Genomic DNA, 72,089 nt, shown 5'->3' on the forward strand with positions numbered 1-72,089 from the left:
CAAAACCAAATGATAAATATTAAACTCGATTTAAAACGGTGATAATGTCCACTTAATACAAGCAACGAGAGGTTGGCTGAAACCAGCTGTTAATAACAATGAAATTCCAAATTTCAGTTGGAATGCATATTACAAAGATAAGTTAAATGTCGCTGGTGAAGTGTGTTTATACTCGTCAATTATTCGATAATATCTAGTGATGTTAGTACAGACACCGAATGCGAAATAATGTGCGTGAATATAAGTGGTAAAGGCACATAAAATATGGTAATCTCGTGCTTTTATAGATCCCTTGCCTCAGTAGCAGTAGTGGGGAAATATTTTAGTGAAAACTTGGAGAAGATTTGGCAAAAATTTCCTAGCAATGTTATAGTACTAGGAGGAGTTTTAAGCTTGCTAACTATAGATAGGGAGTATAAAATGTTTAGGTCGGGTAATAGGGACAGGGAATCGCGTGAAATTGTTTTAAATATCTTGCCAGAAAGTACCTTGAGCAGCTTATCAGAGAACCGACTCATTAAGGTAATATCTTAGATCTGGTTACCAACAGGCCCGATCATTTCAGCTCAGTTAACGTAAAACAGGGAATCAGCGATGATATATCGGTTACAATAGCACTGAATACTGCAGTAAGCAGAAATGTAAAAAAGAAGTAGGAAGATATTTCTGCGTAGCAAGTTCGACAAGAAACAGAATCAGATTACCTGAATGGTCAATATGAAATATTCATCTTCAGCAATCAAAATGTTCAGAATAAATTCACAAGTATTGTATAATACGCCCCCAGGCAGATATACACGAAGCAAAGTAAGTTGTGATGGATGAGAAGCCATCTTAGGAAGTTGCTCTAAAACAAAAAATTGGTAATGCTGATTTATACGCAACGAAAGTCTCATAGACAAACAAAAACTGAACGAAGCCAGAATTAGCGTTACGGGAGCCATGCCTGAAACGTTCAACGAACTCGAAAGTGAAGTGCTGTATACCGATCTGACAGAAAACTCCCTAAGAAGTTTTGGTTTTATATTAAATCAGTAAACGGTTCAAATCTACGTTTCCAGACACCATAATGGCACCGAAATGGAAGATAACAGAGCGAAGGCTGAAATACTAAGCTCTTTTTTCCAAAACTGTTTTACGGAGGACGATTATACTACGCTTCGTCCTTTAAACAGTCGCATGAACATCAAAATGATACATATCGAAATATGTGAACAAAGGATAGAAATTTAACCAGAATCGCTCAACAGAGGAAATGCTGCTGGACATGACGAAATTACAAACAGAAATTGGTGTATAATACTTCAGAGGATGGAACAAAAGCCATGTAAAAGGAAACAAAAGGGGATACAATTTTCATGAAAATTAGTTGTCTGCCTCTTTTCTGGAGGGGTTTAAGATTTCACCGTTAGGAACTCAAATAACTGTATCCTACTTCGCACATTTAAATTTTTGTTACCGTTTTATTCACTGGTTCCTTCCAAGTTCAAAGTGAATGAAGCATTTCAGAATGATTATGACTATCTCACCCTTGTTAGGTATTATAAGGGCGTGCTGAAAAGTAATGCCTCTGAATTTTTTGTTTGAAAACTCTTTAAGTGCTTTAAATACAAGAAACGCTATCAAGATTCGACATCTTTCATCTTTGTGTACACATATTTGTTTCTTTTTGCCACTAGAGGGCTCCAAATTATAGTGTGTAACGTGGCGGTGTGTAATGTTACTATATGGATATGTGAGAAACAGCGCGCTATAATCGAGTTTCGAAATCGAAGAGTTCTTCCGTACATAGAGCACACTCTCCTTTTGCATGACAATGCAGACCACACACGAGCGCTGTGATATCTTCTACGATCCAACGCATTAGGATTACTGTACTCGACAGTCACGACTTGGCTCCATCCGATTTTCGTCTGTTTTCAAAACATGAAGAACACTTCATCACTTTGATAGTGATGAAGCGGTGCAAGCCAAGATGCGGCGTTGCTCCTCCAACAAAGTCACATATTCTACACCGACGGTATCAACAAACTGGTATCTCGTTGTGAGAATTGCGTTGGTCGCCGGGGTGACTCAGTTGAGAAAAAAATATGTAGATATGAAGAATAAAGATGTAGAATGTTAATAAAGTTTGTTTTATTCAAAATCATGTAAGAGTTTTCATTTAAAACATTCGGAGGTATTATCTTTCAGCAAGCCCTCGTATTTGTGACCAGTATACGTCTACATCTCTTGAGACTCTTTGATCTTCTCCATTCGTACTTTTGTAGCTCATTTGAGTGATGGTAATATTTTATAGCACCACAGTTTAGATACTTTGACCTGTCTTTTCTACATTTTGAAGTATAAGTTGTCTTTATGTTACTGGGTTGTAAATCCTGTACAGTTTTAAAAAATCTTACTTCTTCTTAGAAAAATGTTTTCCACCTATACTTTACATCCATCTTTATAAGTTCCAATTTTACATTCTTCTATCCTAATAACAAAAGTTATGCTCATTACTGTTTTAGTCAGAATGGGAATATTACCTGTGAGCCGTAGTATTGCTCGTTTCTCCTAGTAAGTTATTATTCAGACTCTGCAATCAGCCTTTACTTCCTGTTGACGCTTCAATATATCCATAGCATTTCGGAGGGAAGCATTTTACGTTAAGACGTGGGTATATGGATCATTTTGAAAGAAAATTTTCATGTTAATATATGCTTGATGCTCAATAGTTTAACGACTACAATTTTATGGAACTCAAAGAGTTCGTGAAGCTGTTTACTCGAATGAGCATAGTGTCCAAGCTCTCTACAGCGGAATCTTTAGCATTATACGATGAAACATGAAGTCCAGCGTCATAAATCAGGAACTAGCATGGAATTCGATTCTCAAGCTTTAAATTCTTGTGTACGCGTTAAAGAAGAATGTGAACACCAGCCCCGATTAGAAACACAGCATCTATCTACATCAGCTGTAAGAAAACGTTGAATTTGGAGGTGACTTATTTTAGTCTAATTTTTAACGTGAAAGTGACAATGTAACACAGCAAGTAATATATATTATTTTAACATAGTCAGTGTGGTTCGCATTGCTAGTAGTTTCATATGCCCAATTGAAAAGGAAACCTTCACTGCAGTGGCGTTGTATGTAATCCCAGTGGGTGGCTGTGCTTACCAAGGGGTGACGTAGTGTTATTCACAATTGCATAAGCAGAGTTAACAACATCACAGCAAATTCATCATGTCTGGAGAGTTGTTTCGCAGTTCATTGCGTGATGGATTCCTTTCGATCAGCAGAAGTAGTTGTTATCCAATTTTGTCGAGCAGAAGGGGAGCATGCTTCACAAATTTATCGCAGGACGAAAGAGGTGTACGGAGAGCAGTGTCCGGCACGGAGCACAATATTCCGGTGATGTTAATGGTATGAAGCGGGTCGTGTAAACATCAGTAACATTCCGCGCCCTGGGTAGGCGCACTTTGTCACCACCACTTCGACGATTACGACAGTGCGGGAGCTCTTACAGACAAATCGTAGGATTGCCACACGTTACATTGCTGTTGAATACTTGATTAGTAAAGGAACTGTGCATCACGTAATCCACGTGAAGTTTCTTTATAGAAAAGTGCGTGCAGAGTGCGTGCCGAAGCACCTTTCAGAGAATAAACAGACGGCGTGAACAGATTGTTGTCTGACTGTCTGTTTAAATATGTGGAGCAAGGAAAAGATTTCATTGCTCAGTTTGTAGCATATGATGAAAGGTGGTGTCACCGCTTCGAATCTTCCTCCAAACGGATGAACACGGAGTGGTGGCATCCCGGCTCCTCTAACCCAAAAACGCCCACTCTGCGCCGAAGGCCGTAAAAATGTTACTCATTTCTTTTTCGACGCTGAAGAACTTCTACTAATCGAATAGCTTCCATGAGGTGCAACAGCTAACGATGAGCAGTACTGCAACACGTTGCTTAGCCCCAAACAGGCCATCAAGAAAAAACTGTGGAGCAAGCTCTCGAATGGGATAGTGCTCTTCCAGAAGAACGCTAGGCCACATGTGGCGAAGAGGAACCTCGTGCACCTTCAAAAATTTCTATAGGAAGTCCTAAAATATCCTTCTTACAGCTACGATATGTCCCAGTGCGACTGGCATATCTCGGGCCCCTTAAAACAATCACTGAAATGTCAGAAGTTCACCTGTGACACGGAAGTGCAAGACACTGTGGAAATCTGGATCTGCCAGGAACCCAAGATTTGCTACACTTGACCCAGCCCCTCCATTCCTACGCACTGGGATTGGTGCATCAATGTCAATGGCAGTTATGTATGGTTGTACTGCTCCACATGAAAAGTAATTGTAATAAAGCTATTAAAATTTCTTTACGTGTAACTGTGATCTCCTCTTCGTCTGAGCACACATTATAACTGCGTACCTGGAAATCGATAGGACAGAATTGATGTTCTTACAATGTATATCTTCAACGTTTAGAATGACACTTACTTGTCCTAAAGTATGGTCACTTCCTCTAATATATGTTTAGAAGTCTGCACCCGTTTCTTACCTGACTTTTATTTTGTGCTTTTTATTTTTATTTGTGTATTTTGCGGATATAGATTACTATTTTCCTGTCTCTGTAAATGACTATAACTTTCTTCAGATTTTCTCATAGGTTACGTCTTATTATATTCCGAAACTTAAACAGACATCACGAATCTTTGCTGTCATTTCTTAATATATGTACCCAATGTAAAACACCCATTCTAAAAATTGCTAGATAAGCGCCGTTAAGTTTTCAGGGAACCGAGTAGTGAGTGATAGCTGTTTACACATTATCATAATTATTGCAAAAACCAACGCGAAAAGTGCTGCGTGTTCGTGCTGTTTATTGTTTTGTAGCTGCTTCCAATACTGATACACACCGCAGACATTAAATTGACTGATCCCCAACAAAGAGTGTCCTACTGAACTCCTTCTTGATTTCCTTAAAATAAAGCAGAACAAAATATGCTTTCAAGGCCGTGGAATCATGTCGGATGAAAAGCAAAGATTTTTATTCCAATTTATTCATTCCACTAGATCTACATTTCCAGACGGGAATTTGTTTGTGGACGACTGAGCCGCTGCACTGCTCGATCACTGATGTGAAAGTTTCTCATTTCCATCTACCGTAAACGTGACTATCACAAAAACGCAACGCGGGTTCATGGTGAAAAGGAAGTAGCCTACATTTACATGATGAAATACTCTCAGTATCCACAGAATATAAAACCTACACACAATAAGGAAACTTAATTTAAAATTCTTTACTTTTTCAGATAAGAGCCACCGTTATCCTGGCAGACAAAGGAATTGTGAAATGTTCGTTGATATTACAGAAATTATATTTTATTATAGTGTTACATGTTGTGCAATAACACAACATTATATAAGTAATGGGATAAGACCGGCGTCGCCCCACCCTCCACTGTTGCCCAATTTATTCAAGATGGCGGATCGAAGATAGCGGCGATAGATATGGCAATGTCGCAATGGTGTCATGGTGGAAACTTCGAATTTTGGTGGGAAGATAAATCAGTTGGGCTACCTGTACTCACCTAAAACGCTCCCCTCCACCCTCCCCTCCTCACCCAGAAGATTGCGGGAAGTTCAAATTCCAGCAGGACAATGCAACACAGCATAGCTACCTCCACTAACCTAAGAAAATGGCGGGAAAATAGATCACTTAGGCTACCTCCATTAACCTAAGTCATCCGACGGCTGCCTCATCTTACCAATTGGCTGGAAAAGGACTCAGCCTGTTCTGGGCTGCTGGATAGGATGGACGTAAGCCTTTATTTTGCGTGCAGTGTTCATTTAAACAATTTGAGGCAGTAGCTCCCTCCAGTGTGTCCACCATGTGGCCTGGAGTCCAACTGACCTAGTACACAGTACAGCCACCAGAGGGCACTGTTGTCCATTCCATGATATAATCCAAGTGGGCGGTTCGGGGGGGGGGGGGGGGGGGAGGGGGGAATGGCAGGAAAAGGACTCAGCCTATTCTCGATTGCTGTAGAGAGGAAGTAGTGTACTTTATTTATTTTGGAACAATTTATTTAGGGGTGGATTTCACATACTTTATTTATTACACTGATACAAAACATCGCTCTGACATGCTTGGGGCCACAATACACAGCATACAGACCTGCAAACTACTCGTAAATTATTGAAATAATGCAGTACACTCATGTACAGACACGCAGACAACTTGTAAATTACCGAAATAATGCAGTACACATCATACGGACCTGCAAACTACTCGTAAAAACCCTTTCAAACTATCGTCAAACGCAACATATCACAGGCTCCAACGCCGAAATGAGCCACCACTGGACACCAGCCATTGCTCTCATGCAGCTGCTGCCTACAGGAAGCACTGACAGTTGCATCTATTTTGAGGTCTACAGTTAGAATTCTCCGAGTGTTATACTGACGTCACATGTCTATATAAATAAGAGCCAAGTCACCCTCTGGATGCACATGTGTTTACTGTTGCAGGTGTGATGCCTCTCTACTTGTGGTCCAGTGAAGACCTAATTGCCAAGAGACTTACCCTCGTAGATGCTGCTAGGTCCTCAATGCTATACTGACATCACAGGTCGCACTATAGAAATCTGTTCGAATGCTTCCCAGAATAGCACAGAGTGCATTGATCCTAGCAGTCCTAACAGGACATGTGAGACAGCTCCTGCCACACACGTTTACTGTGACTGACATCTACTTGCAAGTCCAGTGTCAAGCGAGAGATATCTGCATAGTGGCTCACCCGTGCAGAAACATCTAAAAGGTTCTCAATGTTATACTGATGTCACATGGCTATGTAAATATGAGCCAATTCGACCTCTCGGAAATTGTAAAGTGTGGTGTCACCGCCAGACACCACACTTGCTAGGTGGTAGCTTTTAAATCGGCCGCGGTCCATTAGTATACGTCGGACCCGCGTGTCGCCACTATCAGTGATTGCAGACCGAGCGCCGCCACACGGCAGGTCTAGAGAGACTTACTAGCACTCGCCCCAGTTGTACAGCCGACGTTGCTAGCTATGGTTCACTGAGAATTACGCTCTCAATTGCCGAGACGATAGTTAGCATAGCCTTCAGCTAAGTCAATTGCTACGACCTAGTAAGGCGCCATTTATCCTTTGCTATGTGTCCAATGAAGCATGTACAGTAACAAGAACAACGTTCAGCAATTGTGGATTAAAGTTAAGTATTCCAGCAGCTACGTACTTTTCTTTATAGCATTCATTACGTATCCTGCTTCAGACTTCACGCCAGCCTGCGTGAGTTTAAGCGCGTGCCTTTCGGTTACCCGTCACTGTGGACTGGCTGTCTTGTCAGTCCACAACATTTTTGGCGACGAGTCTCAAAAGAGAATTTAGCGTTCGTATCGCCCTAATTTAATTGTGTCATGACTTCGCCACAATCTCCAGATGTACTGTCCGAATTTTATCGCTTGGAGAATCAGCAGACGCAGGCGTTATTGGATGCCCTTGGACAGCTCGTCCAGGGTCAACGTGCAATGCAAAACGATGCGGCAGCCGCCGCTCCACCGCTACTGCAGCCAACACACGCAGTTGCACCACCTTTTCGACCGTATGATGCGGCAATAGAAAGCTGGACGGAGTGGTCACGCCAATTTGGATTTCATCTCGCCGCCTACAGAATTCAAGGTAACGAGCGGCAGCCTCATTTATTGGCGTGTGTAGGGGTGCAAACGTACCGTGTGATGGTGAAATTATTTCCCCGACGCGACGTAGCAACTCTGTCCAACGACGAAATTTTGTCTGCTTTAGATGCCTATTTCAAGGAATCAGTTAATGTAGTTGCAAAAAGGTATACGTTCTTTCGTACAAAACGTACGGCCGGTCAAACTAATCGGGAGTGGGTTGCAACTTTGCAAGGCCTTACACGGGATTGTGCTTTTGAGTGTGAATGTGGACTCCCTCATTCAGATACTATGGTACGTAATGCAATTGCACAGAACGTTTCTGATGTTCGTATACGGGAGCAAATTTTGAAACTAGTCAATCCCTCCCTTCAACAAGTGATAGACATATTGGATAGGCAAGACACACTTGACTTTGCTCAGGAATCATTTGAAACTTCGCCAGCTGTGTGTCACATTAACCGGCCCGCCGGGCGACCTGCACGGAACTGTAAACAGCCCTCGCGCACGTCCGCGCAGCCACGTGTCCCGCGCCAGCATGCAACTGCAGTACTAAAGTCATGCCCACGGTGTGCTACTAGACATTCGCGTAAGAATTGCCCGTCACGCCAGGCTATTTGCTTTTTCTGTAATAAAAAAGGACATGTTCAGAGTGTTTGCCAGAAAAAGCTCCGATCGGACATTCACAACCATTCCAGGCCCTTTGCTTCGCGCCGGAATCGAACCAAGAATACTCAGGCTCGTGAACCTTCACCCATGGACATTCATGTAGTTAATTCCACTCCGCCCAGTGCCGCTCCTTCTAACAGTGACTTTGTTCGTCCCACAAAAAGTGTGCGTCGACATCGACGGAAATCACGTCAAGTCGCAAGTGATTCTGTACCACTGTCTGTTCACGTTGCACAAAACAGTCGCTCTTGTCGTCAGCAGGACAATAAACTTTTTGTAGACTTGGACATTAATGGCAACGTGATCCCATTCCAGCTCGATACCGGAGCTGCAGTTTCATTGATCAATAAAGACACGTACAAACAACTGGGCAACCCTCCGTTGCGTGCCCCAAATGTTAAGTTACATAGTTATTCCGGACAGCATATTCCTGTGTTAGGACAGTGCAGCCTTCTTGCAACATACAAGGGACAAACAAAACTTATGTCATTTTACGTCCTTCGTTCTTCTTCTGCAGTGAACTTGTTTGGTTTAGATTTATTTCAATTGTTTAACTTGTCTATAGTCAATCAGGTCCTAACAGTGAACCAGACTGTGCCTTCAGCCAGTGTTTCTCGTCTATGTGAAGAATTTGCAGACATTTTTGCACCGGGCCTTGGTTGCGCTAAGAACTATGAAGTACATTTGGAACTGAAAGTAAACGTGCACCCGAAATTTTTCAGAGCGCGCAATGTTCCCCACGCATTGCGTGATGAGGTTGTCAGAACGTTAAACAATTTAGAATCACAAGGTGTAATTGAACGTGTGCAGGCTTCTCTCTGGGCCTCACCCTTAGTAATTTTGCCAAAACCTTCCGGAAAATTGAGACTTTGCGTGGACTTCAAGGCAACAGTGAATCCACAACTTGTGATTGCCACTTTTCCTTTACCCCGCCGGGAAGTTCTTTTTGACAAACTGTGCCCGGGTCAATATTTTTCTAAGTTGGACCTAGCAGATACGTACTTGAAAATACCGGTGGACGAAGAACCTCAGTGCGTATTGGTGGTTAACACGCATCTTGGTTTGTATCGATTCAAAAGACTGCCATTCGGGTGTGCATCCGCCCCTGCATTGTTTCAGCAATATCTGCAAACTGTTTGTGCGTCGGTCCCTACTGCAGCAAACTATCTGGACGATATTGTGATCTCCGGGAAGACTGGAGAAGAACATTCAGCCAACCTCCGAACATTATTTCAGGTCTTGCGACAAAATGGTCTTCGTTTGCAGAAGGACAAATGTGTGTTTTTTGCTCGTGACTTACCATATTTGGGACATGTAATCAATGCCCAAGACATACATCCGAGTCCAGAGCACCTCCGTGCCATACAAGACTTGCCTACGCCGCAGAATATGAAGCAGCTGCAGAGTGTGCTGGGTAAGATAAATTACTATCATCGCTTTCTGCGCAATGCCTCTTCCATTTCAGCTCCGCTTCATCGCTTACGCCGTAAAGGTGTTCCGTTCGTCTGGTCGACGGAATGCGAACGCGCCTTTCGCCAGTTGAAGTCGGCGTTGCTTTCAAATACTTGCCTTACGCCATTCGATCCCCAGAAACCCCTTTTGTTGATGGTAGATGCATCGGATTTCGGGATCGGTGCTGTGCTTGCGCACAAAGATGGATCGCATGATCGCCCTATTGCCTTTGCGTCCAAATTGCTCTCGTCAGCGTAAAGAAATTATTCACAGATCTAGAAAGAAGCTTTGGCTCTCGTCTTTGGTGTTACAAAGTTTCACGATTTCTTGTATGGTCGTCACTCTACCATCATCACAGACCACAAACCTTTGACGTCGCTTTTTCATCCGAACAAGCCTGTACCTCCACGTACAGCGCAGAAACTCATTCGCTGGTCTATTTTCCTCTCGCAGTACCGTTACGATATCTTGTATCGGTCCACTGCTAAGCACGGAAACGCCGATGCGTTGTCCCGTTTGCCTGTTGCTGAGGATAGAGCATTCGATTCTTCCGAACTTGCTTGCATGTTCATTGATTCGGAAACCGATTACGTGGTCGAATCGTTTCCGATTGATTTTCGTCGTGTGGCTACAGCCACAGCTGCTGACCCTGTCCTTGCTCCAGTTTTGCGTTTTGTTGCTACGCAATGGCCCTTGTCAAAGTCTCGGATCGAGGATCCGTTGGTTCGCCGATTTTTTGCTCACAAGGAGAGACTTTTTGTTCGACGTGGTGTTTTGTTGTTGCGTTCTGATAATCATCAGTCCAGGGTCGTGGTCCCACGTTCGTTACAGTCCTCTGTCTTACGGCTTCTCCACTAAGGACATTGGGGTATAGTGAGAACGAAACAACTTGCTCGTCAGCACTGTACTTGGTTCGGAATCGATGCTGCGATTACGAATATGTGCTCTTCTTGCATGGCGTGTGCCGAACAACAATCCGCACCGCCGCGGAAATTCTTTGCATGGCCGAAAGCAACTTCCCCTTGGCAACGCTTGCACATCGATTTTGCTGGTCCATTCTGGAATGCTCGATGGTTGGTTGTGGTGGATTCCTTCAGTAATTTTCCTTTTGTTGTCCGGATGTCTTCCACGACGTCATCTGCCACCATCCAAGCGTTGTCCGCTATCTTTTGCATTGAAGGTCTTCCACAGACTATAGTTTCCGACAATGGCCCACAATTCATGTCCGCAGAATTTCAGTCATTCTGCAAGGCCAATGGTATTCAACATCTGACATCCGCGCCGTTTTCGCCTCAGTCAAACGGTGCCGCTGAACGATTGGTCCGGACTTTCAAGTCACAGATGTTGAAGTTAAAAGACTCGCGTTCTTGGGAGGACGCGTTATTGCTCTTGTTGTCCTCGTATCGCTCTCAGCCCCGCGATGGTCGCTCGCCGGCTGAGTTGCTCCATGGTCGTCCTCATCGAACCTTGATGTCTTTGCTGCATCCGCCGCATCAGGTTCCTGTGCAGCGGCAGCCACCTCCTTTTGCCCCTGGCGACGTTGTATACTATCGCAACTATCGAGGTTCACGGCGTTGGCTCGCAGGGCGCATTCTTCGCTGCCTCGGCCGCGCTATGTATCTGGGTTTGGGGGCCTCTGGTGAGGCGCGTCGGCATCTCAATCAGCTGCGCCTCTGTCGTCGCCTGGGTTCTGCCGCTCCCCGTCTGCTTTCAGCGACGGTGCCGTTCGGTCAGCGCCCTGGGGACCCATCTACTGGCTCGCCTCAGCCCCAGGTGTTACCGACGCTGCCTTCCATTTTGCCCCATGGCGACGCGCCGCCGCTGCCGCCGCCGTCGCCTGTTCTCCCGCCGGCGCCGCCCGCAGTGGACGCTTCGCTGCAGCCGCCAAGCGCCTCCCTGGGTCACGCGCCGCCGATCGCTTCCCGTGACCAGCTGTCCTCCGACATGGAACTGTTGCCCGCTCCGGACCAGTTGTCGTCTTCGCCAGTCGGGTGCTCCGGCTCGATGGAGGTCGACCCTTCGGCCCCTCCTGACTATCTTAGGGCGCATAACCCGCATGTTGGCGTGCACCCTGGACTAGGTTTTCAGGCGCTTCCTAGCTCCCCTCGGACCGAATGGCCGGGTGCGGGTGGCACAGCCTCGCCTGTTGTTAGGCTCCCCACGTCGTCGCATACGCCTACATGGGGTTCTCTCCACGGCGGGCGGAAGCCTTATACCACAACCGTCCACCGATTTGCGGGGGAGGAATGTGGTGTCACCGCCAGACACCCCACTTGCTAGGTAGTAGCTTTTAAATCGGCCGTGGTCCATTAGTATACGTCGGACCCGCGTGTCGCCACTATCAGTGATTGCAGACCGAGCGCCGCCACACGGCAGGTCTAGAGAGACTTACTAGCACTCGCCCCAGTTATACAGCCGACGTTGCTAGCCATGGTTCACTGAGAATTACGCTCTCAATTGCCGAGACGATAGTTAGCATAGTCTTCAGCTAAGTCAATTGCTACGACCTAGCAAGGCGCCATTTATCCTTTGCTATGTATCTAATGAAGCATGTACAGTAACAAGAACAATGTTCAGCAATTGTGGATTAAAGTTAAGTATTCCAGCAGCTACGTACTTTTCTTTATAGCATTCATTACGTATCCTGTTTCAGACCTCACGCCAGCCTGCGTGAGTTTAAGCGCGTGCCTTTCGGTTACCCGTCACTGTGGACTGGCTGTCTTGTCAGCCCACAACATAAAGTGTCACAGAAATAGTTAATGGTTGGTTCTGTAGGAGCTTTCGTGATGCCTCAGCTTGTCTGCATGGAAATTTTCGTCCTAACAGGAGCTGTTTACGAAAATAGCCCAGAATAACGCCAAATGCATTCCTCCTGATGGTCCTAACTTGGGATCCCCTCCATCACATGTTATCCATCTAGAAAATCATTAAGTCCTGCTTTCAACAAACCTCTCTGAAACGCAAACGTTCTCACCACTATATAGAGGCTCGTATGTCCTGGCACAAAGGATGTCTTGTGAATGAATGGAGCATTCTGACTAGATCTTACCCACCAAATTACTGATGCTGCCAGTGTGGAAGCACCGTCCACCTTTTACTTTCCTTCTGCAGGCGAGACTTTCAGCGGCAAAAAACTATTTTGTACAGATCACCATATTGCACTTGCAGTTAAACCCTGCAAATATGGAAAGATACTTGCTCAGTTACGCTTCTCTGCCACTGAGAATGGAAGCTTGAATAGTATAGCATGAAACCGATTTCCAACTCAACAATATATCACTGCATACCATGTGGATGTAGTAAACAAACAATTCGTATCCTGCGCCATACAAAATCGCCCCTTCTGCATAATTCATACAGCTATCGACCGCCAGACGCTTGTACATATACTGCAAAGACAGACAGCACCGTATATACTCCTTGCAGCACTGGATATTTTCGTACAGCCGACGGTCACAAGTCATCCGCTTCTGACACGTGACCAGAGCGCCCTCGGCAGACCAAAGTCACTCTCTGAACTGATATTCAAAGACGGGATCGTTTCCTCTTGGCAAAAAGGCGTCACCGTTTCTGGTCCCGACCTGCTTGATTGCTTGCTTGCTTTCTACACCAATCTCCAGACTCTGGGATTACAAGAACATATGTAATTGCACATGTTTTGCCAGAATATCATGCCATTGTTGCTAGACACTCGTGTATATACCATGAAGGCTATTGTACAAAGCCACAAAGGCGTCACCGTTTCTGGTCCTGACCTGCTTGCTTGCTTTCTACACCAATCTCCAAACTCGGGGATTACAAGAACACATGTATTTTCACATGGTTTGCCAGAATATTATACAATTTATGCGATGCTTCTCCATATCAAGCACATAGCAATACTGCTCGCACAATATAATTCCGAAGATATAGAATGGAAATTATTTCTCTAGAAACCTGAAACTTTAGAGAGGTGGAGCGTGCTGTAAACCACTGAGCAACTAGAAACATATCCTGTCTGTAAAAACCTTTATGTGAAAACTCGAAAAATTGGTGGAAAGTGATATTTCCACTCACCGATGTTGGTGATGTAACAGTTTCCAAATCATCCCTATAATTAACAAAGTCAGCTAAGGTGTTTAAGGTGTTTCTCTTGTATAGAGAACCAGCAAATGTGTCTGTCTCCTGCTAGGTGCCCAAACCACACTCAATGTTCTCTCAACGAAATAAAGATGGGAAATGTGAAGAAGCAGTCAATTAGACAATTGACATGGGAGGGGTTAATGGTCCAGCCCAAACACATGTGCATATTGAATCTTCTCAAATTTCCCCGTGGTCACGAAAGCTGTCCAACACATACTAAGTATTAGTTATCTATTCGGCCGTCTAGAGGATGAAACGGATAAGTCAGCTACATTGCTGCATCCCAACAGGCCTGTCCATTTGGACTGTTCCTACCGTTAGCTGGAAACATGAATCATTGCCGCCACAGGTCACCAGTCCTGCACGCCAAGCACACATAGACAGAATCATCCTAGGAAACTGGCCACATATATATTTTATTACTGTACATACAATTAAATATTATGATCGCAGTCTCAACTGGACGACATTCGACAATGAGCGAAGTATCGGAAATACACCCTGCTGACGGTTGTGGCCCTGGAAATAGAAATATCTGTAGCATTCTTATGATTTGACATGCTCTTCCCTTTGCTGTCACTGTAATTCACGTCAAATCCATACCTTCTTTACGACTGGATATAGTCATTTCCTTTGCATGTGTTGGAACACGCACACATTCTTTATAAGCCTGATGCTCATTGCAAACCTATCATACACCCCCTACTACTAAGTATAATACTTGGCTAAAAACTGATTGCTGGAGATTCGAAATAATACTGACCGAAAATCAGCGATAGGTGGACTTGTATCATAAGTTTTTTTCTGGCGAGTGGTACCACTGTGTCTTAGAGAGGCGTAATCGTCTTACTAACCGCCATATGTGAAAATAAAGCGATCGCAACGACCACATTACTATCACAAGCGGTCTTGGTTCTACAGGTACACACAAGTATCCATGTTAAAGGCATTACCGGGTTTATAAATCGAGGCATGGCATTACCTCCGAATTAAGTAGTTTTTCCAGACAAATACCACGACACTGAATATAGACGGTGATCACTGGAGTGTATATCATCAGACCATCAGTGCGGTTATACGTAGCCAACGATGCAACCTCGTGATAAAATCACTGAATTTAGAATGTGATTCGGGTACGGAACGTGTTATGAAACCGGTATTTGCAACTCCCTGATGCCGCCGCTAGATATTTCTCCAGTATTTGTAATGCATTCTGTCTCAATGCCATGTCAGAGGTTCTGCGACATATCCACTAGATTATAGGCGAAGGTTGATTGAGAAGGATCACAAACAGTAGATGGTGTGCTGATTGAGGTCATAAGAAATGTACACTAGCTTTTCAGATATCTAGTGTTACGTTCTCTGGTAGAAATGCTGTCTGGGATTTGGAATCAAGTGTTTCCATTCAACCACATACCTGCGTTGGATCCTATAGAGAAGTCCTTTAACAATTACAGCCACTAGTGAATCATATTTCTGGCTCTCTCATACCCTGAAACGAGTCACCTTTTTCAAACCTATCAACTACAGTAAAATTTTAGATAGTCCCTATGCCTCTTGAAAATGCTACCATTTATGCAGCTTTGCAAATGTGATTGTTCCAATTTGAGTAGGAACTGAGCAGAAGTCGAAGAGAACTGTATCTACTATCTTCTGCAACCCGTGTAGAAACAGAGTGACCTGAGGCAGTGCGACAGGACCGTGTTTTGACCATTCTGTGGAAATGGGAACATGTTGTCGAAGCTCCGCCAACAGTGTATGATGTGTAAGGTCAGCGCCAAATGAAGTCTCCTCCTAGAACATAAGGTAGTATAAAAGACAGCATGGGAACGGGGAGAAGGACGAGGGTTTTGCTATGCATTGTGGTGCATCCCCAAACTACGTACAAGTACTGCTGTCCAAAGCAGATCCACATCCCTCAGGGCCCCCACGTCTATCGCCACAACATGCTATCTTCGTTATTCTGTACCATCCAACAGAGAAAAATTACGAACTATAAAGGCTCCACTAACTTCATCCAATAAAGAACTCGATAAGATTTTTACCGCGTATCTCTCTCTCTCTCTTTTCCGATATATCGTGGACAAATATCGTCTGCATGCCAGCATTGCGCACATGCGGCGCTCCTATTAAATATATGGGTTTTGATCCATCGGAGCAGGCGGCCAGTGATCGAAGTCGCTAGCACAGACCAGTGTGAAGTGCCAACGTCCATACTGTCGGAGGAGGATGACCGTATCCCACAGACTATACTGTCAGTCGCAAGAGAGGCAAGCACCCTGTGTCGTTGTTTGAAACATTGTTTTTTTCTGCTGTAACACGCTTTATACACTGCCATACATTGTTTTTTTCTGCCACGACTTCGAGGTCTGTCTGTGTCAGGTTCTAAACTGACATTAACACGTTCTGATCCAATGCTTCTCACAGAAAACTAGACGTTGCACGGTATAAGTCATGTTGTTACTGCTGCTACCATAACATACCACAAACACTGAATGATTTTAAATAAAAGATGATTAAGACACAAGGAAGCTGGAAGAGTTTAGCTGCGATTTGGAGAGTTTTCAAACTGATATCCAAAAGTGATTGATGACCTCTACATTTAAACTCATCTGTCACAGTGACGGAATAGCTGATGGCTCTGCGTTCCGTTTCGACGGTTTCCTCATATTGAGGTCATGTACACGATCACTGTTTTGGTGCTAGCCATCCCCAGAAGGTGTTGCCCCTCCACCAAAACTCGTTCTCCAACTCAAACAAGCAATGTCAGTCAATCATTATGTGGTAACCAACAGTGCACCAGTGGACAGATGGAATGGAAAACAAACAGTTGATGTATTGTAATAATAAGCATCACAGTTGATAGTACGAACAGTTTTAGCAATTTTATAGTAATTTCAACACTGACCAGTGATGCGACGCCATGTTTCCCAATTTCAGTATTATAGCTAAACCACCTCTTTGCGAGTATCATTGCGAATGTAGATAGATGATTGTGCAGTACGTTCATTCATTGTTAATTCTCGAACATATAATCATCAAAGTATACCAGACAGCGCTCTACATACTTCTAGCACCTCAAGCATAGTGCATAATTGACGATCTATCTCTATACAGATGTGAGTCACAGAGCATTCTCGCAGTCTTAGGATAAAATTAGAGACTCAAAGACCCCCTCGCACTGTCTTTGACCAGCCGCCCTGCAACACCATTACGGATTTAATCTGCAGCTGACCACAAGTTGACTGCTACATTCCGCGTCTCGTGAATGAATGGAGCTAACTGAGTCCTCGTCCATCCAAGTACACAAGATTTCTGCAGATGCGGTTATACGTAGCCAACTCGAGGAAGTTAGCACCCCTTATCGGTGTATAGTAACATATTTTGAAGTGTTGTGATGTAATAGCAGACAGTTAAGAAGAACAAGAAACGGCTGGTTTTTGTGCTTGTTGGATCTCCAGAGGGATGAAGTTTGAAGGATTTTTACGTAAATCAACCACGCTATCAACACTAAAGTTATGTTCTAGAGTCTGGGATCAGTACCTCAAAGGTATTGGTAAGAGAGAACATAAACACACACACTCCTAAGGCTACAAGGTTCCGCACTTAAAACAGGCTATAATGTTAGATCGCTCCAGTTTCCGACCTATTACTCGTATGGAATGTAACGGTGTTAATATTTCAATGTAAGAAATATATTTACAGCCCATGACATACAACCTTCTTGCCGGTTTCTCTACGATATACTATGTTATCGACCGGTGAAATGAAAAAACTATTCCTTAAAATATCGATTCTATGTGATATGTGCACAATATAGCTTTCCAGAAATGTACAGCGTCCACTGTTTACATCCGATCACGGTTCGGAAACTGTGCTATGCCCGCATTAGTCCAGTATAAAATGATCGTTAGTAACAGAGAATACCTCTTAGAAGGAAACAGATAAACGCATAGCAGCGGCGTCTGAAATGTGAAATTACACTAACTCTGTAAACAGGACATCTGTCATGCAAATGTATACACGGGGAATGCAGCGCCTCACAAGCACCTATCACTAACTTAGAATGATCTTAGTTATGAAACTGAATTCTTGATTTTATACCTAAGTTGCGACAGGGGAATGGGGTACATTGCATAAATCTTCGTTCGTTTAGAAGAATGTGTCACGTTTCACCACACATGGAACGTAAGTTCTCGAATGACCGAGAGGTTTATTGTTAAAGACCGCACGTGGACACTGCTCTAAGGCCCAAACAGAACACACGGATGTATACATGTCGAACGCAGAAGAGATAGAGAAGATCCAACGAAGAGCAGCGCGCTTCGTTACAGGATCATTTAGTAATCGCGAAAGCGTTACGGAGATGATAGATAAACTCCAATGGAAGACTCTGCAAGAGAGACGCTCAGTAGCTCGGTACGGGCTTTTGTTGAAGTTTCGAGAACATACCTTCACCGAAGAGTCAAGCAGTATATTGCTACCTCCTACGAATATCTCGCGAAGAGACCATGAGGATAAAATCACAGAGATTAGAGCCCACACAGGGGCATACCGACAATCTTTCTTTCCACGAACAATACGAGACTGGAATAGAAGGGAGAACCGATAGAGGTACTCAAGGTACCCTCCGCCACACACCGTCAGGTGGCTTGCGGAGTATGGATGCAGATGTAGATGAACGCAGGCTATGTCACACAACTGATGCATCCTGACAGAACATCGGGAAAAAATGGTCAAATGACCTGCAGCAACTTCTCCCTCTCTCTCTGTAGAAGGCATCATCAGTCTACCTTTAAATTGTACCTCATTATAACTCCATCTCAACCAGTCACTGCATCCATTCTCTGTCATCCTTCAACGCAGGTGCAGGTAAGTTTAGTTGCAGATGGTTCTCTGTTTTTCCAGAAAAGCTTCAAAGACAGCAGTCAACTCACGTGTATCACTATTACCTCAACAGACATATAGCAGAATGCCGCCTCAACGAAAGATATGACGATTTCCCTGGCTCCTGATGCTTCCATGTCAACGATTTCTCGTATTCCTCTTGCTGTCGCGTACTCGTTCCCAAGCCACACGGCTCAGTGTCAGCGATTTGATGCCATTTATAGTCTACATCATGTTGGTTGTTGATGGTTGCCACAGGTTTTGGAACTGATGGAACTAAGCTAAGCCTTATAAGTAAATTGAAGGTGGAGAGGGGAAGAAAGGAAAGGAAAGGGGAGGGATCAATGCTGTCAGATGCATTGGGACGTTACGCAGACTCGACAGCGACGAATGAGAATTTGTACCGGATCGGAATTCGAACCCAGGATCTCCCGCTTACTAGGCAGGTGCGATAACCTCTGCGCCATCCGTGGCACAACGTTATCGCAACTGCAGGGACTACCTAGGCTCGCCTCACGGCCGATCCACAGTCCCATCGAGCGCTACCTATCCGCATCCCCTGTCCATTCCCTCCATATTCGCTTTTCCGAGATTCCCACATGACATCTGACGTATTTGTGCATCCGCGCTGAAGAATGTGGATTCATTGCCCAGCTAGGCATATCAAATTATATGAATGTGTGATATCTGTTCTTTCGGACATGTCCGAAAGAACGGACACCACACATTCAAATAAGCTAACCTGTTGGAAAAGTCATTCGGCGGCTCACTCATAAAGGTGAGCATCGCATGTGTTCGATGCATCGGCTTGTTAATAGCATAACTATAGGTCATTGCTATAGCCGATTCAGATTCCACTAGATACAACTGTTTTAAGTTTCTTGATAACGGTTACTTCTTTATTTCATCATCCATATTATCATGATTCCTCTTGAGAGTGTTATAAGACATTACCATTTAATGAAAACAGCGTATTACACGATCACTAGCTGTTACGCAATATAATGCGCTTCCTGTTATGCTAATAAGGAAAAGGAAAGCTTTATAAAATAGTTTGGTACGCTGAGCTATCAGTTAGTTTCTGCTTTAAATCGTCGCACGAACAACAAAATGACCGATGCTGAAACAGGTGACCACGGGATAGAAAAGTAACTCAGATCACTCAACGGAGGGACGGCCGCTTTACTTTTATTATAAATGCTTTTAACATTTCCACTACAGAACTAGAATGGTTTTGCAGAGGTTGAAAATACGGCTTCAGTTTTAAATTACTTTATTTTCACACGACCGGTTTCTGACTGTTATAAGCCCATCCTCAGGTGTCGTAGCAGTGCTTTGGTCCCAAAGCGCTGCGTGTGCCAGGCCCGGTGTGCTGCCTATGAGCGCAGAATGGTTTTAATACTTTACGGTTTAAGCTATTGGTTCAGAGTCTTATGGTTAGTGACATGCTGTTTAGAGAAGATATATTAAAATGAAGTCCTTTTTGCTTGGGTAATTACGCTGTGTTCAACGGACTGATTTAGTGTCAGGATTGTTTTAATCCATGTTCGCTTCCATTTGCAAGTTGTATCTTGCGACTGTTTTACAGTGTAATCTTTTCTATGTTTGAGTTGTATTATCGAACTGTATCTCACCACTTGAACAGTTGTGCCCACTAGCAGAAGGGAAGACGGAGCTGGTTTCCGAACAGCTACGACGAAAACCTTTTATAATTGCTCTATACAATATTATGCAATAATTCAGATTAACATCTTTCCTGTTATGTTCATTGATTTCAAGTTTTCAAGGCAGCTTGGTAAAATTGGTTCAGGTTGTGTTAATGAGTAAAGTTTAAGGATCTTTGCTATTACTCGTGAAGTTTCCTAAATAAAAAGTGAAATAAAGGATTGTAAATTTTTTTAAATTAGTTTTTTGTGGTCTAGCACCTTCCGCTCGCCAAATCCTCGCTAATAGTTTCAGGGAACACGCTAAAAACAAGTGCATTTTTGAGCTGACTCTGTCAGGTCAATAGTTTTTTGCTTTACCATAAAATATTCCTATTTATGAATCCTTTCCCATTTTTGGTCAAATTTTTGAGCGGAGCGAAAACAAGATATTCTAGAAACTACACAATGAATTTTTGTCCAGTTTATCTCACCCAGACGAAGAGTGGAAGACGGACGAATGGAGTATCAAATTGACGAGCGTGAAGTTCAGGTTTGAGAAAAAGAAGTGTAATTGCTTGAAAGTATTTAAGGTAATTAAGAAAAATTTAATTAGTGGTTTGAGGGAAAATTTTTGTCCGCTTTTTTACATCCAAGCGAAGTATAGGAAATGGACAATTGGGGATTAAATTGACCGGCGTGAGATATAGTCTTGCAAAAAACGTTTTAATTACTGAAGGTAATCAGAGTAATTAGGAAAACTTAGTGATTTGAGGGAAACTCTAAATATTTCGCGAAGGCTTGCTGCCAGCTATGTAAATCAAGTGTCAAAAAGTTCATCTCTTCAAGACCTAAAGGATGCATTTGTGTAGAAATCATGACATTCTTTCTTTCATGTTGAAAAAAAAAAAAAATATCAAATTACAGCAAACAATGAAGCGTCTCTGCTTTCTCTTGATCTGTATACTCTTAAAAATAATAGAATACTGATCGCTGTTTAAATATATTATATTCGTGTTTTCTTATCTAGAAAAATAAAAAAGAAATTTAACAAAATATTTGCTAAGTGTTTTTTAAAGGGTCTGTTTTAAAGTAAGAAGTAAAATAGACTAGAGAAATATTTCACGAGCCTCGTCTGCTGTACATGATTGCAAGCATACTTCAGGGGCATCAAATGTTTCTCTAACCTACTTCATTTCCTACTCTTACAGAAATCATTTTACAAAACATTTTACTGTATTTTTTTCAAAACTTTTTTTATGCATTTGGTCTAGTCTCATATTGAAAATGAAGTTTTACGATGATAAAAGCACCTCACAATATCTGAGTCGTGTTACGTGCGTGCGTGTGTGTATGTGTGCGCGCGCGTGTGCGTGCGAGACAAGAAGATAGGAAAGAGGGAGAGGTATAAGGAGAGCAGGTTGGTTTATGAGGCATGATATAAACTGAGCGACTGCTCTCAGGTACCTGCGTGAAAATACGGGACCGGCCGATGACTCATAAGCAGTGCTCGAGATCCGGCTGACGGTCTGCAAGTTCCGGGGTCTACGCGAACTAGCATGGTCAACGACTCGCAGCCACAGCCGCGGGCGCGCCAGGCGCGGTCTAAGCTGTTCTTTCCCAGATGCCAGGCATGACAAACGCCTTTCGCCGTTGCGGTATATATTCTGAGTAGTCCGTGCAGCTACACGAGTGAGGCAGCTGAGACAAGTCACTCCAAATACACCCACAACGAGTTAACGTATCGAAGTACAGTTTCTGATATGTTGTTCCAGACTGTGTAATGAATTTTCTGACATGCGCATGTAATTGTTAATATTTGCAGCCGCCGAATTAAGATAAAGACTTTGTTTCCTTTATGTGGAACTATATGCTTTGTTCTGTGGCAGCGGAAAGAGCCATCGATATGACAGGTTCAAATAATAAGTTGTGAGGGATCGTAAAGATCAGCTGCGGTTCGACAGCCATGTTAGAAAACTGCCAAAAAACGAAAAGAGATTCCCCGTAAATTTAAATGTAGCCAAAGCCTCACATACGAACAAAAACTAAACTAAGCCAAAACTAGCGTAAGGAGAGTCATGCGTGAAGCGTTCGAAAGTAAAATTCTGTATATCGACTTGACAGAAAATGCTAAAAGGTTTTGGAGTTATCGGTAAACGGATAGAAGCTGTCGGTCTAGGGAGTGTGTGACCATAATCGCTTGAAAACGGTAGACGACACGATAAAGTACTAAATGTCTTTTTGAAAAACTGTTTCACAGACGAAGATCGCACTTTAGTTCCTGCTTTAAATCGTCGCACGAACAACAAAATGACCGATGCTGAAACAGGTGACCACGGGATAGAAAAGTAACTCAGATCACTCAACGGAGGGACGGCCGCTTTACCTGACGTGGTACCAGTACAATTCTACATAGAGTAGACGAAAGAACTTGCCTCTCTTCTAGCAGCAGTGTATTGTAGGTCTTTTGAGGAGCGAAATGTTTCTGATGATTGGAAGAAAGCACAGCTCATTCCCGTTTTCAAGAAGGGTCGTCGAAAAGACGCGAAGAAATGTAGGCCAGTACATCTGACGTCGGTCAGTTGCAGAATTCTGAAACATGTTTTATACTCACGAGTTATGACTTTTCTCTGTGGAAACCAACATTGGTTCCGATAACAACAATCGTGTGAAACTCAGCTCGCTCTGTTCGTCCACTAGAACCAGGAAGCAGTAGATACAGGCGCCCATGTGGATTCCGTGTTCCTTCACTGCCGGAAGGCATTTGGACATTCTATACAGTTCCACACTGCTACCTAATGAACAGAATATGAGGGAACGGAATATCAGACCAATTCTGTAATTGGATTGAAGAATATCCGCAAACAGAACACACCATGTCATTCTGAACGCCGAGAAGTTATGACCACCCACTGTATTGCCGGCTTATTAGGACTTAAATGGACAGTGTACCTTAAGTTACTCTTTTCGCGGGAAAGGGACCTACCCCGCAAAATAACCGAAACCCGTGAAATGTAGGTGTAGTTATAACCGAATCGCTAGTGCTCTGTACTTGCGGTAATAACAACAAGTAAAAACTTGCTTAAGGTTAACTGAATAAAAAAATTGGCTGGATGGAATTGTAATAGTGAGTTAACTTTGGGAAATGCTATAAGTTTAGTTAATGAATGAAAGAAAATTAACAGTATCCAGTTCACTACGTGAGCAAAATTACTTTCATTATAATCACTGTCTGTTAATGGTGAAAAACTCACGTAAGAATGTTTGGACTTATCGCAAGGCGAAAACAGCCACAAAATTGGTAAATATTGCTCTAGCGTGATTCCAAATGTATATGTCACAGTGAACAAATACCTTTCAATTAGCTACAAGCTCATGGAAATCAATTAGTAATAAAGAACAACAAAATCTCATCATTACTGAACAGTTATGAACATGCAAAAAGTTATTTATTTTTATCCATTACTGATTGCTGCCATTTAGCCTAAAATATATCGTAATGATATAGCGTCATTCAATATTCACTTTCCTGTGACTTCCAGACGCGCAATTTACAAAGTGAAAGTTTCGATTGTAAAAGAATGGAAAAGTTCGTGATATTATTTTACTGAATCGTTAGTTGCTTGTAACTTCAGCTTTTATTACTATTCATTAAAAATCATTTTCGTGACTATGATGATGATTTTGGTTTGCGTGGCGCTCGATGGCGTGGTTGTCACCACCCACACAAACACCCAATCTTTTCATTTTTCACCCTCTCCATTTCCTGAATCATGATGAAATGATGAGGACCTTTTTTGTGGGGGAGTTGGGGGCGAAGTGGTCAGGGGTCGCAACCTGAGACCTGGCCACCATGCCCCATTCCCTCCCCCAGGAACCAAGGAAAGTTTAGGGAACGTGGAGTAGAGAATGATTCATTTATTTCGTTTTTTTAACTGATTGCTTTTATGAACCATTCCGATGAGCAGAGAATAACCGGTTCTAAGAGTGGGAATGGCGTGGATCAAATTCTCATTGCAGTAACACCTCAACTCTGGGGCGGGTTAAGGAAGACACTATGAAGGAAATTCGAGAAAAAATATATTTGGGATTGCGGACAACTGCACAATAGCGTTCATTAAGAAGTGCCAAAAATGAAGGATATTTTTCTCGACGTCAGCAAAAAAGTAGTATAACAGCGTGTCCACAAACCCACTTCACAGAGTTCGGCTTCGCTTGCGGGAAGTATCCCGAGTCCGGAAAGAGGAACAGGCAAAGACTGATCTGATGAGGAGTCGTACAGGTAATTAGGAGAGCATCTGTCGCACCAAGAACCACAGACATGTCGCCGATCCGCACACCAGACCGTGCTCGTCCATGTCCATTACATCACAGGCGACACACAACTGGGTGTCTGAAAGGCAACTCCCATGAAGGAGTGACCGACATACTTACTTCCCATTGACCGTGAGGTATCATGCAGACTGGACGTCAAGTACAAGATAAGGAGCGCACTCCGATCTCCCGACCTCACACCATTCGATGTGGGGATGCTTCCCCCCAAACCGCATTCGGTGACCTCTGTTGCTGAAGAAAGTCGTAGATCCCATTCGTGGATGACAAGCACGTTGGCAGTATCGCAGCACGGACGTAGCTCAGCTCAAGGAAAAATTGGCGGAAGTAAAAAAAAAAAAAAAAAAAAAAAAGGCAGCGGGACGTCCAAAAGCTGGATAGATGCTGAGAGAAAGTGTAGTGAAATGGCGTCCAACAACAGGCTGGTAAGGCTCGTAGGACAACGGCGCCACAGCGCCATGTGAGAGCTGCAAAATCGGGCTACCGTTCTGTCAGGGACATGATACAGGCCGAAACCGCCCCTGCACCGCAGGAGCGTGGGGGTCTCGTACCGTACCTTGAGCAACAACCCGTGGTAAACAACGAACTCAATACCGCTAGCATACGGCGCCACATGGACGGAGGAACAGGATGTGTCTGTGCCACGTGCGGGATACGTGGCGCCAAATATACATTTAGATATTGTGTCCGCTGCAGTAGATCGAGGACTCGTAAACGATGATCTAGGAACCTAGCTCGTAGTTGGGACAGTAGGCGCCGGCAGTTGAGGGCAATCGTGTGCTGCATATCACTTGCGAAATAGAGTCCTAAGCATCTGATAGTAGCAGCTACACGCAATGAGCAGGGCTGTGTGCAGAAAGCCCCACGACTTCCGGGCGTTAAGGCAGCTACCAGAAACTCCGACGTAGGTGGCAATCCATGTCAGTGACTCCCTGACCTCGAGAACGATTACGAGAACGTCCGCATAAGCAGTGCAGCTGTATACATGGCCACCAAGATACATCACAGACAGGTGTTTACGGAGGCTGCACAGTAGTGGTTCTGTGGCTGATGCATACAACAACCCAGGGAGTGGGCAGCCTTCACGCAGCGAACGCCGGATCAAGAGAAGTGAGACGGTCACTGTAGAGAACACACGTAAGTCCACGAAGGAGACGCACTGCGACGTCGACGATAGTATCAAGGTATCCCACACTGCGGAGCATCCCTTCCAGGTAGTCGTGATCGACGCGATCGAACGCCGTTGGGTGGCTTGCGGAGTATAAATGTAGATGTAGAAGTCAAAAGGTACCAAAAGTCCAGGCACACGACGTGTGTGAGCATGAGCAATTATATCCCGGTAGTGACAGAGGGCAGTGCGGATGTTATTGGCACTAGCCGAAAAAATTTCATCAGAGGAAACCGCGTAGCGGGCCGTCCATTTTCGCCGTACAGCCAACAGCTGGGTAAAGCTTTTTGTGTCACCGTTGAGCAACGTCAAGGGGTGGCAATCGCATATCAGTAAGGTAGCTCGTGGCTTATAGATGGGAATGATGAGATCGTTGAAGAAACCGTCTAGGATCTGCACGAGAGGCGACATAAGGTCCCGAAAAATTTCCGTCCACACCAGCGCCATTAGGGGACGAAATGTCCGATAAAACTCCAGTGGGAGGCCATCAGGGAAAGGCATCTTGTACGTAGAACCCACCTGGATAGCATCATGATGTCGGCAAACAGATCCATCTTTGCATCCCTGGGAACTTAGCCAAAGCGGAGCCGGGAGACGGCCGTAACGTTGGCAGGGTGGTGACGTTGTTCAGAGTACACCTTAACATGATATTCATGGAGGACAGACCCTATATCGCGTTGGGTATCTAAGCGCCGCCCATCATCGGTCCTAAGAACATTAATTACCGTCTTTATATGGTGGCGCCATTCCGCTCTCGCATGATACATAGTTGGACGCTGCTGCATTAACCCGTCGTGTGTAAACGCCCTGGCCATAGGTCCTTTGAGGTGACAGCGAGGGATGTGAGCTGTGCCTTGGCATGATTCACCATTGTCTGGCACTCTAGCGAATATGACATCACAGTACATACCCGTAGAATGACGAAATAGAAATCCTGGGTTCGTCGCCGCTACGCCGCGACATCACTACACCACGAGCTGCGGACGGCTTACACATTTCTGACTGATGACAGCTGCGTAAAAATGAGACCTTATTTATCCATGAAAAAGAACAAAAAAATATCTTTTAGTAAATCTTTGTTAAGCACTGTCTTTCACATCGTTGTTTACTAAACTGAAGCACTTACGTTAATTATTGTTTTGCAAATTATTGAAATTTTAATTGCTATTTTTTCTTTAATAAAATCACTGTAATACACTGAAGAGTCAAAGAAACTCGCACACCTGCCTAATATCGTGTAGGGCCCTCCCTCACGAACACGCAGAACTGCCGCAACACGACGTGGCTTGGACTCGACTAATGCCTGAAGTAGTGTTGGAGGGAATGACACCATGAATCCTGCAGGGCTGTCCGTAAACCCGTAAGAGTATGAGGGGATGGAGTACAATACGTTGCAAGGCATTCCAGATATTATCAATAGCGATCATATCTGTGGAGTGTGGTGGCCAGCGGAAGCATTTAAACTCAGAAGAGTGTTCCTGGAGCCACTCTATAGCAATTCTGGACGTGTGGGATGTCGCACTGCCCTGCTGGAATTACTCAAGTCCGTCGGAATGCACAGTGCACATGACTAAATCGAGATGATCAGACAGGATGCTTACGTACGTGTCATCTGTCAAAGTCATGTCTAGACATATCAGGAATCCAATATCACTCCAACTACAGACGCCCCACACCATTACAGAGCCTCCACCGGCTTGAACAGTCCCCTGCTGACATGCAGGGTCCATGGATTCGTGAGGTTGCTTCCATACCCTTACACGTCCATCCGCTCGATACAATTTGAAACGAGATTCGTCCGACCAGGCAACAAGTTTCAGTCGTCAGCAGCCCAATGTCGGTGTTGACGGGCCCAGGCGAGGCGTAAAGCTTTGTGTCATGCGCTCATCAAGGGTACACGAGTGGGTCTTCGGCTCCGAAAGCTCATATCGATGATGTTTCGTTGAATGATTCACACGCTGACACTTGTTGATGGGCCAGCATTGAATTCTTCAGCAATTTGCGGAATGGTTGCACTTTTGTAACGTTGAACGATTCTCTTCAATCGTCGTTGGTCCCATTCTTGCAGGATCTTTTTCCGGCCGCAGCGATGTGGGAGATTTGATGTTTTACCGGATTCCTGATATTCACGCTACACTCGTGAAATGGTCGTACGGCAAAATCCCTATTTCGTCGCTACCTCGGAGATGCTGTGTCCCATAGCACGTGAGTCGACCATAGCACCATGTTCAAACTCACTTAAATCTTGATAACCTGCCACTGTAGCAGCAGTAGATTATCTAACAGCTGCGTGAGGCACTTGTCTTATATAGACGTCGCCAACCGCAGCGCCGTATTTTGCCTGTTTACATATCTTTATTTAAATACATATGCCTATACCAGTTTCTTTGGCACTTCAGTGTACTTTCCCAATCATTAGGACTCTCTCGGATCATCAAAAATGGATACGATGGATCCTACCTTCGTATTTTGTCTAAGGTAAAAGTGATGGTCAAGATTTTGGTATAACTGTGGCACAGGCTCGTCTTCTTGTAGGCCCGCCACAGTTACAATTGGGTCCCCAATACACTTCGTGTTAATTATCATCCTCTTGCAGTAATTATACTGTACCCACTTATTGCCGTATATTTCGCCCCTCCACACCAAATATTCCCCGAGCCATTAAATACCTTAGCACCACTGCAATATGATCATTTCTCAACACAAGGATCGCAGCGAGACTCGGCTCTACTGTCTCTCTCAGCTCTCTCGTACATCCTTCTCTACACCTGTACTCAACTGCTGACGCGCTTGCGCGCCCAGCAATAATGCAACTGCCAAATCACTATACTCTCTGATATTGTCGCATCCCATTGACCAAGCCAGCGCTGCTACTTACAACTAGCTTACAACTATCATTTATTTAACTTTACGATGAGACAACATTCCATTTAACCATACAAGCGTTAGTAGACTTATTCACAAACTTTAATTCATAGAATCACGCAATAGGGGCGTCGCCAGGAAGATAAGAATGTAATATACGGTCTAGTCATATCAATGTGACCACCTTGTGTGACAGAAGTCAACGTGCATTAGCCAGTCATGGACGGCAGAGGGCAGCAAGAGCAGGGACGATGACGATGATGTTTGGTTTGTGGGGCGCTCTACTGCGTTGTCATCAGCGCCCATGCAAAGTCCCAATTTTTTCACAGTCCAATTTTTTACGCTTTCCAATCTAGCCACTATCACGAATGATGATGATGATGATGAAATGATGAGGACAAGACAAACACCCAGTCCCTGGGCCGAGAAAATTCCCAACCCGGCCGGGAATCGAACCCGGGACTCCGTGATCCAGAGGCAGCAACGCTAGTCACTAGACCACAGCGAGAGCAGGGGATGGTATATAAAACATATCAAGGGGGGGGGGATGCGGAAAACAGTTCACTCATCTTAATGCGGAAATGGAGCGATTTATCTTATGTCCAAAAGCGCATGATTATTTGCTTTCGGGTCAAGGGTGGCTAAGTTTGTAAACAGTTCCCTTGTTATCGCGATTAATGTGTACCGTGTCTGGCAAAATGGCGTTATGCAAAAACGTCGGCTAGGCAACTGTGATGCATCACTGGCCACAGATGACAAGGTTGAACGACAATTGCGGAGATGGGTACGGGCGAACAGACATGCAACTGTTGAGCAACTGACAGCCCAGATGTACCAAGAGGCTACCAACAATCTCTCTTCAATGACCGTTGAGCGAACGTTGTTGCGTATGGACCTCCGCAGTAGGCGCCTATTTCACACATCCATGCTGGCTGCTGATCATCGATGACAAAGGCTGGAATCTGTACGCCAGTACCGCAGCTGGACGTCCAATGAGAGGCGACAGGTGGCCTTTTCAAATGAACCCATTTGATGCTCCATCGGACAGATGGACCTTGGCGTGTACGACGTGGAACGTCTGAGAGGAAACACCTTGCGACAATCGTCGGAAGAGTCCAGGTCAGAGGGGGGAGCTTTATGATCTGGGGAATGTTTTAGTGGCATTCTCTGGATGATCTCGTCATTATGGAAGGCATAATGGATCATCACAGCAACTTTCCTTGGGGACCATGTCCACCCTTATCTGGAGTTTGTTTTCCTTGGCACAATTTCACCAATCAGCAGGACAATGCAAGGCGTCACACAGCTAGCAGTATGCGTAACTGGTTCGAGGGGCACCAGGTTGAGTTTACCGTACTCCTGTGGCAACCAGGCCCCCCGGATTCAAGTCCAATTAATAATCTATGAGACCACGATCGGGCTGTTCGTGACGTGGATCCTCAACCGAGAAACCTAGCCCAGCTGGCCGGGACAGTGGAGTCGGAATGGCTCCACATCCCTGTCAGTACCTTCCAGAACCCCACTGACTTTCTTCCTACACTTCTAGCGGCGGTCCGCACTGCAAAGGTGGTCATTCAGACTTTTGAGATGTGGTCAAATTAACGTGACTGGACAGTGTAGCCGGCCGCTGTGGCCGAGCGGTTCTAGGCGCTTCAGTCTGGAACCGAGCGACTGCTACGGTCGCAGGTTCGAATCCTGCCTCGGGCATGGATGTGTGTGATGTCCTTAGGTTTAAGTAGTTCTAAGTTCTAGGGGACTGATGACCTCAGATGTTAAGTCCCATAGTGCTCAGAGCCATTTGAACGAGTTTTTTGGACAGTGTATATACCAAGCCCGACACCGAACACGGCAGTCTCGATAGGGGATCAAGAAACGCAGACTGTGTCAGATACGGCCGGAAGGTTGATCCGGAGTTTTTAGGGTGGTTAATTGGATTTGAATGAATGGGTTAATTGACAGGGGAAAGACAATGTCAAGAGATTATAACAGAGAATTAACGTGTGATGGTAGTGGTTTGAATAAGTTAATTTTTACTGAGTTAACAAAAATGGTGCATGAAGTAATAAAGTGTCAGGTTATAGTTGGTGTCACAAATAAAATGAACAATTAAAGGAAGGGATTACAGATATTTGCTTTTTTTTAAGCTGGTCTGTTGACAACAAATTTACATACAGATATAAACGACTCAACACATCACAGCTCTTTGTCATTGCAAGGTAACTAATGAACAGACTAATTTATAGGAACTACCACAGAATTTTCTAGACCAAAAGGAAAGCTCTTCAAGACATTTCATTCTATCAATATTGTTTGTGTGGCACAGGAATCTTTAGAAACTGTTATCTGCAGTTAAATTCAGTTCAGTAAACCAGCGAAATTTTATCTAAAAGGCAGTCAGATAAAATAATATAAACAATTATTTCTATTGTGCACAAACATTGATAATTTTCAGACAGGGACCATAAGCATATTATATAGTTGATTTAAAAAGAAAGAATATAAGAAACTAAGCATATTATCTATTATCAGATTCAAAAGTGATGTAAAGACATGGACTGCTACAGTTGCTACAGAAGACAGGTTAAATAATTGCACTTACGCGGTTTAGACAAAAATATTACACATTACCATGCCTAATGGGTCGTAGGAAACACGCTGTTATTCAAAAAAACTTCAATTTATATCAAAATGGGTAAACACAGGTCCTATATGGGTTTCAGGATAATCATATACCATTCTTCCTGCAATATAGTGTCCTGTCAGGTAACTATGATGGAGGTGGATAGCGATCACGTACCCTTCTCTCAAAAGTACACCACAAGGCTAAACAATATTGAAATCTGGTGACTGGTCACCAGCGAAGTTGTAACAATTCATCCTTGTGCCCATAAAACCAGTCCTGAACGATGCGAACTCTGAACAGGAACCTTGTTGTCTTGGAACACCTCATCCGCATTGGGGAACAAACATTGTACAATGGGATGGATATAATCAGCCAAGATGATCACATAATTTGGAAATTTGTGATATGGTCTTATGGGACCAAACTACTGAGGTCATCGGTCCCTAAGCTTACGCACTACGTAATCTTAAACTAACTTACGCTAAGGATAACACACACACCCATGGTCGAGGGAAGACTCGAACTCCGACGGGGGGAGCCGCCCGGACCGGAACAAGACGCCCAAGACCGCGCGGCTACCCTGCACGACGGTCACATAATTCTTGGCATTAATTATCGCTTGTAGAATAGCCATGGTGCCTAAGGAATGCCACGATGTGGATGCCCGAAACATCACCGAACCCCCCCGCCCCATCTTCTCCTCCCACACACAATGTTTCACTTTAGGGACGTAAACTTGGCCGAAAGCTGGAAACAGTGTGAAACATGAGTCAGCCAACCAAGTGGCTTTGTTCCATTACTCCAGAGTCCAGGCTTTATGGCTTCAGCAATGTTGTTGTGGTCTTCAGTCCAGAGACTGGTTTGATGCGGTCTCCATGCTACTATATCATGAGCAAGCCTCTTCATCTCCGAATAACTACTGCAACCTACATCCTTCTGAATCTGCTTAGTGTATTCATCTCTTGGTCTTCCTCTGCAACTTTTACCCTCCACGCTTCCCTCAAATACTAAATTGGTGATCCCTTGGTGCCTCAGAACGTGTCCTACAGCCGATCTCTTCTTCTAGTCAAGATTTACCACAAATTCCTCTTCTCCCAAATTCTATTCAGTACCTCCTCGTAAGTTACGTGATCCACCCATCTAATCTTCAGCATTCTTCTGTAGCACCACATTTCTAAAGCTTCACTTCTCTTGTCTAAATTAGTTATCGTTTATGTTTTACCCCATACACGGTTACACTCCATACAAATACTTTCAGAAAAGACTTCCTGACACTTAAATCTATACTCGATGTTAACAAATTTCTCTCCTTCACAGGCGCTTTAGACCATTGTCAGTTAATTTGCTCCTCAAACAGCAAAACTCATTTACTACTTCTAAGTTTCTCATTTCCTAATCTAATTCCCTCAGCATGACAAGATTTAATTCGACTACATTCCATTATCCTCGTTTTGCTTTTGTTGATGTTCATCTTATATCCTCCTTCAAGACACTGTCCATTCCATTCAGCTGCTCTTCAAGATCCTTTGCTGTGTCTGACAGAATTACAATGTCGTCGGAAAATCTCAAATTTTTTATTTCTTCTGCATGGATTTTAATTCCTACTCCAAATTTTTCTTTTGTTTGCTTTACTGTTTGCTCAATACACAGACTGCATAATAACGGCGGTAGGCTACAACCCTGTCTCACTCCCTTCTCAACCACTGGTTCCCTTTCATGCTCGTCGACTCATATAAATGCCATCCGGCTTCTGTACAAATTGTAAATAGCCTTTCGCTTCCTGTATTTTACCCCCTGCCACCTTTAGAATTTAAAAGAGAGTACTCCAGTCAAGACTGTCAAAAGCTTTCTCTAAGTCTACAAATGCTAGAAACGTAGGATTGCCTTTCCTTAACCAATATTCTAAGGTAAGTCTTAGCGGCAGTATTGCCTAGCGTGTTCCAACATTTCTACGGAATCCAAACTGATCTTCCCCGAAGTCGGCTTCTACCAGTTTTTCCATTCGTCTGTAAAGAATTCGTGTTAGTATTTTGCAGCCGATACTTATTAAAATGATAATTTTCACACCCCTCAGCACCTTCTTTCTTTAGGATTGGACTTATTATATTCTGTCTGAGGGTATTTCGCTTGTCTCATATGTCTTGCTCACCAGATGGAAGACTTGTCTTGGCTGGCTGTCCTAATGCTATCAGTAGTTCTAATGGAATGTTGTCTACTGCCGGGGCCTTGTTTCGACTTTGGTCTTTCAGAGCTCTGTCAAATTCTTCACGTTGTATCGTATCTCCCATTTCATCTTCATCTACGTCCTCTTCCATTTCCATTATATTGTCCTCAAGTACATCGCCCTTGTATAGACCCTCTATATACTCCTTCCACCTTTCCGGTTTCCCTTTTTTGATTAGGGCTGGTTTTCCGTCTGAGCACTTGATATTCATACAGGTGGTTCTCTTTTCTCCGAAGTTCTCTTTAATTTTCCTGTAGGCAGTACCTGTCTTATCCCTCGTGATACATGCATCTGTATCTTTACATTTGTCCTCTAACCATCCCTGCTTAGCCATTTTGCACTTCCTGTCGATCTCATTTTTGAGACGTTTGTATTCCTTTTTGCCTGCTTCATTTACTGCATTTTTATATTTTCTCCTTTCATCAATTAAATTCAGTATATCTTCTGTTACCTAAGGATTTCTACTAGCTCTCGTCTTTTTACCTACTTGATCCTTTGCTGCCTTCACTATTTCATCTCTCAAAGCTACCCATTCTTCTTCTACTATATTTCTTTCCCTCATTCTTGTCAATCGTCCCCTAATGCTCTCCCTGAAACTCTCTACAACCTCTGGTTCTGTCAGTTTATGCAGATCCCATCTCCTTAAATTCCCACCTTTTTGCAGTTTCTTCAGTTTTAGTTTACAATTCATAACCAATGAATTGTGGTCAGAGTCCACAGCTGCTCCTGGAAATGTCTTACAATTTAAAACCTGGTTCCTAAATCTCTGTCTTACCTTTATATAATCTATCAGAAACCACCCAGTGTCTTCAAGTCTCTTCCACGTATACAGCCTTCTCTCATGATTCGTAAACCAAGTGTTAGCTATGATTAAATAATGCTCTGTGCAAAATTCTGCCAGGTGGCTTCCTCTTTCATTCATTCTCCCCCAGTCCATATTTACATACCACTTTTCCTTCTCTTCCTTTTACTACTATCGAATTCAGTTCGCTATGACTATTAAATTTTCATCTCCCTTAATTATCTGAATAATTTATTTTATCGCATTATACATTTGTTCCATCTTTAGCTGGCATACAAACCTGTACTACTGTGGTAGGCGTGCGCTTCGTGTCTGTCTTGGCTACAATAATGCGTTCACTATGCTGTTCGTAGTAGCTTATCCGCGTTCCTATTTTTTTTTGTTTATTATTAAATCTACTCCTGCATTAACCTTATTCGATTTTGTATTTACAACCCTGTATTCACCTGACCAGAAGTCTTGTACCTCCTGCCACCGATCTTCACTAATTCCCACTATATCTAACTTTAACCTGTCCGTTTCCATTTTTAAATTTTCTAACCTACCTGCCCGATTAAGGGATCTGGCACTCCACGCTGCGATCCGTAGAACACCAGTTTTCTTTCTCCTGATAACGACGCTCTCCTGAGTAGTCCCCGCCCGGAGATCAGAGTGGGGGACTATTTTACCTCTGGAATATTTTACCCAAGAGGACGCCATCATAATTTAACCATATACTAAAGATGCATGTCCTCGGGAAAAATTACAGCTGTAGTCTCCTCTTGCTTTCAGCCGTTCACAGTACCAGCACAGCATGGCCGTTTTAGTTGATATTACAGGGCCAGATCAGTCAATGATCCAGACTGTTGCCCCTGAAACTACTGAAAAGACTGCTGCCCCTCTTCAGGAACCACACGATTGTCTGGCCTCTCAACAGATGCCCCTCCAAAAAAAAATGGCTCTGAGCACTATGGGACTCAACTGCTGAGGTCATTAGTCCCCTAGAACTTAGAACTAGTTAAACCTAACTAACCTAAGGACATCACAAACATCCATGCCCGAGGCAGGATTCGAACCTGCGACCGTAGCGGTCTTGCGGTTCCAGACTGCAGCGCCTTTAACCGCACGGCAGATGCCCCTCCATTGTGGTTGCATCTACAGTACGGCTATCTGTATCGTTGAGGCACGTAAGCCTTCCCACCACCGGCAAAGTCCATGGTTCATGTGGGCTTCTGCACAACATTTTCCAACTATGGGTATTTGTTTCCCTGACGTGTAGTTTTGCATCTCCAGTTCGCCCTGCAGTTTTCAGCTTATGAAGCTGCCTTCGTGTTGTCTTGTTGCTGACAGGGTTCGCGAGTGTGACATTTAGTTCTGCAGTGATATTCACAGCTGTCGTCCTCTTATTTTACACCACAATCCTCTTCAGTGTCTGTCTGTCACGAGCCCTCACCGCACACTTTCGTCCGTGTTGTGACTTTGCAGATTTTTTTTTCGCTTTCCCTGCATCCGTTATAAATCGTCGATATGGTGTCTCTTCAGACACGTCGGCCACATTGTTTTTGGTAGCACCCATCATACGAGCATCAACAATTTCCCTGCGTTCGAATTCACTTACTTCTGACATAATGCATTCACATCTTCAAATTCTTCGTCGAGATGACACTCTACTGTATCTGTATCTAGTTTATCAAACATGCAAATCTTTCAACTTCTTTTACTTGCCCTTTATATTTTGGTAATCATTGTTGCTGCAACTTTCCCTTGGTCGCTGATACCAGTTTCGTTGTGGACATCGCTGAAGCGGTCAGGTCTGTTTGTTCCCATTAGATCTAATACATTTCCATCCTGAGAGGAGTTGCAAACAATCTGTTCTAGGTAAGTTTTAGAGAGTCACTCAGTAATGTTTCACACAATGTCTTGTTACGCCAACCATTAACGAAACTGTAATTATTCCAATTGATTGTGGGATGATTAAAGCCTCGTCTGATGATTACAGTGTGACTAGGAACTTAGGGACTAGTGAACTGAGTTTTTCCTCTAGAATTTTCTGATACATCAGGAGGTGAGTCTGGTGGTCGATAGACGGATCCAGTTATAAGTTTGTGCGAATCCCTGATGCTGATTCTTGCCCAAACAGCCTCGTATGCAGCTTCATTTCGTATCCCTACTGCAACAAATACACCCCCTCCATTTTTCATTAGCCTGTCTTTCTGATATAGGCTTAAAATTTCTTCAAAAATTTCAGTACTGTCAACTCCGGATTTTAACCAGCTTTCTGTGCGTAGTATCCTGTGAGCTTCACTCCTTTTTAGGAACGCTTCAAAGTTTGGGAGTTAATCACTGAGATTTTAACACGCACGCTTGTGGGAGGCTTTCGTTTGAATCTTACGTTAATACTTCCAGGTCTCCTAAAGTTATCATTGTCTAGACTGGATGAAGAGTTACCTGATCTAAAAAAAAAAATCCTGTGTGTTTCCCACACACCGTCAGATACCTGGGTAGTAGCTTCTGATGTGTAATGCACGTCTGACACATTTAGAGAGACCCTCAAGTTCTCTGCCCTATGGCAGTCCAGGAAGGCCAGGAAATCACAACTAGCTTATCACAGAACTTTCGCAAGTTATGGTTCAAGCCTTTTACTCGACTCGGAACCAGGAGTCCACGATTTGTTCTGGGGACAATGCTGCAGAGCATGGGCTTCGTTGCCACTCTGTGAGCGAGGCTAATACTCCCAATCTTCTCTGCAAGTCACCGGAATGTTCCAAGTGTGACCTCAGAGATCAGAAGACAGGCTTCATTTGTCCCAGTGTCCGCCACAGCCTGCAGTAGGTTACAAATTGTTCCCTCAGTTGGTGCCAGAATGCTCTCTTCAACATGTTGAATGAGGCCCTTAGCCACCCATACTAATGCACATTCTTTTCGTTCCAATCATTGCTGTCATTTCCCTGAGGGGTAACATCATTCGTAGTATGTCTGAACAATCGACGATTGATAGACTCCCACCCATTTGTGCTTGCCTCCACCTGAGATGCGACTCAGCATGTTTCCCATTAGGTGAAGTGAGTCCCATCGGCTCAGGTTTGGTTTCAGTGGAAGAAAGCACCTTTAACTTGGTGGGTAAGAGTATGGGTGCAACGTACTAAATAATCCCTGGTCTCTGTCTCCTCTGCATATGATACGTAGACCTACCACTGACACATAGCTCCCAGTCAAGTGCTGAGGAAGCAACATCTGCAGAATAGGATAATACATGAGATATAATGAATCTCTGGTACAAGACTCACGGTAGCTCTCCCAGCACATCCAATCACAGCAGCTTCCAATCCGTTAACAGCGGTGAGGGTGGTTTCCAGTTGCTTATGAACAGCATGTAATTCATCTCGTGACTGATAACAACGCACACATTGGGGCTTCATTATATGAAACACTGCCAACAAAGTAATTCCACACCTATGGAACGAATTCGAGATCACACTAGAGTGTTGTAAAGCACACAACTGGCCTGCTAAACCAGCATCACTGTTCGTCTTGGATTTTCTACAGATACAGAATTTACGAGACAAGATGATAATAAGATGTTTCTCGTGCTACGTCGCCAGTTGATACAGTACCTCTTGTTGAATCGCAGTCGTTACCAGATGAAGCAATAGTGTAAGAGACAATTTACAGGGAGTTGGAATACGACCCCAAAACGACCCAGCTAGTTTCATACGTACCTACGGATGAACAAGATGATGACGGCGACAGATATGCATTTATCCATAGGATACCAGATGACTGGGGAAAATTCAACATTCACTCTGAGGCATCTATCATGATGACGTAATTAACAGCTGTCGTAGCGGGACTGAAACATTACTCGAAAGGCACTGATCCAAAGACCTGATTCGCAAGTAGCACTGAAAATACTTGAGCACCTTCGTGCTCAACGACAAAATAACCCCCTACTATTCGAGTTAATGCAGCGGGTGAACATTCTGTGGTGGAATTATGTCAAAATTAAAATCATTTGTGAAGAAAGGTTTCAAGCGGCACGAGTTTCAAAAAGTCCTGAAAGTAATTTTTTTGCGATTTGGAGAAATCACTAAGAAACCAGTGGAACAATGACTGGAAAATTTCCGGTATCTCCAGGGAACAGTCGTACTCCGACCTATATTCCTACATCCCAGCCTCTCAATGATATTCCATATAAACCATTCCACGTAGGTTGTATATCACAGTGACACCCATCAGTTTTAACTACGGCGCTACCAAAACCATCGGTACCAACTCGGAAGAACGAAATCTTCCTATTGTGAATTTTGACTGAAGAAAGACCTTCACGGTATGACACTTGGCTGTCAACTATGGAAACAAACAACGGACTCCCGACCCCTGCAGCTGAGAAGCATGTGACACAGCAGAGTATTCCGTGTGAGAACGCTCCTTGTAACAGTAGATACTAAAATTTTCAAATTAATTTTACTCCTCGGGATAATATACCTGGCGGAAACTAAAAGTTCGTCCATGTACTGTCTTGGCAACTCACGAAGGCCAAGTCCATGTGTCAATGACCATTCGACAGACAGCTAGCGGGAAATGCTGAGTGAGTAGCATCGAAGACGGAAGCTATTGCAGCAACAGGAAACGACCGAGCAGTGGTAGCCAAGGGACACCATCATATTAGTGGCAAAGCAGAATATCGTAAGGAAGGCCTAGGCACAACGCAACAGTAAGTATTTAGGTGCCGAACCAGCAGACAAGAGCCCCTGAAAGGTGAATTTGCTGAAGTCTGAGGCCACCAGAGAGCTGACAAAGAGAGAAACACAGGACATTCGATGTCAATGATACCCCCACCGCCGCAGAACACACAGAAAGTGCTGACGTAAATTCCCAACCCTTCTTAACAAATATCTCATTTACTGAGTGCTGATTGCTGACTTCACAGTGTGCAGTCTCAGTTACAGCTATCCAGTGTGAGGAGGAGCTATGGAAGTCGACCCTCAGCATACCTAGCCGTCTTTGATAGTCTATGAAGCCACAAGCTGTGCTGGGAGGACTCTGCCACTGCCAGCTACAGAGCTAACGCCGCAGGCTCACTCTGTAGGCATGCTGGAGTTTTGACCTACATGACCAAGGCGCCGAGCGAGGTGGCGCAGTGGTTAGCACACTAGACTCGCTTTCGGGAAGACGACGGTTCAAACCGGCGCTCGGCCATCCTGATTTAGGTTTTCCGTGATTAACCTAAATCACTTCGGGCAAATCCCGGGATGTTTCCCTTGAAAGGGCACAGCCGACTTCCTACCCCATCCTTCCCTAATCCGATGGTTCCGATGACCTCGCTGCTTCGTCCCTTCCCCCAAACGAACCAAACAAGACGCTGCCTGTTATCCGCCTTCGAGAAGGAGGGCCACTGCTTCTCATCCCGTTTCTGTGAGAGACATGAATGCTGCCGGCTCCTGTCCTGTAAGCAGGGCTCTCGAGCGTAGCTAGGTCCTCACCACTGTGTGCAATGTTGGCGGCACGCATGCGTACTGCCACAGCCACACGTTTAGGCCACCAGCAGCCGACCATCTGCGCAGCTCTGACATGAGATCAACAGCTGCGAACTGCAGTTCGTAACAATGCGGTGTGGTGAGTGTCTGAGATTTACTTTCTTGTTGCGCAATTTGTTGTGGCCTTGTTGAGCCATAAGGACCCTCACGGTATTTCTAATGTGTCGTTTGTTAGACCACAGGAACCTGCAGACTTCTCTCAGTTCCGTGGGAACGCTATAGAAGTCAGTGAGATAGCTGTAATATAATTTGTCGGGGCATGACTTGCCGTGTGTTCAAACTGTCAGCTACCTGTAGTACAAGTAGAAGGGTTGGTCACAGGGCACACCAGGGCACAGAAACTTGTTGGGTTATGATACGGCGAAAGATTAAGTACAGTGTAACTCTCTTTTGCCTACTGTGTGTACAGTTTCGCCGGCCGGAGTGGCCAAGCGGTTCTAGGCGCTACAGTCTGGAACTGCGCGACTGCTATGGTCGCAGGTTCGAATCCTGCCTCGGGCATGGATGTGTGTGATGTCCTTAGGTTAGTTAGGTTTAAGTAGTTCTAAGTTCTAGGGGACTGATGACCTCAGAAGTTAAGTCCCATAGTGCTCAGAGCCATTTGAACCATTTTTTTGTACAGTTTCCTTCTTTTCTGGTATAACGGCAGATGTAGTTTACACAAATGACAGACAGATGAGCAGCGACTCTGAATGAAACGGTGGAAGCTTAGAAGGGGGAGGTAGCGAAACATAGAAGCATTGCGTAGGAGAATAGAACAATGGAAACCTGTTGGGGTACCAGAACTCCTCGACTAAGGGGAAAATAAAACCTTGTTGAGCGTACCCGCCCGTTCAATCGATCCCGCAGCCGCTAACCTCATAAAGCCATTTTCGAAAAAAACAGCGGAGTATGTTACTATTTTTACTATTTTACTAAAGGCTGCCACCAAATTGGGAAAATGGTCGGAAGAAACGTTCTTGAACATGGCTAGGTAAAGGTTAGTGGGGAACGTGAAAAAGCACGTTGTGCACCACAACACCCGCAACATTTGATGAACCGGCTAACGGTCTAGTACACTGCTATCGAAAGCAGAACAGTGTGAGGTTATTTCTGGAGGAACTCAATGGACTATTACAGAAGCACGGCGTATCAGCGGAAGCCTTCTCTGACGGTATTAAAAAAACTGAACTCACAAACATATGAATTAATGCAGAATCGTAGATTCTCCGCGAGGCAGAGAATAGCTCTCTAGATATGTTTATAAGAAGGTATTTCTGTTGATATGTCGAAGAGGGTCAGAATGAAGAACCCAAGTGACTTATCTGATGCCATTAGGATTGCTACATTATTGGAGGGGAGCGACATTGCTGTGCAAAGAACGAGTGATCACGATGTTTTTTCTTCTGAAGTGATGTGTTTTAGATGTGGGCGTACGGGCCAAATTACGAAACAATATCGTCAGCGCGAATGTTGGGAGGGCGAGGAGGTGAACTATAAATCACGTAACTGTCCGAAAAACACGCAGGAAAGCAATGTCCTAATAATCAATGGTTAAACGGGAACAGAGGTAACTTATCCAAAAAATGGCGTTCTCAGTTAACACAAGACTGCAGAAATGGAAACAGAGACGAAATCCTGCTTGCTACGCAAAGTAAATGGTAAAGAGAACATACATTTCTGGTGAACACAGGCGCTCACATGTCAGTAGTTGGTCAGGGTTTCTCGGGCAGAAGGAGACCGAGATCGCCATGGTATAGATTACACAGAGAAGGTGTCAATGACGTGAAATCATTTGGGACATTCGCCGACCATAAAGATGATACCCAATAAATTGTGGGCAAAGGCACTAAAGATCAATTTGCAGGATATGATACCACAAAATATTGGGAAGTTAATCTGGGTTAGCATAGAAATGGACCTACCTAAGGATTTATTATATCTTGTAGAGCCATTCGAAACTAACATAGAATTCTATAAGTCACACTGTTTTGTACACAAATGTATAGTACACATCAGTGACATGAACTGAGATTTACGCTTCCAGTCAGTGTGGATAATTTTGGTAGGGACAAAGCGAGGGCCCCAAAGGGTTTACTAATTGCTAATTTGGAGGTTTTAGAGGAAGATGGCGTAGATAGGTCAAGTGAGGACCTCTGCTGCAAGCAAAATGTCTGTGCATTACTTAAGAAACGTATACAGGGAAATGATAGATACTGAGTTCTGAAATGTATGCAGCTAATAATGGAAGAATTTATCGACCAGCAGCTATCTGATGGCATTATGGGGTATAGTGATAGTTCCTGGGGAGAACCTGTAATTTTGGTCCTGAAAAAGTCACCAGATGGCACTAAAATACAGAATTTGCTGTAACTACCAGTATCTCAGTGCAAAAACAATCACCAATGCATATCTCATACCAAACATAACAGGGACTCTAGACAGCTGGGGTCAGTGTAACTATTTCTCCACAATGGAGAAAGCAAACAAGTAGCACCAGAGAATCGACTAGTCACATTTTTCCATTCTGTGGGATCATTTCCAACATCATTCAATGCCATTCTGACTGAAGAACGCACTGGCCACCTTTCAAGGCTATTGTATGATGTACCTAGGGGATTGAAACCAAAACAAAGTATAACTCATCTTGATGACATCATAGCGTTTTCGAAGGACATGGAGGAGCATGTACGATGGTTGTACAAGGTATTCAAAAGACTGTGAACAGAGTGGCTAATGTTAAGCATTGATAAATATCATTTTGCATCAACAGAAGTTAATTATCTTGGGCATGTAATCACCAAGGAAGGTGTTAGAACAGATCCGTGCTTGGTCTCAGCAGTTTGAAATTTTTCTCCACCGAAGACCTTTAAACAGTTGCAAAGTTTCATCAGTTTCTGTAATTATTATCATTTACTCATAAAGACCTTTGCTGAAATTGCTTGGCCTTTGAACCATCTGATAAAAACGTTGAAAGGTCTACCAAATGTCAGACTGTCCGATACTTTAAAGTGAGTAGTGACTTCGAAACCAGTTTTGATATTCCCTTATTTTGCAAAATAATTTATTCTGTTTTGTGATGCAACTAATACAGCTCTTTGGAGTGTCCTCGGACAGAATATAGATGGTAAGGAGCATCTTGTAGCATACACATCCTGACAGTTGAACAAAGCAAGCCCAAATTATTCCACCACTGAGAATGAGACGTTGGCAGTGATCTATGGCATTAGGTACTTATGCTGTTATTTACATGGTCAAAAGCTTAAAGCAGGAATGGATTACACTGCTCTTAATTGGTTTTCAGGACTGAAGAACCCCTGAAGCAGATTAACAGGGTGGGCGCTTCGTTTGAGTGAATTTGCTTATGAAGCAATACAAAAAATGGCTCTGAGCGCTATGGGACTTAACTGTTGTGGTCATCAGTCCCCTAGAACTTAGAACTACTTAAACCTAACTAACCTAAGGACAACACACACACCCATGCCACAGGCAGGATTCGAACCTGCGACCGTAGCGGTGGCGCGGTTCCAGACTGTAGCACCTAGAACCGCTCGGCCACTCCGGCCGGCGAAGTAATATACAAGCAAGGAAGAAAGCATTCTAATGCTGACAGTTTGAGTAGGAAAAATCACACGTAAGCAAAAAGGAAACTTACTTGTTGCTTTCGTGTGACTCTTATTCCTGGCCGGCGTAGCTCCGTCTACGTTTGTCTTAATGTTTTTAGTTTTGACAGACATAATCTTATGACTATGCGTCTTTATTCTGTTTTAATTTTATTCTGTGACATGGCCAACGTTTGGCCCTCAAAATAATTTAATTTTTGTTCTGAAGAAGATACCATTATTGGCACCGAAACCTAGGTAAACTAATAAAATTTTATTTTGCTACTGAAGGCTGATTTTCTTAATTTCTGATTTTATTTCAACACTACATCAATGGTTCATCGTTTCCGTTTGAACAGGTTTATCTATATTTTCTTTTATTTGTTAGGTATCGAGATTAAGTTTGCAGATGGAGCATACTTGAGTACAAACAATATCAGATAGCGTCATCAACGCTTGTGTCGCAGGATTTTGATGCATTTTCTCAAATGTGTAAAGGCACTAAGTTACTGAATTTCAACATGTACCAAATCTTTGGACACAAACGTTGATGGCGTTATCTGATATCGTTTGTATTCAAGCGTGTTTCATCTGTAAATTAAGTCTCAATAATCAGTGTAGAAAAGAAAATATAGGTACAGCGGTTCAAGTGGAAAACGTCGACTTAAGGAGTGACCACCTCGTGGTTGGATCATGGGTGAAAGTTGAAGTACCTTTCACAAAGGAAATTATTCAAAAATAGGGTACTTCACATGCCACTTACATATCATTATGTTTATTATAACACACGGAATGATTTTTTAATCGTTCAACAGTGGTAGGAGACAGACTAAGAAATCACATGTTTGGCTGAAGGCCACAATATCAAAGATGTAGATCATAAATAAAAGTAATTAAAATTAGGAAAATTCACATGGATATTGTACACTTATCGTGCTTATTGTAACACACGAAATTATTTTGTAATCGTTCTACATTGATAAGAGACAGACTATGGACCACGTGGTTGGCTGAAAGCCACACCACCATAGATGTGGGTCACAAAGAAAACTAGTAAAATTCATACAGCAATTGTATACCATCGTGCTTATTAAAATGCACGTCGTAATTTTTAAATTGTTCTTCAGTGGTAGGAGACAGACTGAGGACCACGTTGTTGGCCGAAGGCCACAATACCAACGACGTGGACCACAAAGAAAACTATTTAAAACTACGATGTTTCAAACGTATTTATACAGGGTGTAACAAAAAGGTACGGCCAAACTTTCAGGAAACATTCCTCACACACAAAGAAAGAAAATATGTTATGTAGACATGAGTCCGGAAACGCTTACTTTCCATGTTAGAGCTCATTTTATTACTTCTCTTCTAATCACATTAATCATGGAATGGAAACACACAGCAACTGAACGTACCAGCGTGACTTAAAACACTTTGTTACAGGGAATGTTCAAAATGGCCTCCGTTAGCGAGGATACATGCATCCACCCTCCGTCGCATGGAATCCCTGATGCGCTGATGCAGCCCTGGAGAATGGCGTATTGTATCACAGCCGTCCACAATACGAGCACGAAGTGTCTCTACATCTGGTACCGGGGCTGCGTAGACAAGAGCTTTCAAATGCCCCCATAAATGAAAGTCAAGAGGGTTGAGGTCAGGAGAGCATGGAGGCCATGGAATTGGTCCGCCTCTACCAATCAATCGGTCACCGAATCTGTTGTTGAGAAGCGTACGAACACTTCGACTGAAATGTGCAGGAGCTCCATCGTGCATGAACCACATGTTGTGTCGTACTTGTAAAGGCACATGTTCTAGCAGCACAGGTAGAGTATCCTGTATGAAATCATGATAACGTGCTCCATTGAGCGTATGTGGAAGAACATGGGGCCCAATCTAGACATTACCAACAATGCCTGCCCAAACGTTCACAGAAAATCTGTGTTGATGACGTGATTGCACAATTGCGTGCGGATTCTCGTCAGCCAACACATGTTGATTGTGAAAATTTACAATTTTATCACGTTGGAATGAAGCCGCAACTGCAAAGAGAACATTTGCACTGAAATGAGGTTTGACACATTGTTGGATGAACCATTCGTAGAAGTGTACCCGTGGAGGCCAATCAGCTGCTGATAGTGCCTGCACACGCTGTACATGGTACGGAAACAACTGGTTCTCCCATAGCACTCTCCATACAGTAACGTGGTCAACGTTACTTTGTACAGCAGCAACTTCTTTGACGCTGACATTAGGGTTATCGTCAACTGCACGAAGAATTGCCTCGTCCATTGCAGGTGTCCTCGTCGTTCTAGGTTCCCCAGTCGCGAGTCATAGGCTGGAATGTTCCGTGCTCCCTAAGACGCCGATCAATTGCTTGGAACGTCTTCCTGTCGGGACACCTTCGTTCTGGAAATCTGTCTCGATACCGTGCCACGGCTATTGCCCCGTGCTAATCCATACATCAAATGGGCATCTGCCAACTCCGCATTTGTAAACATTGCACTGACTGCAAAACCACGTTCGTGATGAACACTAACCTGTTGATGCTACGTACTGATGTGATTGATGCTACTACTGTTGAGCAATGAGTCGCATGTCAACACAAGCACCGAAGTCAGCATTACCTTCCTTCAATTGGGCCAACTGGCGGAGAATCGAGGAAGTACGGTGCATACTGACGAAACTAAAATGAGCTCTAACATGGAAATTAAGCGTTCCAGACACATGTCCACATAACATCGTTTCTTTATTTGTGTGTGAGGAATGTTTCCTGAAAGTTTGACCGTACCTTTCTGTAACACCCTGTATACGATTTATATTAGAACCTACGCAATTGTCGTAAAGCTGACATGATCCCTACCAAAGTTTACAAGTTTGGAGCTTGAAACTGAACAAGGCTACCTAACGGCGACTAGCCTTTGTTCGAAAAACGAAGAGAGCACTTACCAGTAACCTCCACACCTTACCTGTCCAACCGCCGGAAACCGAAAGCCCTACGGGCTACTCTATGCCCTAACGTTCAGGGCACAGGCGTTGGGTGGGGGAAGCAGGTGCCAGCTGATCTGCAAAATGCATGCAGAAACTGTTGTTCGATGCCATCAGCTTACCCTATTTGGTCTCAGATTTGCTTACCGAGAAGTTTGAGTTGGCAGTATCATACCACATTACCAAACACTCTGTACTGGAACGAAGTTTGAACCGGTGTCTTGTTTTATCCTTAGTGTAGAATGGATGTGGGGCTGTGCAAGGACAGAAAACCAATAAATAAATAGAGGTAGGCCCTCATTCATCCTACAGAGGCTCTTTGTCGGGCTGGTAGATCTCCGAATCCAGGTATACACAAGGCCAGCCTGTTAAGGCGGAAGTCATACTTAGTATTAATGAAGAGGTTTCAGCAAAACTCTTTCATCCTCCTCCCCTTCCCTCTACTTATCTCTACCTTGCCGCCTCCACGTGTCCATCTCCTCTCCCCCCTTCTCTCTGCATTTTATCACCCCACTCCAATAGGAGGCTGGTGATTCCCACAGTATATCTTTCCTGATCGTAACTGATATGTGTACCAAAGTTGATTAAAATCGTTCCAGCGATTTTGGAAGAACTTTTTACCCAAAATCGGTAGATGGCATTTTAATCGTCTTAATGTAAATGGAGTCGTCACAAATAACAGATGAATCGCAATACGACGGCTATGGTTTCAGCTGCACATTACGCCATCTGTAGTGTTCAATGTGCGTGACTATACAAGTTCAGCTGTTAACGGTTGCAGCACTGTTAGTTAGGTAAAACCCACAACGGCAAGGTCGTACCACATCGGATCTTTCTTTATTCGTGTCAGAGGTACACTAAAATGAACACATATACAATACATGCAAAGAAAACTATACAGTATTCGCCCAGAACTGGGTAACTTTGATAGCATTGGGTGCTGCGGACGTTAAGTCCTTCATGCTACAGCTGGTTGGGCGTGGGTTACATTTAAAGAGATGCAGGGTTGTCTGCAGTTCACCTCATTCGCACATTTTGTGTTGGCCATTGGCAGCTGGAAGTTCCATTTAAGGAGACTGACCCTCGATTTTGCGACTTCGGTCCGTAGTCTGTTCAAGGACTTCCACATGACCCTCTTCTCCATGTGTCCAGACGTCAGGGATTTTTGTGATGTCATCCAGTTTGACAGGTGTTGGCATATTTCTTTCCACCTGGTCCTTCTAAGGGCTGTGAAGTTGTTGGGAAACTCTTCCTGGACTTCAGTCTTGGCTTGGCAGGTTGATGTCCAAAGAGTGGATGTGAGGTCACTGTGTTTGATTTATGCCTCTCGATGTTAGCGTCGACCTCTCTTCTGATGTTATATGGAGCAATCCCAGCGAGACTTTGAACTTTGCCCTTGGGGGTTGGCCTTAGGCAGCCTGTAACAATCCTACAGCTGTCATGTAAGGATACATCAACCTGCTTTGCATGTATTGAATAGTACCACACTGGACTAGCATACTCTCCTACAGAATAGCATAAGCCAAAAGGTGTTGTTCTTAATGTTTGTAGATGTGTACCCCATTTCGATCCCGCCAGTTTCCGAAGAAGACAGTTTCTGGAGGGTATTTTCTGCTTCAGCTTCAGACAATGATCCTTGTAGGTCAGTGTACGGTCGAGAGTGACACGCAAATACTTGGGGTGGGAACAATATTCTAGTGCAACACCATTACAGCACATTTTAAGTTTCCTATAAGCTTGTTTATGTTTCAGATGGAATGAACACACTTGCGTTTTCTTAGGATTGGGTGCGAGTTGATTCTTTTCGTAGTAGGTACCAAGCAGTTGTAGACCGTGTGTAAGCATTATCTCTACATCTTCAAACCGACTGCCCTGGCCAGCAAGAGCAAGGCCATCACATATATGAAGCTTTTGCATCCTTGAGGCTGTAGTTGATCGTTAGTGTACACATTAAATAAAATAGGTGATAGTACACTTCCTTGACGGAGACCGTTCTTTTGAGTTCTCCACCTATTGTGTGTTCTTTGGAAGTCCACAAAAAACACATCAATTCTGTAGGAGTGTTGCAATTATCCTCGTCAGCGCGTAGTCGTTAGTAAGGTTGTAAATTTTGTGCAGTAACAGTTTGTGGTTTACGGTGTGAAAGGCCGCCGAAAGATCAACAAAAGCTACACCTGTTATCTTTCTCTGCTCAAAGCCATTTTCTATGAACTGAGAAAGATAAAGGATTTGTGAGGTGCAATTCTTGCCTGGTCTAAAGCCAGCTTGCTGCGAGATAAGAAGTGGATCAACTACCGCACTTAAGCGGTGAAGAATCATTCTCTCTAGGATCTGAAGTTCTTCGGATCCGTTGGTGACTTCCCAGGTTTTAGTATCGCAAACGAGTGTGCCTTGCGTCATAATTTCGGGAACTTGAAAAAAGCCAGACAGTGGCTATACACGTTTGAGAGCCAGTCTTTGGTTGCGGTGCCAAAATGTTTAATTTGCTCTACACGAATGTCGTCTAATCCTGCTGCCTTGCAATTTTTGCATTTGTGAATGGCTTCTCATTCGCCTAGGTTGAATGGTCTAGTCAGGATATTATTCTGAGATCGTTCCTTAAACTCTAATTTGAAGTCCGATTTTTTGATAGGAGACCTTGGTTTAGCATTCTCAAGAATCTGTGTAGGAATTTCATTTGGAGTGATGTTAGCGTGATTGGCATGTTTGATTAGATTGTTATTTAGTTTTCTCAGCAGTTTCCAGGCCTTCTGGCTACTAGTTGAAATATGTGTTTCCCCATAAGTTCAATCCAGTTTCTCTTTTGTTTTCTGCTATGGAAGACATTACTTCATCTACATCTGCATGGTTAGTCTACAATTCATACTTAAGTGCCTGGCAGCCAAGATGGTTTTCTCATTGTATGGATCTTGTTCAAAGAGCGACAGGCATTTATTCATTAGGGCTGCCGACGGGGTTGTTAATTCTTATAGGTGTTGTGTTCTGCAGCCCCGTGGCATAGATGACCGTGATACCTTCTTCACTCCATCCACAAACTTATCGTAGTTTTCTGGTGTTGCCTGGAGATCAGTTACAATTTCATCAAACTTGGAACTAAAAAGTTCCCAGTTAGCCTTATGGAAGTTTTATCTTCAGCGGAATGGAATGGTTCTCGGTTGGTATACTGCAGTAACTTGGCATATCACAGGGCGGTGTTGAGAACTGGGTGCAGGGTGGCAAACTGTCTTCACACACTGCTGGCCTATGTGCTCACTTGCGAAGATTAGATCTGGGTTAGATCCACGTTTACAACGTCCAGTGTTGAAAGATGCGGGGAGTCTACTATCGTGGATGAGAGTTAGTTGGAAGGCGTCAGATCATTTCAGCACTTCTTCCCGGTTGTCATCATGTTGTGAGTATTCCCAAACTGTACTGTGGCTCTTGAAGTCTCCAACTACAAACTAGGTTTGGTGTTTGTTGAAGTTCTCAGGAGTTACAAAAGAGAACTTCGCATTAGGTGGTTTGTAGATACACGATCCGATGTAGTTATTAAGTTCTACTGTAAGTATTTCAGTATCATTTTGTTCAGAGATGGATGGAGACATAATGTGGTCGGGTCGTACAAATAAGGCACTTCCATATTGTTTATGAGGTCTTTCAGCAGCAATTCTCATTCCAGGTATTTTGGGCGACACATTTGATCATCGTTGTTGGTTTCTTGTAGGCACAGAACGTTGCAGCAGTTAGTTTGGCAGAGTTCACCCAAAATCTCTTGTTTGGGAGATGACAGTCCCTCTACGTTAAAAGTCAGTATAGTTAACTTTGGCCTTAACAAAGGCCGATGTAAAACATATGACATCATTTGCTTGCACTTCTGGAATGCTGATGCTCGGTTCAGTACTGGAAAATCTATTCCAAGTACCTATGCAGGGGAACCACGTGCTGGAATCAGCTTCACCCTCACCACATCGGATGAGAAAAATCGGTTTTTAATTGTCCTAAAGCCAAACCGCGAATAAAAAGCAAAATGACATCGGTTTCTAAGTGTCGTGAGACTAGCATATTTAATATGCTGTCCACCGTTCTCTCTCTCAAACTGAAATCGAGGAACAGCAAGTTCCACAACATGTCGAAGTGTCTCGGGGCTCACGTTTAGAATGCGTTGCACAAGCAATGCCTTCAATTCAGATACGTTCGTAACTGGAGCACTGAATACGACATCTTTCAGATAAGCTCACAGACAGAAGTAATAAGAATTACGATCATGTGATATGGACGGCTAGGCTGTAGGGAAATGACAGCTGATGACTGTAGCATTTTCGAAACGCCTGGGCAGCATCCGCTTCACTGACTGTGCAGTGTGCGGAGAAGGGCCCTCTTGCATAAAAATTATCCTATCTATACATCCATGCTGCTGAAGGGTTGAAATGATGTTGATGCGCAGAAGACTCTTATAGCGTTTACCAGTGACATTACAGGTAACAGGATCTACAGGACTCATTGAAAAAGTATGGTCCCACCATAAACGATGCCGCCCACTCAGAGCACACAGTCACCTTTGCAGAATCACGTGGTACCGGTTTATGTGCGTCCGGATTTTCCGTTGCCCATGTTCTGTAATTCTGCGTATTAACATGTCCTTCGAGATAGAAAGGGCTTCATCTGTGCACAGAATGTTCCATGTCCATTCATTGTCAACTCCCATGCAAGCAAGAAATTCCAGAGCGAACATTTCTCTTGATGGCAGGCCAATAGGAAGCAACTCATGAACATGAGTGATTTTGTATGAAGAGCACTGCAGGATGTTTCGTAGGATTTTATGAACTGTGCTCTCAGGAATGTCCAACGTTCGGCCAATTCCACGTGCACTGCATGTATGCACACCAGCGCTCGATCCATCGTGCAGTGCTGTGGCCACATCTTCGACAGATGTCAGATAAACTGCTTTCCTCCCTCTGCCGCATTGCACTTCAAAAGAGCCTGTCTTTTCGAATTTCATTATCATTTTGTGCAGGCTCTTAACAGACATTGGACCAATGCCTCTTTTCATACCGTTGAGTGTCCGGAACTTCTGCAGGTCTGCTGGCGCACATTTCTTGTAAAACGGCCTTACAAGCTGCACGTATTACTTCAGAGGGACAATTGTGTAGGTCTTCTCGAACGCATACTGAGGAACGGACATGCGCCACTTGTCTGTTGGTGTGCATGTTCTGAAGCTTACAGCTCCTTCTATTAGTCAAATTTTCGTCAATTTTTTTTTCTTCGTGACGTTTCCCTTGCATCAATATTATGCTGTTAAAACTTGACTACATTATCAACTGTGTTTCTCTTTCTGCAGCTCTACGAAACTGGAACTTTAATAGTGGACACCCTGTATATTTAATATATTTCACACATATCTCTGCCGGGTGGGGAAGTCGCGCGGTCTATATTTAATATATTTCACACATATCTCTGCCGGGCGGGGAAGTCGCGCGGTCTATGGTGCCTTGCCAAGCTACGCGCGGCACCCCCCGTCGGAGGTTCGACTCCTCTCTCGGGCATAGGTGTGAGTTATCCATAGCGTAAGTTAGTTTAAGTTAGATTACGTAGTATGAAAGCCTAAGGACCTAGACCTCAGCAGTTTGGTTGCACAGGAACTTACTACATATTTCCAAAAATTTACACATATTTCTGCACTTACAGAGAGATGAAAAAAGTCATGGGCTACCTGCTAATAATGAGTAGGACCTCATTTAGCCCGGCGCAGTGCAGCAACTTGACATGGCATCGATCCAACAAGTCGTTGGAAGTCCATTGCAGAAACATTGAACCATGCTGTCTCTATACCTGTCCATAATTGCGAAAGTGTTACCGGTGCAGGAATTGTGAACGAACTGACCTCTTGATTGTGTACCATAAATGTCCACTGGGATTCATGTCAGGCAATGTAGGTGGCCAAACTGTCCAGAATGTTCTTCAAACCAATCGTGAACAGTTGTAGCCAGGTGACATGGCTGATTGTCATACATAAAAATTCAATCTTTGTTTGGGAACATGAAGTCCATGAATGGCTGCAAATGGTCTCCAAATAGCATAACATAAACATTTAAAGTCAATGATCGGTTCATTTGGACCAGAGGATCCAGTCCATTGCATGCAAACATAGCCCACACCATTGTGGAGCCACCACCAGCTTGCAAAGCACCTTGTTAACAACTTGAGTCCACGGCTTCATGGGGGCTGCACCACATCCGAACCCTAGAATCAGTCCTTACCAACTGAAATTGGGATTCATCTGAGCACGGCACGGTTTTGCGGTTGTCTAGGGTCCAATCGATATGGTCACGAACCTAGAAGATGTGCTGCAGGCCATGTCGTTTTTTTAGCAAAGGCACTCATGTCGGTCGTCTACTGCCATACCCCCTTAATGCCAAATTTCGTCTACCTGTTCTAATGGATACGTTCGTCGTACGTCACGAATTGATTTTTGTGCGGTTATTTTATACAGTGTTGCTTGTTTGTTGCCGCTGACAACTCTACGCAAATGCAGCTGCTCTTGGTCGATAAGTGAAGGGTGTCAGCCACTGCGTTGTCCGTGGTGAGATGTAATGCCTGAAATTTGGTATTCTCGACACACTCTGGACACTGTGGATATCAGAATACAGAATTACATAACGATTTCCGAAATGGACTGTCGCATGCTCCAACTACCAGTCCGTGTTCAAAATCTGTCAGTTCTCGTTGTGTCGGCATAAGCACGTCGGAAACCATTTAACATGAGTCACTTGAGTACCAGTGCACTACCCTTTTATACCTCGTGTAGGCGATACCGCCGGCATTTGTACATGTCCATAATACTATACCACGATTTTTGTCACCTAAGTTTATTTTTGCGAGATATAATTTTGCAGGTGCATCCGGTGGAGTACGTAGCTACTGTCTGCAAAATGTGTTGTGAATAGAATTAGTAGCAAACAAATAATAAATTTAAAATTCATGCAAGATGCTGCAGTTTTTCACGAATCTCAGTGTTTATGACGTCATTTCTCCTGGACTGTGTGTCATACAACGACATAATTTTGTTGGTACATTCAGTGGTATGTGTGAATACTGTCTGCAAAATGTGTCACGAATATATTTAGTAGTAAAGAAGTAATAAATTAAAACTTTTTCCCTTCATCATTTTGTGGCGGTTGTCAGCTAGTGAAGTTTCATGAAGATTTGAAATTATGTGTAAAGTTTGTTGCAGATCACAAAGTGCTCCCATTCTGAAATACTGGATGAAAAAAGTACGGATATTCATACATTGTGGGCTACTCTGCTTTTTCACCCCCACTCCTGCCGTTGTGATAGGTAGGGGATTCTTACCCAAAGATCGATTTGTTCCAGACAATAAGTAATGTGTACCACGTTTGGTTGGAATCGATCCAATGCTTTAGGAGGAGATGTGGAACTTATTTACGTGCATGTACGAGAACACTGTCATCAGAGACAGTATTAGATACATTCTAAGGTTATTGCATGGGAGGTAGTGCTGAGATATAATTGTTAAGAAGAAAATCGGATACGCTGCGCCGTTTTCGAGTTACTAGTATTTAGCACTGAAGTTACCCAATCTGGTCGCAGCACATGTAAATTCAAGCACTTGCATGCACTAAATTGCGTTATTGCACGTACATCTGTGGGTCTGTGATATCCCAATTATTCAAATATTCATTACTAGTTAAACTTTGTCGTTTTCGGAAGAGGTAAATTTCAGTTCGGCAACGAAACTAAGAACACGTTTGGCGCCACTGTCTCTAGCAGGCTGCTCGAATATGCATAGATAACAACCTGATTGGCAAAATTCAATGTTATTTAAATCTAAAACTGTGCAGTGTATCGATTTTTCCTTAACAATTATTTCTCAGCAAAAACTACACAACAACACCTTTACGAGCTTTTCACACTGTCTCTGACTAACCTATATATGTACATCGATTTTTATAATACGTGTGGATTACATAGCCCGCATAAAAATCCCAGTTTAATTGGAGACATAAATTCTTAACTGCTGATCATTTATAAATGAATGTCTGAATTTAAAATATCATAAATTCAATTCTTTTTAATTCTTATGTATCTTGAGTTTTGTAGAAAGGTTCACGGAATATACATCTTTGTTTAAAATTTCAGCAAGGGTGGGAATCGTCCAATGTGCGGAGTTCTTTGGTTTTTGTGTAATCTTCCCCAGCTCTTAGCGTGCAAGAAGTGCTCTGAAAATGAAAATATTAAGCCTGTGAACCCAGACTCTACCAGATAGGAAGATCTCGAAAAAATGGTTCAAATGGCTCTGAGCACTATGCGACTTAACTTCTGAGGTCATCAGTTGCCTAGAACTTAGAACTAATTAAACCTAACTAACCTAAAGACAGTGTGGCCGTGCGGTTCTAGGCGCTTCAGTCTGGAAGCGCGTGACCGCTACGGTCGCAGGTTCGAGTCCTGCCTCGGGCATAGATGTGTGTGATGTCCTTAGGTTAGTTAGGTTTAATTAGTTCTAATTCCAGGCGACTGATGACCTCAGAAGTTAAGTCACATAGTGCTCAGAGCCATTTGAACCATTTTTTTTAACCTAAAGACATCACACACATCCATGCCCGAGGCAGGATTCGAACCTGCGACCGTAGCGGTCGCTCGGTTCCAGACTGTTGCGTCTAAAACCGCACGGCCACTCCGGCCGGCCGGAAGATCTCAGACATGTCCACTGTTGGACATCAGAAGGACAGCTGTTTCTGGTGTACCTAAAATATGTCATTGAGAGGAGGACCTCTATTTTAGGACAAACAAACAGTCTGTTCCCAGTACATAGAAATTTTTTATTACATAAATTTTTTATTACTTAAATATGGATTCAGAATGGGGGAATGGTAATCTTAGGAAAACCTATACAGTCTAGAAAGAGCCCACCATACAAATATAAGGTAAGAGAAGTATATTCATCTAATTTAACAAAACTTAATATGAAAAAATATGACAAAGTGCAAGTAGAAATCTCAACTGAAATTTCCATTAGAAACAATCACTCTGACAACATAATTTAAGTTAGTGTAGCTGAACAATGTTTTCTATCACCTGCATGACTTACTGAATTTCTCATCTACATCTACGTGGTTACTCTGCTATTCACAATAAAGTGCCTGGCAGAGGGTCCAATGAAACACCTTCAAGCTGTCTCTCTACCATTCCACTCTCGAATGGCGCGCGGGAAAAACGAGCTCGTAAATATTTCTGTGCGAGCCCTGATTTCTCTTATTTTATCATGATGATCATTTCTCCCTGTGTAGGCGGGTGCCAAGAGAATGGTTTCGCAATCTGAGGAGAAAACTGGTGATTGAAATTTCATGAAATGATCCCGTCAAACGAAAAACGCCTTTGTTTTAATGATTGCCACTCCAATTCACGTATCATGTCTGGATCACCTCAGGATGATGTGGCTGCCACAAACATGCGGAAATTCTAGCTATTACTCCTAGCTTACGCAGTTCTAAAGTGAAACCACGCTAGTGATTTCAACATTTAGAGCCCCAGCAATGCCGCGAGAGTGGCGGCAGTGGCCGGCCGCTGCGTGTGATGGGTTTTGTGCCTGTCATCCTAATAACACTGAGCTGACCTGTGATTCAATTTAACCATTCGAAAATTTCCCCAAATTTCTGTAAAGCAGAAGACTGTACGTGTCCGCCGGCTAGGACAAAATGGTTCTGTATACTCGCCAAGACTCGGCGACGCGCACAATATTGCCCTCAACGTTCTCGCAAGGATGGTAACTAGAACGACTCATCCCGTTTTCTCTGCTTTGGCGACTTATGAGGGATTCAGCACAAATATACCTGAAAAAGAGGCTAGTGAATAAAACATTTTCACAGAAAAACCTCTCTTAGCGTCACCACAGGGCGCTAAATGCCCTATGCAGCACTTGACGCCTCTCGAGAGGGGAGAGCCTCAATTATCCATCTGCAATTGATTGTATTATTGTGAATATCCCCCACTGTGCTGCAGCCTTGCCTCGTATCCACTGGTATCGACCAGTGAGAGTGCTCGGTACATTCCTTACTTGCTTGTTCAAGCCAATCAGAATTTTCCTTGTAAACTTCTGCATTGCAGTAACATCGCCTTCTTCCTCCTTGTCTTCCCTTCGTTCATTCAGCATCCGAGTTTTTGTTATTGCGTTTAAGTTTCGCCAGGACAGGTGCGTTAAATGTGAAGCCCATGTACTAGTCACAACAGGATCACGTGATGTGAGTGTTTACTAAAACTGCAACCGAGAGCGCTTTTCTGCCTGCGTTAGAAATGCGCAGAGGTGAGGGCACAGACCATTACCATCTTAAACTGGCTCCCTGCCGTGAGTGTAGGTTTGTTGTGCCTCGCTGACGTTTCCTAAAATGGATTTCCATGTCACGCTTCTGTGTCCTAACCTGAGTGACTGGCCCCTTTCACTTCAGTTCCACATTGTCATAAAAATGTATGCACTTATCTATTAGGAAGGAAATATTAATATCGTGTACATGAGAGCCAAGCCACATATGTACCCATTGCACATTGCACTCCTAATTATGTAAGTTAAGCCAATTACGTGCAAAGTATGGCATGTGCAATACCAGTAGAATCGGCGTGTTTCTGAGAAACAAACGTAAGGTGGTAAAACACCCTGCCAACTTACATATCTTCCACTTCCTAGTTAATTTTGGGCTATGTATAATCAATGGTTGTGGCATTGGTTAATTGCACAGAATTATATAACATTCTCAGTGTGATACTTCAGCACTATCACGAATTGTCCAGTTACTTTAAAATTAGACTTACAGTAATAATATAATGAAATTTTAACTCGCATCCAAACTATCATTTTTGGTGCTACACCACTTACATAATTTGTGATGATGGTAACGTGTGAAGATGAGGAAATCTTCTCTTTTGATGTACATTATCTTAGGTCTATCCTCAACCAATTTTATCATTGTTGTTGACATGTGTCAAACATACAAGAAAAGTAATTATGTCAGTTATTGGCACATACAAGCAGATCTTTGATTTGGCCACTTAAACGCGTCATAGATATCAGCTGGTATCACCCTGTAGTAGTTGTAGCAATTCAATATTGGAGTCGATTACAATGGACATTGCTGTGTAGATTTGCAAGAAGAAATGTGCTGCCATTATCGATATGACATGCAGGTACATTGTTCCAATGTAGTTTAGTGATCCTGGTCTCATACTAATGACTAAAATTCGGGGATGGCATTTGGGAAGGCAATTTCTTCATGCTTCTAGCTCATCTTCTTTCTTCCCCTTTTCTTCATGGTCTTCTCTTCTGCTCTTGCCATATATACTGTGGTGTCACCGCCAGACACCACACTTGCTAGGTGGTAGCCTTTAAATCGGCCGCGGTCCGGTAGTATACGTCGGACCCGCGTGTTGCCACTATTTGTGATTGCAGACCGAGTGCCGCCACACGGCAGGTCTAGAGAGACGTCCCAGCACTCGCCCCAGTTGTACAGCCGACTTTGCTAGCGATGGTTCACTGACAAATTACGCTCTCATTTGCTGAGACGATAGTTAGCATAGCTTTCAGCTACGTCATTTGCTACGACCTAGCAAGGCGCCATAATCAATTGCTATTTATCTTGTGATGCATGTACCGTCAGACCGATGTTCACCAATTATGGATTAAAGTTAAGTATTCCAGAAGCTACGTACTACTTTTGCTACTATAAGACCTTGACCTGTTCCAGACCTCACGCCAGCCTGCGTGAGCTTAACGCGTGCCCTTCGGCCTCCCGTCCTTGTGGATTGGCTGTCTTGCCAGTCCACAAAATATACCCCTCTTCCCTCTTTGATTTTAATTCTTCTTTGGCCTGGAATATTAAAAAGTATTAAAATATAGAATTTTTGGATTTTGTCTACCAGGATATTTTTTATATCAGGTTATGACATTGTTGTTGTTGTTGTTGTTGTTGTTGTGGTCTTCAGTCCTGAGACAGGTTTGATGCAGCTCTCCATGCTACTCTATCCTGTGCAAGCTTCTTCATCTCCCAGTACCTACTACAAACTACATCCTTCTGAATCTGCTTAGTGTATTCATCTCTTGGTCTCCCTCTACGATTTTTACCCTCGACGCTGCCCTCCAATTCTAAATTGGTGATCCCTTGATGCCTCAGCTAGAAGAAGGGATCGGTTGGTAGGACATGTTGTACCACAAAGTTCTCTTCTCCCCAATCCTATTCAATACTTTCTCATTAGTTACGTGATCTACCCATCTAATCTTCAGCATTCTTCTGTAGCACCACATTTCTAAAGCTTCTATTCTCTTCTTGGCCAAACTATTTATCGTCCATGTTTCACTTCCATACATGGGTACACTTCATACAAATACTTTCAGAAACGACTTCCTGAGACTTAAATCTATACTCGATGTTAACAAATTTCTCTTCTTCAGAAACGCTTTCCTTGCCATTGCCAGTCTACATTTTATATCCTCTCTACTTCGACCATCATCAGTTATTTTGCTCCCCCAATAGCTAAACTCCTTTATTACTTTAAGTGTCTCATTTCCTAATCTGATTCCCTCAGCATCACAGTACCATCATCTTTAACGCTACGTTTCAGCAAATTAAAATATCCTTGTTCTCTTTGTATGCAACTCCGAGAACTATTGTAGTAAGAACTTTTATATTGCTGGTATATTGTCCCATTCAGGTTTAAAGCTAACCGCCCCATTTGTTTTCTTCCTCTATAAGTAAATATCTAGCCTACATTGATTTTTGACCTTTTATTTATTTATTAACTTATTCTATGAATTTATAAAAATGGTTCAGATCGCTCTAAGCACTATGGGACTTAACATCTGAGGTCATCAGTCCCCTAGACTTAGAACTACTTAAACCTAACTAACCTAAGAACATCACACACATCCATGCCCGAGGTAGGATTCGAACCTGCAACCGTAGCAGCAGCGCGGTTCCGGACTGAAGCGCCTAGGACCGCTCCGCCACAGTGTCCGGCTATGAATTTATCTTAACCTGTGACTTTGTCCTTTGTAATCCTTATTTGTCTGTTATTGTTCCTTCAGTTACCGTTTCTGTTTTTATTATTATTATTATTACTTTTGTAGACCCTATTATTATAACCATTGCCATTTCGTGGTGGGTTACAGTTTGCTCCATTTCGACCGTAATTCCGTCCTGAATTCTGTCTTCCATTATTACTATTGTTCCCGTAGTACCTGTTTCCATTTCTCGGCTTATCACTGTTACTTTCTCGTTGGTTTACACGTTTACGTGTATCGTCCTCACTGAATATGAAATCTAATTCATGGAGGACTCGTTTAAAGTCTTGCATGCTATCTCCCCCTCTTACAACCAGCGAATGTTGATACTGTAGATAAAAATGGTTCAAATGGCTCTGAGCACTATGGGACTTAACATCTGAGGTCATCAGTTCCCTAGAACTTAGAACTACTTAAACCTAACTAACCTAAGGACATCACACAAATCCATGCCCGAGGCAGGATTCGAACCTGCGACCAATAGCCGTCACGCAGTTCCAGACTGAAGCGCCTAGAACCACACGGCCACACCGGCCGGCTGATACTGTAATGGGTGCTTCATCGTACAGAGACGAATCAGTTCTCCATCGTTGTACGGATTATTTAAGCGCTGATTCTTCTTCGTCATGTTCTCAAAGATCTTTACTGGGATTTTCTCTACCGAATTTTCGTATAATGTCATCCGAAGCAGCTTATGTTTGATTCTATTCTGTGCTTCAGTTCACCAGTGACGTGAGAGAGACAAAGATCTAAACTCATCAAATGAATTGCAGGTTAAAGCTACTCTTTGCATTGTTTCTGCAATTGCACCCTCCATATTGGCACAAATAAAATCTTGTTTACAAGCTAAGGGTCAATGTTCAGGTAAACGCACTTGAAACAGATTTACAAATGTTCGGGGATGCAGGATATTTACATCCTCTTCGGAATGTTAAAATTTTCTTACAGTGAGGGAATGGTCATTGTCATATTTCGTTGTGGCACCATATGGCGTTTGTTCTAATACCACTTCTCCCTCCTGTCGTATCTACACTACTCTCGTCTGTACGTTGTACTGCCATCGGGTATTGCAGACTTCCACTGTCATAGAGACGTTTGTTACATCGGCGCAACTGTACGCAGTTATGTGCGCAAAATCGCGCCAAACGTACTGGAGGGTCTGTTACAGGTAATGTCTCACGAACTCGTTACGTGCTGCTTATTACAGGGCCTGCGTCCTGTCTCTCTAGTGGCATTGGACTATTGTCGTATACAGTGACCTGGTGCTACCCGAGTCGACTGTTGTGGAGCTGTGTATTGATTTGTTTGGCATCTCTCAGCGTAAGTTACATTTTGAGTTTGACGTGTTGGACTCTGGTGCGCTCCACGTAGTTCCGTTCCTATTTGAGGAATCCTTTACCCCTGCGCAAGTGGTGATTTCATGTACTGATTGTCAGAAATCATTGTCTGCATTTGAATACTTCAAATTTCGCACGTTTTTTCCCTTTGCAAATTAGTGCATAAAGACGTACACCCACATTCGCGTCTGTTAACTGCTTCGCGAACTTTTCCCGCGTAATTACCACATGGGGATGATTTTGCTGGGTTCTTAACAGCGCTGTTGTTCGGAATTACTGTTGACTCTGACGTCACAATAGACTGAACACACGCTACCATTACCACTCCGACTTTAAATACTTTGCAACAATTCCGATCTGGGTCGTTGGGATTGTTTCTTCTTTCTAGAATCCACTTTTCGAATTCGACTATCAAATCGCTTTAAAGCGCTTTCGTAATCCTTCTCTGTACTATTGTCTTCTGGATTACACGTTCCGCTTTACGTGTTGCCCTAGTTGCAAATTCTTCGACCCGTTGGTTAACTTTTTCGACACTGTGTTGAGTATCGTCACGCAACGTGTTCATGTTCTTTTGTATCTTATCTACGCCCATCATTTGTTTGTGACTAGCAATGAGCGTTTCAAATCCGTCTCGTGAGTTTTTCGCGTCCTTTCGAATTTGATCTAATTGTTTATTTACATCTGTTCGCGTGTGTTGGATTTTGTGACAGATATCCTAGCGATTATTTTCTGATCCTTTTCAAGCTTTCATATTCTCGTATTCGTTTGTTTCAGGGTTTCCTGCATCATCTTTTGCGTGGTTTGCACGGTCCGAGTTAAATACTGAAACACAACGAACGTATTATGTGGTACGTTCATGCCTCCCCCTGTAGCCATTCGATGCAGTCTTTCCCTGTTCTGTTTTTGAATGAGTTCGGAACAGAGTGCGGGTGCACTAACACGCGTTCTTTCAGTCCTATATTCTGCCAGTTGGTTCAGTACGATTACGTTCGGTTCTACATACTGTAACTGAACGTCATCTGAATCCATGTCTATCTTACTCAAAACGTCTTCCCCATGTCCGTATTCTGCAGCGAGATATAATTGTTGTGTAACTATGCCTGTCTCATTATGTGACATCCCCTGCTCTAAATCGTGCTGTTCACGCAAATTATCTTCCCGGGTCTTGAGTTCGATCCTATACAGGGCGTCAACAACCTGTCTTTGCCCTGCTCTACGTCTTTCCGTCACTTCGGATCTTTTTAAGGATCTCTGGGATTCACGATGTTTGAGCGCTTGACTTAACTCTGTTCCAAAATAACGTACATAATCCCCGCGTGAATTTCCTACACTTTTAAACAAAAATTTCTGTGTCAAGCTGTATTTTCAAACGCAATATTGTTGAGTCCAACGCAACACAACAACGACGAGACAGTCTTTTATTGCTGGCGGACAGATGACACAGAATTTTCTCCAACTACTGACTCTAATATATATCGGTAACTTAAATTGTTTAAGGAGTTGTTGCACACGTTTACTTTTAAATTTTACTCTCAGATCTAGCGTCAGTTTGGAGTAGCAATTTTTTTCTAAGAGGACAGTTAACCTTGTGACTGTAACTAACTCACAAAATATCGATCAAATGACAATTCTTGTAGATGATACTAATCTTCCCAGTAACTAATAATTAAATGTGCTGGCAAATTGTAACTCTTATTTCCAGAAGGTTATTACCCTTACAGTATTAATGACCAGAACAACAACCATTCAACCATCCTGGGGGTTCGACATCATCTAACGTGCAGAGTGCACTGGTTTTTGTGTAATCTACCCCACTACTTCGCCCTCAAGGAGTGCTCAGAAAAGGAGGATATTAAGACTGTGAACCCAGGCCCTGCCAGGAGGGAGATCCCAAACACTCCCACTGTTACACACCAGAAGAACAGTTGTCGTTGGTGTACCTGAAATATGTCAGTGAAGAAGGGACGCCTCTATTTTAGGACAAACAGTCTATTTCCCGTACACAGAACTCTTTTATTACATGAATTACCACACAAATTCCCTTTCAGGATGTGGAAAAGCCAATATTAGGAAAATCCTATACAGTCTAGGAAGATCCCCGGTCAAAAAAAAAAAAAAAAGGCAAGATAAGCACATTCATCAAATTTAACAAAACTTATATGAAAAAACATGACAAAAGTGCAAGGAGAAATCTCAACTGAAATTTTCATTAGCAATGTTCACTCTGACAACATAAACTAAGCTACTGTAGCAGGACAATGTTTCTTATCATCTATATGACTTATCCAAATTTGAACCTCAGGATGACGTGGCTGTCATGAACATGAGGGAATTGTAGCTATTACTCCTAGCTTACGCAGTTCCGAAGTGAAACCATACTAGTGAGTTCAACATTTAGTGCCTCAGCAATGCGTCGTTTGCTTTTCGAAGTGTGAAGCGACAATGGCGGCGGTGGCCAGCTGATGCGTGCGACATGACTGGTACCTGTCAAGTTAGTAACACTATGGTGGCTGTGACTGAATTTAACCAGTTGAAAACTTCCCAAAGTTTCCGTGAGGCGGAAGATTGTATCTGTCGCTCTAACGTCGCCTTTCTCTCTTCTTGTCTTTCTTTCGTTAAATCAGTGTCTGAGTTTTTGTTATTGCGTTAAATTTCGACAGGAGAGGTGTCTTTACATGCGAAGTCCACACGCTGTTAACGACAGGATCACGTGATCCACGTGTTTACTAATCTGCGATGCAGAGGGTTTTTTCCACCGCTTGAGAAATGCTCAGTGGCGAGAGCCCAGACCATTGTCTTAAATTGGCTCCCTGGGATGAGGGTCCGTTTGCTGTGCCTCGATAACGTTAAATAAAGTGGATTCCCACGTCACACTTCTGCGTCCTAACCTGAGCGACTTGCCCCTTTCACTTCAGTTCCACGTTGCTATAAAAATGCACGTATTTATCTGCATGCAAATTAGGAAGGGACTATTAATACCGTGTAAACGAAAGCCATGTAACCATTGCTCATTGCACTCCTCATTATGCAAATTAAGCTAATTATGTCCAAATTAGGTCACGAGTCGTATTAATCGAATCGTGTCGTGGAGAATCACATGTAATGTGGGTAAATGCCCTGCCACCTTACAATCGAACCCATGCCACATATCTGATAGACGACCATTCTACTACACAGCCAGACGACCTCTCGAGGAAAAGTGATGTTGCTATAGCATATTGAAGACGGCTAGAAAACTTCAAAGTCGACTGTCTCGAGAATTTTTGACAGTTACACCGAACTGCTTTGCTGATTGATATTTGAGATCTGAACTTCACGTAGCACAAATATAGAAAAAATATACAAATTCCTTTTATTCATGAGCTCCCCTTGTTAGAATCGGTATAATAATGCAGGAAACGGCATCAGTCGTGTCTGTGGTCACTCCATTACTATGTATTGCCCCAATAAAAGTTCATAAGATTATTTGCTGTTCGTAATGTGCTAGCGGAAATGAAAAATGCACGTGTTTCGGAAGAGCTATGTTGTGCTTTTACTACAGTCTGGAACCGCGCGACTGCTACGGTCGCAGGTTCGAATCCTGCTTCGGGCATGGATGTGTGTGATGTCCTTAGGTTGGTTAGGTTTAAGTAGTTCTAAGTTCTAGGGGACTGATGACCTCAGAAGTTAAGTCCCATAGTGTTCAGAGCCATTTGAACCATTTTTTGTACTTTTACTGATAATTTATTGTAAGGTAAAGAGTTGATGAAGTCGTTGAACTTGTCTGCAGAGGTTTGGAATGAATACATAGTTCCAGAGTGATGGAATGGGAAAGTAGGTTCGAGCGCAAGAAAAAAACTTCTATTAAGAAAAGACAGTGCTGCATTACATCCATGGGTTGGAATCAAACTACGAATTGTATGCACTCTATAAAACTGTGGTTTTCTCATTTATGACAGCATATGTCATTACCATTACATCCAACTTCGTTTCTCACTGGCTGTCAATAACAGCCCGGATGTGTTCAGACGGTCGCGATGTGTCAACTGTTATACGTTTGTCTCTTCATCGCCCAGTCGTTTGCCGTTTTACGTAAGTCTCCATTTTATGTTGACATTATCTTTGTCCATGTTTTCATTGGCAGACTTGCAGAGTCCGTATTTTCCACTTATCGCCACTCAATCTTAGTCTGTCCTCATATTACCACTGCAACCTCCGGTAAAATTCTTCATTTTGGTTGGGTAAGTTACATTTTCATAGACAGACTGCAGTTATTTTCACGTTCCCATAAACAGCTCTAATTTTTGTAGCACTTCCGCCCACTAACCACACTGTAAACGTCCTCCCAATTCCTGAATCCTTGCCACTACTTCTAGTGAAGCCTCCCAGGCAGCTTCATTTACTCAACCAGAAGCCATCCCAATCCAGACAGCAACAGAGTTAGTACCTGATGCTTAATCAACATCAACTGGATCAACAAACTGTCGCTTACCAACCGATTCATACCATCACCCCTCATTCATACCGTCTCCAAGAAATCATGTAAACACTAAATCAGTGAAATTTTTATCGAACCAACACCAAAATTCCCAAATGTTTTTAGTAACATTTGGGGTTAGGGGACACGTCCCAAACATTTTCGTGGAACAAACTGTTCGTCGGAAAGACTTTGTGTTAAGGAAATCCAAAAACTCACGCTGGTCTCGTCAGCAAAATTCCCTATCTTAACTTCAGTCCTAATGTCACATCTATTCCACCACCACCACCCAGAAAAAGGCAAACAACCTCACCCTCCCCGTTAAGATTCCACCATCATTCCTGAGATCAAGTGCGCTTACTATGGAATCACAGAGGATGAGGTGGAACTGGACTACGTTCCCATTCTAATACTGAAATCCGGAAAGCTCTTCAAATCAACCGTGACTCTGGCTCTGCCTTCTTACTCTGAATATTCAGTGATTCCACTTTCACTATTAATCTCCCACTTCAGGAGGCAACGCCGATCTGTTACCTCTGGTGCAAGATGGAAACCTCAAAATAAAATCCACAGTCCTACTGCTAAGGTGTATAGCGATTATTTTATCATTTAAAAGCCCAAGTGTGAAAACCAATTTGCCTGTTCCCACTGAAAAAGCCTTCACTTTCCAAAACAGTGTCATAACCTCACATTCATTTCTATCTGCAACTAATACATGCACCTCTTCCATATAAGTGTAAATTTACATCCCACCTACTATCCCAGAATTACCTTTAGCTATCGGATCCACAGAAAATTGCACATCTCGTAATAAATATTTCTGTCACCTTCGATGAAGAAAAAGTAAGATGTCTCACTATCATTTCATTCCATTCTGAAGATCATACAAATTGCATCAAATTTCCCTTACAGTCTGCTCCACATTCCACCTAAATACCCAAGTTACTTATTCTTAAGTATATTTCGCTTTCATCAGCTCTGTTCCTCAGTTTAAACCGATACCATTTTAAAATCACTCCCTTTGCTTGCTTTATCGTTGTGGGAGGATAGTACAAATCTCACCATAGAACATTCGTTAGTTTCCAGCAAACAAACCGTCGATCATACATACCCTCTGCCAAGAGTAAATCCATGCTTTCATCCTGATGCTTACAATCTTACCACAGAACGCACACTTCTCTTTATACCTTACACTATACTGTTAACATACATTCTTTGACCCAAGTGAGAAAAGCTTTTGGCCGCCAGAACAACACCCTTGTTTGGTCACATGATCTGTAACATACTCGTAAGGAATGTTTAATCAAAGAAGTTCAAATTTGTGTGAAATCTTATGGGACTTAACTGCTAAGGTCATCAGTCCCTAAGCTTACATACTACTTAACCTAAATTATCCTAAGGAAAACACACACACCCATGCCCGAGAGAGGACTCGAACCTCCGCCGGGACCAGCCTCACAGTCAATGACTGCAGCGCCTTTGACCGCTCGGCTAATCCCGCGCGGCAATGTTTGATCCTAAACTTCTTCTTCAGAATATATTTCACTATATATTCTGAATATTTTGTTCAAACTTCTACCACTACCTGTTCCACTATACCCACAGGCGACGCTATAGTCACCAGAGCTAAGCATTCATCTGCCGTCAATGGCCACACCAAGATGGCTACAATAGGTCCTGTCGGATCACCGAAGTATCGTCGGGTGTGGACAGGAAGTGTAAAATGGAGGGAAGGAAGATTAGATTTAACGTCCCGTCGACATCGAGAGATAGAGCACAAGCTCGGATAGTGTCAAGAATAGGGAAGGAAATCGGCCGTGTCCTTTCAAATGAACGATCCCAGCGTTTGCCTGGAGCGATTTAGGGAAATCGTAGAAAAGCTAAATCTGGATGGCCGCACGTGGGCTTGAATCTTCATCCTCCCGAACTGGAGTCCAGTGTGCTAACCACCTCGTTCGGTAAGTGCAGAATGGCTTAGCAGGAATGACTATAGGACAAATGTGTGTATCAATAGGGGTACAATAGACACCGCCTACAGGAAAATTTTAGAGATCTTTGGGGAAAAGAGAATAACTGTATTAACATCAAGAGCTCTGATGGGAAACTGGTACTAAGCAAAGAGAAGAAAGCTGAAATGTTGAAGGATTATAATATAGAAGGGCTATACAAGAGAAATGAACAAGAAGGCAGTATAATGGAAAGGGAATGGAAGACAGATAAGGATGAGACAGGAGATATGATACTGCGAGAAGAATGTAACAGAGTACTGAGAGATCTAAGTCGAAACAAGGCCCATGGAACAGGCGACATTCCGTCAGAACTACTGATATCCTTTGAAGCGCCAGCCACGACAGAACTATTCCACTTGGTGTGCAAGAAGCGTGCGACTGGCGAAACACCCTGAAAATTCATGAAGAATGTAATAATTCCAGTTCTAATGAAAGCAGGTGCTGACAGGTGTGAATGTTACTGAATTATCAGTTTAATAAGTCACAGTTGCAAAATACTGACACTAATTATTTACAGAAGAATGGAAAAACTGGTAGAAGACAACCTCGGGGATGACCAATTTGGATTCCAGAGAAATGTAGCAACACACGACACAACACTGACCCTACGACTTCTCTTAAGAGATAGGTTAAGGAAAAGCAAACCTGCGTTTATAGTATTTGTAGGTGTTGAGAAAGCTTTTGGCAATGTTGACTGGAATACACTCTTTGAAATTCTGAAGGTAACAAGGGTAAAATACAAGGAGCGATTGGATATTTACAAATTGCACAGAAGCCAGACGGCAATCATAAGAGCTGAGGGACATGAAAGGGAAGCAGTTATTGAGGCAGATTGCAGTGCATCCCCGATGTTATCCAGCCTGTACGCTGAGTAAGAAGTAAAAAGAAAAGAAAAAAATGACGAATTTGGTGAAGGAATTAAAGTTTAAGGAGAAAAAATAAAACTTTGAGGTTTAACGATGATATTGTAAGTCTGTTAGGGAGAGCAAAGGACTTGGAAGAGCTACTGGATGGAATGGACAGTGTCGTGAAAGGAGGATGTAAGATGAATATCAACAAACGGAAAACAGAGATAATGGAATGTAGTCGAATTAAATCAGATGATGCTGAGAGAATAAGATTAGTTAACGAGACACTCAAAGTAGTATGTGAGTTTCGTGCACTGGGCAGTAAAATAACTGATGATGACCGAAGTAGAGAGAATATAAAATGTAGGCTGGCAACGGCAGTAAAAACTTTTCTGAAGAAGAGAAATTTGTTAACATCAACTATAGATTTAAGTATGAGCAAGTCTTTTCTGAAGGTATTTGTCTGGAATGTAGCCTGGTACGGAAATGAAATGTGAACGGTTAACAGTTCAGACAAGAAGAGAATAGAAGCTTTTGAAATGTGGTGCTACAGAGCAATAATGAAGATTAGATGTATAGTAATTAGATGGCAGAAATAAGGAGATAGAACTACTGAATAGAATTCAGGAAAAAACAAATTTGTGGCGCAACTTAACTAAAAGAAGAGATCAGTTGAAAGGACATGTTCCGTGACATCAATGGATCATCAATTTAGTATTGGATAAAAGTACAGGGAGTAAAAATTTAATGAATACAGGGAGCAGGTTCAACAGGATGGAGGTTGCAATTAGTTCTTCGGGAATGAAGAGCCTACACGATATAGAATAGCAAGGAGATTTGCGTCGCATCAGTCTTCGGACTCAAGGCAGCCACAAAAAAGAAACAACAATAATAATCTGTAATTATCACTTCGCTACCAAGTTAGTTCACGCTACACTAATTCCTGAAAAATTCACGGACATTTAGAATAAGTTAAGCAGCATTAGTTTCCCACCCCAGTTACGTGATTCGCAAAATTTCAAAAACGTTCTCACATTTTTCGCATGAGAACACTAGACGCAGGCAGAAGAGATACACGAATTTCATCCCTGGAGGATGGGGTGGTGACAGGGAGGGCACCCGGCCATCCTCTACCACTAAAATTGCCAAATTCAGATTAACCTGACGTCCTCGTGAAAACACAGGATAAGGCCGGAAAACAGAAGAAAAGACACTAGTCTACACGTATACCATTCAGTTCTTCCCGAAGACTCGTGAGAACAAAGATTAAAGTAAATGTTATGTAGCAGCAAAAACTGCTGCAATGCTGGTGTGTGTGTTTTCAAACATTTGTGTATATTTCATCACGCACATATAGTCCGTTAAAAATTGGTCCCTTACTTTTTCCTTAGTTAGCACGTATTTGTACATGTGTAATTTAGATAATTTACCAGAATGTTCTGTCTCGATGTTACTGTCTGGGTCATATCAAATATTTTCACGTTTCTGCATGCATGCGAAGGTAAGACAATAAATTATAGAACGTACCTAAGACTGGGAAAATACTTACTAAGGGGTACATTAAATGTAACAATTAATCTCTCTGAGAAAAGTGAGGTGTTAAATAGGAAGAATGAAAGAGTGTGAGTGGGACACAAACACAATATGACTTCAGCTGGCTACCACTATGACGTAAAGACAAGAACATTTTGGTATCGAAAATTTTACTCAGTTTATGTTGGGAGTAGCGTAGTGTGTCTATACATAGGCAGGAATGAAGACGTAGATAATACTAATCTCCCTAGACACAAGGGGATCCTCCGCAACTACAGTTGCAGTTCCAGGAGGGACCTGTTGCTCATATGGCCTGCAGGGTCGGTGATAGAGCATATAGGACGAACATGGCTCTTTAAGTACCAGAAAATGTATAATCATGGTGTAGGAAGTTATTGGGAGAGATGTCGGAAATGTTTGCATTACTGTTCAATGCTGTTAAAGGAAACCATGGAAATAGAGGGCGCTGTTCAACAACAAAAAAAAAATACTAACATTCAGTACCATTAACCAGTCCAAAGAATGGTCCGCCAAGGCGAAATCTGTTGAACATCAGGAGAAACAAGAGAGTTCGACATCCCGCTACTGTGGGTTACTGTACGTGAAGTGAGAAACTGCATCGTAAGCCGACTTTGGCTATGAGTGTAAATGATGAGTGAGCGCTGCTAAGCCTGTGGGCCCATTCTTCTCACTAACACAACGACCACTGTTGGTCGGCCCATATGTATCGTGTGTAAGCCACGAGCAGCCTGATGCCAACAAACGATTTGTGTCCAGAATGAGATTTTCACTCTGCAGCGGAGTGTGCGCTGATATGAAACTTCCTAGCAGATTAAAACTGTGTGCCGGACCGAGACTCGAACTCGGGACCTTTGCCTTTCACGGGCAAGTGCTCTACCAACTGAGCTACCCAAGCACAACTCACGCTCTCCTCACAGCTTTACCTCCGCCAGTACCTCGTCTCCTACTTTCCAAACTTCACAGAAGCTCTCCTGCGAACCTTGCAGAACTAGCACTCCTGGAATAAAGGATATTGCGGAGGCGTGGCTTAGCCGCAGCCTGGGGGATGTTTCCAGAATGAGATTTTCACTCTGCAGCGGAGTGTGCGCTGAAAGTAGGAGACGAGGTACTGGCAGAAGTAAGCTGTGAGGAGGGAGCATGAGTCGTGCCTGGACAGCTCAGTTCGTAGAGCACTTGCCCGCGAAAAGCAAAGGTCCCGAGTTCGAGTCTCGGTCCGGCACACAGTTTTAATCTGCCAGGAAGTTTCAAACGGGCTGTATACCACCTGATACTGACCTGCACTAAAGCATAAGAGTAAAAGTCCATCCCCCAAAGTTTCATTTGTCACAGAGTGATTTAAAACCGATCTTGAGCTTATCATTATGGAATGCGAATATTACTTTTTTTTAAATTCGTGTTACTAATGAAAAGCCGTTGTTTAGTTGTTTTAGCTTAAACACGTCAGATTATGGTATTAAATAATTTTGTGAAGCGTAACCATTTTGACAACACTGAGATTAGTTTCAGTCAATTACAAAACATAATTATGCATGAGCGTGACAGACTTTGAGAGGGATACTGTACTGTCGGTTTCCTTCGTTGCCGAACAATTGCCGTTTCATCACATCTTTATAAACCGGGTTGCAACAGATCTCATTTTGTGCTTGCATTACGACGTACCAAACACACTTTTAATACCATGATCATCGTCTTAATGACGTACAGATGGCTAAGTGTAAGTTATTAAAACAACCTGACGTTTAATTTTAATAAAACAATCAGCATTTGGAGTGTTTATGTAAAAGCAGTATAACGATTTCCGTTATACGAACTTCTGCGCGAATGGCACGTGTTGACTTTCCGAGAGACTGTGACGTTTATTTTCAAATGTAGAAGCGTGAAGGTCCAATACGCGTTGAAAATGCAAGAGCGTCGTAATATTTGCTAAGTACTTCCCGCTACCTCCTACAAATTTCGACGAAAGGACGTTTTCCGTGAACTTTTCAATGAAGTCTATTTGGATCGTTAGCATCTGTTGACTTCTCCTCTTACTGGCTACCGAAAGTGCTTGTCACGGTTTTCTAGTGTGGCACAGCTGACAAGCATCTTGATATGTGGCTTTGAAGTGCTCATGACAGCGTAAACAAAATCTGTGTATACTTTTAAAAAAATTTGAATACTTTCAAATTCTTCTAGTCCTTGACATGCCATGTGAAAGTGGCCGTACTTACCTTCCAAATATACTTTACTTATTGCTATAAGTAGGTTATTGTATTTGAAGACTCAGGCCAGTGGTGACAAAGTTCAGAACGAA

At 43.2% G+C, this 72,089-nt stretch overlaps 1 non-coding gene across 1 annotated transcript; it reads right to left on the reverse strand.

The window, feature by feature from the left end:
• Window positions 1-70,617: 70,617 nt before the first annotated feature.
• On the reverse strand, window positions 70,618-70,692 carry Trnas-uga. Its single transcript has one exon. It is a non-coding gene; the product is annotated as a tRNA-Ser (tRNA).
• Window positions 70,693-72,089: the final 1,397 nt, after the last annotated feature.

Source organism: Schistocerca americana, chromosome X, assembly GCF_021461395.2.
Source record: "Schistocerca americana isolate TAMUIC-IGC-003095 chromosome X, iqSchAmer2.1, whole genome shotgun sequence".
NCBI lineage: Eukaryota > Metazoa > Arthropoda > Insecta > Orthoptera > Acrididae > Schistocerca > Schistocerca americana.